The sequence below is a fragment of the Megascapheus bottae genome, chromosome X (genome assembly GCF_031878675.1).
Source record: "Megascapheus bottae isolate mThoBot1 chromosome X, mThoBot2.hap1, whole genome shotgun sequence".
In the NCBI taxonomy this organism is placed as follows: Eukaryota; Metazoa; Chordata; class Mammalia; order Rodentia; family Geomyidae; genus Megascapheus; species Megascapheus bottae.
Window position 1 is genome coordinate 103412905 of NC_143547.1, and position 72089 is coordinate 103484993.

Below are 72089 nucleotides of genomic sequence, written 5' to 3' on the forward strand. Positions count from 1 at the left end.
ACGAGGCTGTCAGTCAGTTACATCTCCATCACACGCCCCTCCTCTGCATTTCAAAATATGTCATTTCAGTTTTTCTTCCTTTTTGTCACAACTATGTATGGTGCTATTTGGAACACAGAAAAATTCAATTCTTTATTTCTACTACAGAAAAAAATGAATTTTCCTGTGATTAGACAATTTTAGGGGACACCATAAAATGTAATTTTGCTTGAACTGAAACTTCTTTGCATTAATTTAATGCTTTTTTTAAAAAAGATCTGATGCTTCAAACCTAAGTATTTGTCCTGGTATGCTACTGCTGCACCATTTGAGCCTTAGCACCAGCCTTCAGTGTCTTTTTATTTTAATGGAAATTGATTGCAGTCTGTTTCATTTATCATTTTAAAACCAATATTTGTTAATGTTACATATAAAGTACATCCAGCATGGATAATTTTAAACAATACGTTAAAAATGAAGGATTAACACAAACCTCTTACTGCCCTAGCTGTAGCATGTTAGGTCACATTTGTTGAAAACTGAAATAGGTGCAAGGCTACAGTAATGCTAGTTTCTACAAAGTCAAATTAAGGTAATCAAAATGAATATATAAATAAAATGACATTAGTTGGATATATAATGAAAGTTTTTTTCCCATATATTTTATTGTAATTAATAGAAGGGTTACATTATATTCACCAGATAGAAGGTGCATTGCTTCACAAACATTGATACCCTTTCTCATGTCTTGGTCCCCATTTCCCTCCCCCCACCCCCACCTCTCATCTTGTTTTCCCCCCTTCCCTATCTGATTTCAAATAACCAAATACAAATATACCCAATATATCAAGTAACAAAGTGAGATACTGTAACAATATGAGATAACCAAGGGACAGCAAAAAACATGAGAGATAACATAGTACATTAAGGATAACAATCACTCATTATATGGCTTTTGCTTCTATATCCTTTCATTTAGCTTCATACTATATGGCCTTATGGATCTAGGTTTTTTTTTTCTATTATAAATCTCTGCTAGAAGAGCCCAAGGTTTCTACTGATTATGACAAATGAGGGAAACCATTGAGCCTATGTTCCTTTGAATCTGGCTTACTTCACTTAATATTATTTTTTCTAAGTCTTTCCATTTCCTAACAAATGAGGCGATGTCGTTCTTTCTGACAGCAGCGTAGAATTCCATTGTGTATAAATACTACATCTTGTTGATCCACTCATCAACTGAGGGATATCTGAATTGGTTCCATATCTTTGCTATGGTAAATAGTGCTGCAATGAACATCATTGTTCTAGTGGATTTAGTATGTCCTTGTTTCTGGACAATTGGGTAAATTCCTAGTAGTGGAATTGCTTGGTCATAGGGGAGCTCTATCTTTAGTCTTTTGAGGAACTTCCATACTGCTTTCCACAGTGGTTGAACGAGTTTGCACTCCCACCAACAGTGTAGTAGAGATCCCTCCTGGCCACATCCCCTTCAGCATCTGTTGTTATTAGATTTCTTGATCCTGGCCATTCTAACTGGAGTGAGATGGATTTTGATTTGCATTTTGATTTGCATTTCTTTTATGACCAGAGATGTTGAGCATTTCTTCATTTGTCTATGGGCCATTCTTCTTTCTTCTTCAGAGAAGACTCTCTCTAAGTCTTTGGCCCATCTTTTAATGGGATGGTTGTTACTTTGGAGATTAGTTTTGGAGTGATTCAATTTTTTGAGCTGTTGATATATTTTGGATATGAGGCCTTTGTCCATTGTATGGTTGGTGAAGATCTTCTCCCACTCTGTAAGCTTCCTAATTAATTTACTAGCTATGTCCTTTGCCATACAAAACTCCGCAGTTTAATGCAGTCCCAATTATCCAGCCTTTCTCTGATTTGTTGTGTTTCTTGGTCCTTATTATAATGTAAATTTTGAAGTGTTATACACATGTGTTGATTCCAAGTGTATATTATTCGTCAGCATTGGTAAGAAAGGAAAGAATAGTGTACAAGCCTGTCTCACTTCTAATACTGAAAGGAATTCGTTACAAATGTCAGTAAGTCAATATCAAAATATGATGGCCACGTTTCTTTCATTTAGGAAAAATTCTTGGGAAAAATTAAGAATGGGAGGCCCAGTGGACCTGTGCAGGCAAGAAAGCCCAGCCCATCCCTTCTTGGTTTCATATTTTTCTTACATATGTTGTTGGATACAAGTACACGTATTGGCTTTCCTTAAGGCATTGGATTTGTAATTATTTTGAAATCAAATGGATCAAATTAGCTCATCTTTGATAGTGATTTGCTCTCCTTTCTTCTGTAGATGGTTAATCTGTACTTTCTCAATAATTTTAAGGCCCACATGAGCTTTCAGTTAGCTAGGTAAGGAACAGCTTCACTACTGGAGATCAGGGTATTGTATTTTATTGCAAGATGCAAGATTGCATATCCTGTAGTATATGTATATGCAGGTATATTAGACATATTTATGTATGCACATAGTTAACATAAAGACATGTAATAACACCCATGAAATATTTGCAGAAGGAAGGGGAGAGCATGGGAATATAACATGGAGGAGGGAAAAGAACCATATATATATATATATATATATATATACATATATATATATAGAGAGAGAGAGTGTTAAGCACAAGAAATAACCCTTGTGTTATTAATATATAACAGTTCAAAAATTTTGAAAAGGAAATATGCAAATCTGGTATGTGTAGCAGAAAAGCGGTATACTTAAATGAGCTGTATATGATTTCTTGAAGTCGCATGCTGGCTATTTGTGTACAACATCTGGCTTTTATGGCTTTCTTACTATTTTCCTTCCTCGTGTCCCATCTTCATACCTTCTCAGCTTCAAAATCACTTCATGTGTAACGTTCTTTACTTACTGTTCAGTCTCAGAGTCCAACTCAGAAAATTTATATCAAATGTTAAATTATTAAATAGGCTTTGACTTTAAAATAAATGACTCTTTAAGAAAATATATTTCACAAAGCTATCTTCACTGCCATAAATGACTGTGAACTTTTTACTTAAGAGCCACAAGAAAACTAGGGTATTGGGATATAAAATTCTCCCTGGATGATTTTCCCTTTAGCATGGTCTCTTTTCTCCCGTTGCTTATGGGTGAAATATCAATTATTCCTTTTGGATTCTTCATTCTTTATTTTGGTAAGTTGTCGGATTGATTTCTTTTAGAAAGGAAATGATGGGACTGGGAGTGGGCCTAGTGGTTGAGTGCTTGCCTAGCATGAATGAAGCTCAGTTCAATTCATTGGTAACACATACACAGAAAAATCAGAAGTGGCACTGTGGCTCAAGTTGCAGAGCACTAGCCTTGAGAAAAAATTGTCAAGCACAGTGCCTAGGCCCTGAGTTCAAACCCTATGACTGGCAAAAAAAAAGAAGTGGTATTGGCATATACATTCGGTAGAGAAAAAGGCAGGGAGCATGAGAGACTGAAAAGAGAGAAGTGAGCTCTGTTACCTGAATTTTGTTCAGGATGGCTGAGTTCTCAAAGATAGAGCAGAGTTATGATGTGTGAAGAACAGACAGAAAAGTCCCTTCACATAAATATTTGGCTTTAGAAGACATCTGGGGATGATATCATCAACACTGTGTTCTGAGATGATGACAGCAATGAGTACGCACAGGGTCTCCTGCAGAGCATGAGGGAGGACACAGGTATGACAGGGTTGGTGCTCAACCAGTGAAGGAGGAGCCATGGGCAGGGAAAAATGGAGTGTACTTTAAGATTCTTACTTCCTACAAAGCTCAAAGTGCTGCTCCGCTTGGGCCTTGATACCATCTAGAGTGTGAAAGTACACTGGACTTCCACCACTTGCTGTTCACCAGTGATTCTCACATGTTCCTTTCCATTGTCTTAGCCATCGCTGTCAAGAAAATGGGCCTTTATCATGAGAGAAACCAAACTCCCCTACTCTTTTTAACGTGAAGGTATTGATGTGTTTACTGACTGTGTCAGGTTATTTCTGACTGTGAATTTCAAGAGTAGGATCAATTGTAGAGAGGCTTTTGGCCAGAAATGTGGTTGCAACATAACATCAAAGTAATTTGTGGAGAGGAAGGAGAACAGGATTAGGTAAGGAGGTTTTCATATTTATTCCTAGTTAATGTCACAGATGGACATTAGATAGACACAAGGAGCACTGGTAGAAAACAACACACGGGCCAGAGGTAGAAAGATGATTAATGCTAGGTAAGAACATACACCACTGACTCTCAGGAGGTCTTGGAAAGTTAGCTAAAATCTACTGACCAGTCATTTTCTTTAAGTGTAAAATGAGGAAAATCACACTAGTGTTTATTATAACTGATATTCTGTTTTTAAATGTTCTTTAAACCTTTGCATTTATACTATTGTAAATCTAATATCAGCCAACACAGCCCTATTCCAAGAACAGTCTATTCCTGAAATATCAAACTAATAGTGAGAATGGTTTCCTTTCTAAAGAGCTCTATTTATAGCAAAGGACTGGAAGATAGGATTCCTATAAAATCTCAGAAAGTCTAAAATATTAATGATTCAATACGTGTTTAGAGAGCAATATCTACGTATCTGTGTATGTATCGTCTATTTGTCTGTCTGTCTATTCATCTATCCATATCTCCATTAGTTCTCAAAATTTCACAAAATGTCACTTTGGAAAAAGATGATTATAAATATTGAGGATTAATAGGAAATGAAGTTGTTGTTTTTAATGTACTAGGTGAAGTTCTTTCTTTTTTTTTCTTTTGTTACCCCCAACATTCTCATGTCACTGTATTTGATTTTGGTACCCAGTATATAGTATATACGTTTATTTGAATTAGGGAAAGGAGGGGCAACAAAAAATGGTGAGACAAAGGACAAAGGACAGGGTCTGGGAGTTTGGCCTAGTGGTAGAGTGCTTGCATAGCCTGCATGAAGCCCTGGATTCGATTCCTCAGGACCACATACATAGAAGAAAGCCAGAAGTGGTGCTGTGGCTCAGGCAGTAGAGCTCTGGCCTTGAGAAAGTTCAAGGACAGTGCTCAGGCCCTGAGTTCAAGCCCCAAGACTGGCAAAAAATAGGTAGAATTGGTGCTGTGGTTCAAGTGGAAGAGCACTAACTAGCCTTCAGAAAGCCCAAGCCCTGACTTCAAGCCCCAGGACTGGCAAAAAAAAAGGACAAAGGATGAACCAATGTAACAGTGATACATACAAGATAATATGTTGGAAATATACTCTACAACTTAGGGGGGGGGTAGGGAAAGTGGGAGAAAAAAGAGGGACAAAATAACAATGTCCAACAAGAAATGTACTCATTTCCTTAGCTATGTAAGTGTAACTTCTCTACACATCACCTAATTGAAAAAAAAAAACCCAAGATGGATGGTGTCATAATATAGCTTGAATGCTATTGGCTGATACAGCTCGGTGCTGCTGATTGGCTAATAGGTACTGGCGTTGCCTAGCGATGCCATCGTGAAAGTTCTAAAGGTCAGTTATGGTCAGGCCGTTGGTCTAACTACTCAGAGCAGAGCTGCTCCAGGTGGGAACTACCATGTAAGTACGAGGATATTGTAACCCTTTTCTTCAGGTTTAATGTTCTTTGTAGCTGTCTATTCCACTACCGGGATGTCTTTGTGGATATTACTATGTTACATCCTTATAATGGGATAAAAGTTATAGCCCTCTCCTAGTGTCTCCGGGGAAACATTAGAGAACATGAAGCTCATACTTCTTCTCTTCAGTAAGTTATTTAAAATCCCCAATGGTCTTCTTACGTGTTCTATCTTTTCTTCGATTGTCTTGTGTCAACTTGGGGATGAGGCCCACATTTTCCCTTTTTCTTTACACGTGTTTAACAGAAGAAACATTACACAAAATCCATTTGAACTGTTTTTGGTGTAGAATTGAGTAGTATTAAGTACATTTGCATCACGAAGCCCCTGTCTATTTTTATCCTTATTTGAAACTCTGTACATATTCCATACAAACTCTTTGGCAGTTGACTTCCCTTTTTCAGATTTTTAAAAATGTTTTCAAAGAAACTGTTTGTTCAGGTCTCCTTCTGTGCCAGCCACTAGGGAATCATTTCAACATCCCTTTTAATTCCAACTTCAGTGATGAAGAAGTGACACTCAGAGAGTTCAAGTAAGTTGAAAGTCACCTTGTAAGAAGTAATAACATTTTAACCACAATGTATTATAATGCCCCATTTTTGTGTCTTAAATCAAGGTATCCTCTTTCCTTTCTGTCTCCCTTTTTATGTCTAGCCCCTAACTGTCTCAGTGGGAATCTTCTGTGAAGGTCCTATTCTTGATTATGAATCCCCAAGTCGTTGATTCAAGTAGCTTTCAGGGCTCTCTGCAAGCCTGAGTATAATGAGGACAGAGGTTGGGTCTGAGGTCCTTCTAGAATATAGGAAGGCTTAAAAGAAGTTGTAGATACTTAATGGGAATTAGACAAAATTTAATTGATTACTGATCTGTTTCAGAAACCAGCTGATGATTTTTGCCTCACCGTGTAAAAAATTGAAATAATCTTCCAGGACATTCAAAATGTAAGAAATTTTTTCCTGTTTAATATTCCTATTGTCGTGGGCTAAGAGAATTCCCTCAAAGTAGTAAAACAATTAGATATTTTTAGGCTTAATTTTTTTTTCTTTTGCACATAGAGGCATGCCATGTGTGATCAGATGGTAAAATTCAATGTTCCCTGGTTGGCTAATTAATGCACTCATCATTTATTCAGCTTGAATTTTTTTTACAAACACACTTCTGGGTGATGGGAATGCAACAAATTGCAAAACTTCAGACAGGATCAGTAATTGCCACAGTTTTTGTCCAAGAAAGAGCAGACATATCACCTGCTCTGCCTTCATTATTGACCTTTCTAGCATATTTATTGAGATCTATAGCATGAATTATTTTATATATCGAGTCTATATTGCTTTCCCTTCTTGATTTCATTCATTGCCAAGTTATGTTCCCATGAGATGGATAAGTAATTGATGAAATTCAGTTTCATCAGCTGTAATTTTTAAAGGATTTCTGATTAAAGGTAATTAGGAAATGTCCACATATTTGTTTAATATATTTATGTTCTACAACTTGACATAATTACTATGTGAAAATTGTAATTATTTCATTTTTCTCACAAATTAAATGCTTTTAGTAAACTTTGTGTGACTATTGTAATTGATGAAAGATATCTTTAAGCAGTTTCCCTTACAAACTTAAAAAAATACCTGGAGCCATATTGAGGTTTGAAAGACCATTATCTTTTACCTGAGGAACTTTATAAAAAGGTAGATATGTCTCTGTATCAAAGAAGGAGTTGAGTCTTGACTATGTAGCAAATTTTATAGCCACAAATATATAGTCTGATTATGTGCCACCATGGCATTTTAAATACTTGAAGGTTCTTATTTTAATATAAATACGGAAAGTGAAGTGATATCCAAGATGTAGTGACCTATGTATGCATTCTGCTTTTCTTCAGACACTGATTTTCTTTAGAATTTCACATAAACATTTTGAACGGTATTTATACAAGTCAAACACTATTTTCTGGCCATTATTGCAGACTGAGGCCATAGAGTTGTCCTTATCTCAGTCAATCTAGTTAAGTCCATGAGAGTAGAATTGTTCTATTCCACTAGCAGAATTACTGAGTGGGCCTCCAGCCTGGGATCAGACCACCCCACAGAAAAGGTGGTTTTCCCAATAGCAGGCTTCTCACATCTCCTGTCGTCCATTCTCCTCTGTTATCTCTTCTCCTATCCAGCCACCGATGCAGATGGCAATTGTGCCAAGATCAGGACTCTCCGCATCTCCTTTGCCCTCTCTTATGCTCTCTGGTCTTCTGATATCCTCTCCTGTACTTGCAGCTCATCTCCTCTTCTTACCTCTTCTCTCCTCTGTCTCCTCTCCTCTTCCCTCCCTTCTTCTCCCTTGTCCTCCCCTCTATTCTCCCCCCTCCTTGCTCTTCTGTCTTCCCTATTCTCTCCTTTGCTCTTACTTCCCCACCTCTCTTTCTCTTTCCATGTGCACCCCTCTCCCGTCTTCTGCTATTCTCTCTTCTCATCTCCCTTCTCCTACTCTCTTTTCCTTTCTTCTCCTTACTCGATCCCTCCCCTCTTCTTCCTTTCCTCTCCTTCATCTTCCCTCACCTCCATTCTCATTATCTCTCCTGTCTTCTGCTATCCTCTTCTCTCCCCCGTCCCCTCCCTTCCCCTCCCCCTGCTCTCTTCTCTTGCCTTCTGCTATCCCCTCTTCTCTCTTCCTCCCCTCTCCTTCTCTTCCTTTCCCTTCCCTAACCTTTCCTTCGCTTCTCCTCTCTTCCCTTCCCTTCCTTTTCCCTCTTCCATCCTGATCCCTCTCTTGGGCTCACCGCCCCCATCTGCTCTTCTCTCCTCTTCTGTCTTCTGTTTATCCTCTCCTCTCAAGTCCTCTCCTGTTTTCTGCCATCCTTTCTTCTCCCTTCCCCTCTCCCCCATCCTCTGCCTTCTCTTAGGCTCCCTCCCCATCCTGTTGTCTCCTTTCCTTTCCCCTCCTATCCCTACTCTTTGGCTCCCCAACCATCTCCTCTCCCTTCCTCTCCTCTCCTCTCTTCAACCCTCCCCTCCTCTCCTCTCATTTCCTTTACTCTCCTCTCTTCTCTCCTGTCTTCTGCTATCCTTTTTTCTCTCCTCCCTGCCCTGCGCATCCTGTACCTTCTCTTTGACTCCCTTCCCATCCTATTGTCTCCTTTCCTTTCCTCTCCTGTCCCTATTCTTTGGCTCCTCAACAATCTCCTCTCCTTTCCACTTCTCTCCTCTCTTCTCTCTGCTCCTCCTCTCCTCACTTCCCTCCCCTCCTCTCATTTCCTTTACTCTCCTCTCTTCTCTCCTATCTTCTGCTATCCTCCCCTCTCCTCCTGTCTTTTAATATCATGCCCTCACCTCTTGCTTCTCCTCTCCTCTCCTCTCATGTACCTTCCAGTCTTCTGCTGTCCTGTCCTCACTCTTCTTCTTTCCTCTCTTGTCCTTTCTCCTCTCCTCTCCTGTCCTCTCCCCTGCTCTCCTCTCCTTTCCTCTCCTCTCCCCTCCCCTCTCCTCTCCTCTCATGTTTTCTCTCCCCTCTTTCTTCTCTCCTCTCCTCCCTTCCCTTCCCTTTCCTTCCCTTCTCCTCTGCTCTGCTCTCCTGTCTTTTTCCCTCTTCATTTTTTGTCTTCTGCTCTGCTCTTCTCTGCTCTCCTCTCCCCTTCCCTCTCCTCCTTTCACCTCTCCTGCCCTATTTTATGCTATCCTCTCCTGTCCTCTGCTGTCTTCTGCTCTCCTCTCCTTTCTCCTCTTTTCCCCTTGTCTCCTTTCTCCTCCCCCTCTGCCTTTCCCCTCCTATTTTCATCTTTCCTTCTCTTGCTTCTTCCACCCCCCGACTTTTTTTTGCCAGTTCTGGGGCTTGAACTCAGGGCCTGAGCACTGTCATTGGGGTTTTATCAAGGCTGGAGCTCTACCACTTGAGCCACAGTACCACTTCTGGCTTTTTATGTGTATGTGGTTCCACAGAATCAAAGCCACTTGTCTCTCTCCCTATATTTGTTGCCACCAGTGTAAAACAGAAAAGCAAATTAAAAAAACATTTCTGATATTTTTAGTTCTCATCTATGCCCATTGTCCTACTCCTGCTCTTTACCTCCTAAAATCCATTCCATCCTCTATACCGTTTTCTCAGTGAATTCACCAGAGATATGCTCCAACTTCTTCATTTAGCTAAGCTTCACACTGTAATTCAATAATTCTCCTACATTTCATGGCCAGCCACTAACCTTAGTGATACCTCCTTTTTGCCTCCAAAAATTTGATTCAAGAGTCACTTGTCCAGTCGCCAAACATTTGGATATTTTATGTGATTTCCTTGTTGCTGATTATTAGTTTTGTTCCATTGTGGTCCTGATAACACACAAGAAACTTTAAAGTTCCTCTTTTAAAAATAAGATTTGTATAATGTTCTCTTACATAGTCTTATTGGAGAAAGTTCTGTGGGCTGCTGTGACTGTGTAGTCTGTTAATTTTAGGTGGAATATTTTGTAGGTGTCTGTTGTCCATGTTTTTCTGTAGTATCACTTAATTCTCATTAATTTTTTTTTCATATGTGTGGTTCCAAAGAGACTGTCATTGAAGGAAATCTAAATGTTCATGGATTTTAGAGTTTAAACACAACAAATAACACAAAATGACAAAGACTTTCTCCACGTGAAATTAGTTGAGTAATAAACATATGAAAATGTTCTTTTTATTTTGTGGGTCATGTGGCCTGAACTCAGCCTAGGTGCTGTACTTGAGCTCTTCAACTCAAGGCTACCGCCCTATCCCTGGGCCTGGGTGCTATCCCTGCTCTTCAGCTGCAGGCTACCACCCTACCCTTGAGCCAAGCCTCACTTCCCATTTTCTAGAGGTTAATTAGAGATAAGAGTCTCAGGTCCTTTTGTGTCTGGGCTGGCTTTGACCCTCGATCCTCAGATCTCAGCCTCCTGAGTAGCATGTGAGCCACTGAGCCCAGTGAGAATGTTTTTTTTTTTTAACTACACTTGGTCAAAACAATGTACAACAATAGATCTATGAATAAGATGGGCTCATTGTGTATTTATAACCTTAGTATCCCTCTAATGGATTATTCCCTATATCAGCATGGAGTGACTGTCTTTGTCTCTTCTAATTTTCGTTCAAAGTCTAGTTTGTTACACGAGTATAGCTCCTCCTGCTGGCTTTAAGGCAGCAGCCTTTCACTCTAGGCTGATAACTCTTGTTGTCAGTGAGGTGTACCATTTTCCTTTTATAAAACAAGAAGTTGAGCCTTGGATTTTAATCCAATTTCCAGTCTAAGTGTTTCATTGCAGAATTGAGACCATTAACATTCAAAGTTGTTATTGAAATGTGTCCAATAATTCCTGCTATTTTACTGGTTTTGAAGTGTTTGGGTTTTTTTCTCTGTACTCATTTTGCTACTTTTATTTTCATAGCCATGTTCACATTTCTCCACTTTGTGTAGGGTTTCTTTCAATGTCTTTTGCAGTGTATGGTTAGTATTCAGGAATTGTTTTAATTTTTGTTCACCATGGAGTTTTTTTCTTTCATTTATGAAAGATAGCTTTGCTGAATAATAATGTGGGATGGCGGTTATTTTCTTTCAGGACTTGGAATGCATCATTCAGTGCCTTTGTGGCCTTACATTTTGTGTTCATAAATTTGGTATTACTCTGATGGGTTTATCTTGGTTCATCTGATGAGTTTATCTAGGTGACTTGGTTCTTTTATTATTCTATATTTGCATTTTTTTGTGGATCCTGGGGCTTGAACTCGGTCTGGGTGCTGTCCCTGAGCTCTTCAGCTCAAGGCTACTGCCCTACCTTTGAGCCAAGCCCCACTTTCCTTTCTCTAGAAGTTAATTGGAGATGAGGGTGTCAGGCCTGGGCTGGCTTTGAAACTTGATCCTCAGACCTCAGCCTCCTGAATAGCCAGGATGACAGGCGTGAGCCATCACACCTGCCCTATGTGTAATGTTTTAACTATAATATGCTCTTATATGTTAGGAATCCTACAGGTCTCCTGTTCCTGGACAGTTATCTTTTTCTGAAAATTTGAAGTGTATTATGTTATTTTACTGAGGATGTTTTCTGTTCCTTCAATTGGTAACTCTTCTATATCTCTGCAGGTCATAGATTTGGTGTAATGGTGTCCCAGATATCTTGCATTTTCTACTCATATTTCTATTTTTTTATCTTCGTCCTCATATCTTTGTCTTTATGCCCTGCTATTCTCTTTGCAGTTTTATTCTGTGTATTAGGAAGAATTTCAACTGAGATGTCTTTTCATTTGACAGACTGAACTTTTAATTTTCAGTATTTCATTGAGTGGAGGTTTTTCCCCCCAAATTTTTATATCTTTATTGCATTCTTCTTTATATCCAGCATTATCTCTTTATGTCATTTGGGGCTTCCCTTTAGTTCCCTTGGAATTCATTCAAATCCTCATAAATTTTGTTACTCATTCTGACAGTAATCTGTTTTGGATTTTTTTTAGTCTGAGATGTTATCTACTTCCTTATTGCTAGTGTTTCTTACCTGAACTTGCTGCACTTGGGACTAATCATATTTGCCTTTTTGTTTTCACATGTCTTGTGTTTTTACATCATCTACACTGCAACACAGGTTTCTGTTTCTCTTCAGTGCCTTTCCACTGTTTCACTCATGAACATTACCTTATTTTAAATCATTTAAAGAATGCTTGTGATATTTTAACTGTATACATGATTTACATTTCATTTTGTTCTACTCTGTGGCTTTGCCTTTGAGATGATGGGTAAGTACAATGATAGAGTTCTGAACAACAGAAAACTGATGATTTGGGGGCCAGCATCTTCTATGTCTGGAATTATTTCCAAAAATCAACAATGAATATAAATATTTGTTTCCTAAGGTATGTGCAAGCTACATATAAAAGCTCTGTCTTATATTATTCCTTCATTATATGTTCTTGAACTGAAGGAGTTAAATAAATTTAAAAGTATAAAATTAATGCTGGGTGCGGTGGCTCACGCCTGTAATCCTAGCTACTCAGTAGGCTGAGATTGGAGGATAAAGTTCAAATCCAGCCCGGGCATAAAAGGCCCTGAGACTCATCTTCAAATAACCACTAGAAAACCGGAAGAAGTAAGCCACACCTCCACTTCTAAGTTTTTGTTGGTGGTTAATTGGAAATAAATGTCTCATGATTTTGTCTGTCAAAAAAAAAAAAGGGCTGGGAGTTTGGCCTAGTGGTTGAGTGCTTGCCTTGCATGCACAAAGACCTGGGTTCAACTCCTCGGTACCACGTAAATAGAAAAAAGCTGGAAGTGGTGCTGAGGCTCAAGTGGTAGAGCTCTAGCCTTGAGAAAGTCCAAGGACAGCGCTCAGGCCCTGAGCTCAAGCCCAGGACTGGCAAAAAAAAAGAACAGGAAAGAGGAAGTGGGACTTGGCTCAAGGATAGGTCAGTAGCCTTGAGCTGAAGAGCTCAGGGACAATGCCCAGGCTGAGTTCAAGCACCATGACCCTCAAAAAAAAGTACAGAATTATACCTGAAATATTTGAGTTTTAAATTAGGTTGTATAACTTCACAGAGTATTTTATGACTGGCAAATGTATACATTTTTAAAGTAAATGTGAAAATATTCATGGGGAAATCATAATAAGACTGTAAGATCTACATAACATGTCAAAGCATTATAGGTACTTAATGAAATCTTATCTTTTAGTAGGAATTCCTTGAAGAAATGGTCTTAAGACTATTTTTGCCAGTCCTAGTGCTTGAACTCAGGGGCTGAGCACTGTCCTGGGGCTTTCCTCAAGGGTAAAGCTCTGCAACTTAAGCCACAACATAACTTCAAGCTTTTTCTACGTACTGAGGAATGGAATCCCGGTCTTTGCACATGCTAGGAAAGCACTCTACCACTAGCCAAACTCCCAGCCCAAGAAATGGTCTTAAGGCTTTTGATCAACTGATTTTTTCATAAAGTGTTGTTCTATTTTGACTTAAGAATTTTCTAGTTAATACATTTGTGTATACTGGCATACCATGCAAGGTATTTATATATTTATAAAGTAATTCTCGCTTCCACATATGTGTCAAACATGTAAACTGCCTCTTTGGGCTCAAGTTAACTTCATTTAGCACATTTTTTGCAGGTCCTTCCATTTCTTTGGAAATGATTCAATTTCATTCTAATTGATGAGTATACCTCCATTGTGTTAAAGTCCATGCTATATTTTTTTGATCTATTTGTTCTTTGAGGAGTATGTGGGTTGATTCCATACTTTGGTTATGGTGAATAGTGGTGGTTTGATACTGGTGGCTTTACTGTATTGTAGTCTTTTGGATAAATGCCCAAGAGTAGAATTACTGGATCATAGGGTAGTTCTGTGTTTAGGTTTTTTCTTGAATATTTTCATTATATTTAAGTAGTTGTACAAAGGTGTTGCTATTCATCAAGCAGTTTATGAGCAGAGTCCATCTTGTTATATCAACGTCACATCTTTCAACATTCTCACCCACCCCTTCCATCCTACCACTTCCGTCACTTTTCTTACATTCTGTTATATAAAGGTAATGCATATATGTATTGAGATTTCTGTATTTCTTCATTGCATAGTGGGAACATTGGAGGAGGTGTGAATTCATTACTAGATCAAACTTTTTTCCCTGCCTTCCTCCCTTTTTGCATATTGCGAAAGCCTGCTACCTCAGGGAAGCTTGACTAGCAATCAGAACTTTGGTCTTTGCACTAAGGGTTTAATAACTACAATATCTAACTCTTCTGTACTACCTAGAATGTTACTTACGTATTTTATAGTCTCTTCCCTCCAGTTGCATATTCTGTCTTTCAGAGTGTCTACCCAGAGTCAGTGCAAAGTAGCAAAGTACAGGGTTGTTAAATAACTGGTGGGCATAAACACTCTAATATGTTCAGACCATAGAAAACTTGAGATTACATAGACCATAAATTTATTCTATTTGACAAGATAATTTCTTATCTATGTGAAACATATGAAATATAATCAAAATTCAGTGATAAAAAGTTTTCATAAAAAAGTTTCACTATTACCTGTACTTTGGTTGGGGCAGTATAAAATTTGAAATCTAGAATTTATGTTTCCTAGCGCTAATGCTAGGGTCTCATATTTGTGACTGGACTTACCTATTCAGTGATTATCCTATCAAAAGCTTCCTGAATATCTGAAAAAATAGTCAGGCGTTAGCCTTCTTACTACTACCACTTTTTATTGTTTTAGAGTCTCACAATCCTATAGTCTGAGTTGGATTCAAATCACAATCTTCCATATGACAGTTTTTAGGATTATAGAGTTTCAAGCTCACCCTGAGCTTTCGGAAGTATGGCTGGTGCTGTGCTGCTTGAGCCAAGCTGGGGAGCTTTTGTTCTTATTAATTAGACCTGGGATCTTATAGACTTTTCTACCCAGGTTGGTTTAAAATGAAATCCTCTGAAGCTTAGGCTCATGGGTAGGTAGTTTTACAGGCATGATCCAACAACATTCAGTGTTTTTTTTAGTGCCAGTCATGGGACTTGAACTCAGGGCCTGGGCACTGTCCTTGGACTTTCTCAAAGCTAGTACTCTACCATTTGAGCCACAACACTGACTCCGGCATTTTCTATGTATGTGGTAGTGAGGAATCCAACCCAGGGCTTCATGCATGGTAGGAAGCGCTCTACCACGAGGCCACAATTTCATCCCCAACATTCAGTTTTGATAAATGATTTTTGAAGGTAAAATACAAAGGTCATTTAACATTTTGTTGCTCTTATTCTAAGAAGTACTAGTGTATTTGAAAGCATCACTGGAGTAGCTATAGATCTATCTATTCTGAAGAATTTTTCAGAATGAGAACTACTCTTATTAAAGTAGGTATGAGTATATGACAGAACAAAGCACCATCATTACATCCACATATTTGAGTTTAATTCACTTTAGAACATCCTGCGCGGGTCTCTGCTGGGAAGCTATTGTGGTAGATTATGGTCACCATTCTCAATAGCTGGCTTTGATAAAGCCAGGATGATAAAGTTGCTATTTGTTTGCTAATTTGAACAACAGTAGTTATTAGTTTTATTAATTGAGAGATAGCATATCTTTATGTAGCCCGGGATGGCCTGGAACTCATAATCCCCATAACTGCATATTGCAGTGCTGGAATTACAGGTATGGACAACCGTTCTGTGCAAACAGTAGCTAGTATTGAGTTATAGGTGATGAAGGGACAAGAGGTTTGTTCCAGGACTGATGCAAAGGTCTATCATTCTCTCTAATTTTTTATTATTAAGGCTTTGTACTGAGAGGTTACTGTTTCATAAGTCAGCTAATGACTCCTCTCTTATGTCAAACCACCTGAATCCCTACCTTTAGCCTTGCTTTCTCGTAATCCTGGTTGTTCTTTATGTATTAGGGATGCTGCTGGCACATCCAAACCAACCTCACCCAGAGTTAATCTTATGATTGAGAATCTCCGTGCAATGATGAAAAAGTGCGAGTACCCAAAGAAACATGACTCACCTGAAGAAAGGCGTTGGAAGCACGACGCTCTGCTTTCAAGTGCAAGGGCCCGTGAGGAGTCCCAAGCAGTGGAACGTGAGGTGGCCCGCCTGAACTTGAGGAAGAGAGGTTTGACTTGCACCCAACCTACCTATGGATTCTCACACATCACTAAATCCTTGTAAAATATATAAGTGCATCAGTAATTAAGGAAGGAAGTTTAGTAACTCTTACTTGGTGCACATAGTAGAGACAAAATAAGAAGTTCACAGGAAATTCAGGGAAAAGGCTCTTTATAATTTACTGAGAGAAAACATTAGTCTTCCTTTCCTGGCAATATATAGAATTTTGCATTAGCATTTGAAAAACATACACTGGATATGAATATTACTAGCTGTGGGGATATAGTTCAGTAATGGAGTGTTAATTTATGAAAGGCTCTGGCTTTCATCCTTAGCACTGCAAAACAAACCAAAACCTAAAAAAGACTAATATATGGGGAAATGGCTTATGTCAAGGAATCTTACTTTTTGAATGAGACTCAAAGTCGTATGCCATGAGTCTCTCATTTTTGGTTCTGTAATCAGAGGAATTCATGTTCATTGACATGAACTATTCAAGTCAAGTGAGACTGGAGGGTTGTGTTAGGGAATCCCTTTGCTGATTGAGTGGGGTGGTGATAGCGGGAGCTGTAAAGGTACTCTAGATCACATACATTACAGGCTGAGCAACTTGGAGGATGGAATGACATGAGTGGACATAGCACAGGGCTAGTGGCTAGACTTGAAGATGTTCTTAGCGAAGGTCCTCACACCAAGCTTCATCAGATGGAAGAGGAGAAGTTCCTAGTCCAGGAAAAGGAGATGATGGGGGTCTCAGTGTGCCAGGGTTCTTGATTTTATATATTATATTATGGATAGTGGGATTTGATAGATCTGGAAGGAAGCAAATAACGAAGTTGTTCAGTAGCTCAAAGTATAACTTTAATTGGATAAGCAAGGCTTTTTTCATTTCAGTTCACATGTTTATAATCACTGGGAAGTAATGAAATTTATAGTACAAAGCTTGTTACTCCACATTTTTTCTTACCAGCCTTTTCAATGAAATGGATTATAACTTTGAAGATTGAATGCCATTTTCAGGATCCATTTAATGCCATACTTTCTATCCTTTCCCTTTAAAAAAAAATAGTGGAGCTTCATTCCCCAGCCTCCGATGACACAATTAAGGACTATACATGTAGCACTTATGAAGAATTCCAACAAATTGTGTTACAGGTAAGAGAGTTTTTGTTTTTTGTGTATGTGCTCTATATGGAGAATAAAAGATTAAAAAAGACGAGAATTTTTTAAAGTGTTACTAGTATCACAGAAGGAAATTGATAACAATACGGTACCTTGAACTCCAACTTAAGTCATTTGAATCAGAATCTCAGAGATATTAGCTCCTCACATGCTTCCTATGTCAACTGAGTTTTGTGAACAGCCACATTTTTTTATTGTAATTAGTAAAAGGATTACATGATATTTGCCAGATAGAAGGTGCATTAATTCACATACATTGATACCCTTTCACAACAGCCACATTTTTTAAGAACAGCAAATATGATTGATCCTTTATTATTATTTTTTTGCCAGTCCTGGGCTTGAGCTCAGGGTGTGAGCACTGTCCTTGGACTTTCTCAAGGCTAGAGCTCTACCACTTGAGCCTCAGCACCACTTCCGGCTTTTTTCTATGTATGTGGTACCGAGGAATCGAACCCGGGTCTTCATGCATGCTAGGCAAGCACTTTAACCACCAGGCCAAACTCCCGGCCCCATGATCGATCCTTTAATAGATTAGTATGGACATTAATGAGTGACATCCATTCAGTATGGGTCATTAAGCTCTAATGAGTAAAGTTTTGAATCTTTTTTTCCCCTCAAGGACTGAAATGCTTATGTTTCCTATCTCCATGGGAACTGTTCATTTTCACTAAGTTCAAAGGTCACAACCTATGAAAAGGTAGGGTACAAATGTAGATTCTATCACTCTCTGTATGTTTTCAGTGAGGTAGCATCAGGTCCTTGATTGCTTCCATTTTTGAAAGGGCTAATAATTATCTTTATTGCATTGAGTTGTTCTGAGAACAAAGTGAGTATTGTAGAATATCCTGTGCATTTTTAGGCATAAATTAGATGCTCAGAAATCATGAGATCAGGCCCCTTTCCTCAATAGTCCCAACTTGCCTGCTGGCATCAGGTCCATGAGGAGTGACAATGGGGTGTGAGAAATATATGGTGTGGACGAATCACTTCACATGCTTAGACAACTTAACGTTTCTAACTTCTTCAGTTTTTAATATCTTTTGTATACATATGAATACATTTTATTCATAGCATGCGTATTAAATATATCGCACCACTTTATTTTCTATAACCAGTGTTTCCAAAAGCTACCTTTTAAATGTGATTTATTTGATTGTTTCCATAGCCTCTTCTTTGTTTCTGTGTTCAAATTTTTTTCCTGTCTATTATCAGGAAATAATACTTGCATTAACTCCCTGTAGTTCTCTAAAAGGTGGTTTTATGTTCTTTTTTATTTGATAGGGGAAATTATCGCCACCCTTAAATATTTCCTACTTATTTCCTTTGTATGAATATGGACCTTTTAAAAACTGATACCAATGTTCCAACTCAGTGCCTCACATTGTCTTCAACTTGCTTGACTGGAAGTCTCTCACTTGACTCACGAGTCTAGCCCTGCTATTTTTTTGGTTATTTTGGAGATGGAATCTCGTGCACTTTTCTTCCTGGGCTGGCTTTCAACCACCATCCCCTAGGTCTCAGGGTCCTGAGTAGCTAGGATTATAAGATTAAGCTAGTGTACTTGCTAGCAGGCCCTCTGCCACTTGAGCCACATTTTCATTTTTGCTTACTGAAGGTATCATCTTCTGAGTGACTGGTTTTATACCAATGTGTCTGATTCTTCGTTTCACAATGGATATTGGTTTTCTTTATGGACCGTAAGCTCTGTGTGATGTCAAGCCAATTATTGGCTTCAATATTCCGTAAGGTATAAATTCTTATTTTTTCTCCATGTCTCATAGCAGATTATTTCCTTTATTTTACAACAAGCTTAGACCTCTCTAAAAGATAGGCATTTATATATCTTATTCATCATTTTAGATTTTCTCTTCCAGGAGACATTTGTCTGGGCATCACATGCATACTACAGCAAGGAAATTATATCATTATCCATAGGTATTAGTAGGTGGCTAGCTAGGCACTGCTGGCTCACTCCTACAATCCTAGCTACTCAGAAAGCTGAGGTTTGAGGATCACAGTTCAAAGCCAGTTTGGGCAGGAAAGTCCCCATGAGACTTTACTCTCCAATTAACTACCAAAAAATCAGAAATCGTGTGTGGCTCGAGTGGTAAAGTGCTAGCCCTGAATTCAATTCCCATGATTGAGAAAAAGAAAAAAAAAAAGAAATAAGTTACTAACTACAAATGAAACGTCCCTGTAAGTATTCTCATTATTTTTTTAAAATGAAGAATGTGTAAATTGAAACTGCCTAAATATGGAAACAAGTCTTCATAACTTGTATTCAAAAGTTTCATGTTCATTGCAGTTAGACCGAAATGTGTTGGTCCAAGTGATACATTATTTGATGAACATCTCAGTCTTAAGGTTAAGTAGGTTCTGCATAGGAGGCAGAGTAATGGAATTTTAATTATGTGCCTACTTTATTGATAGGTAAGAAAGGAAACATTTTCAGTGGGCTATTATAATTAGTTATGCATTTAGAAATAACGCTATCATTTTTTATTACTGTTCCACTATTTAATTATGTTATTTTGGTCTTTTCAACAGTCTGTAGGTGGCTTCATGATTGTATTGGACACAAAAGGTATAATTGTTTTCGTGGCTCAAGATATCTGGAATATCCTCCGTTTCCAACCAGTAAGTTCTTCCAGCTTGTGGGCGAGTGGTTTATTGTTAAGGGGCTACAATTTCTTTTGGAGAATACATATAACTCAGTAGAGAAGACTGTCTCAATGTTAGGAAAAAATGTTCCTGTTTCATGGTTGTCACCATTGGCTTTGGTTTTAAATGTATGCAAACAAATTCTGGTTAGATGTGATGAAGCATATTTTTTTTTGTGGTTTGAAAGCTGCCCCACTCCCTAAAGACAATCCCCAGAGGAGAACAAATGTTTGTTTTTACTTGCTGTTCTACTGTTTTTTGGGTTTTTTGTTGTTGTTGGTGGTGGTGGTTGGTTGGTTGGTTTGAGACAGGTGGTTATTTTGTATTTAGGCTTCCTTGGAACTCACCATACTCTTACCTCAGCCTCCCATGTGCTGAAATGTAAGAATATGCAACAATGCCTGGCAAGAATAGAGTTTTTGAACAGATTCTTCAGATGCAGTGTCAAGTCTGTAAGTGACTACTTCGAGGAGGTGGTCTTCACTGAGATGAACCTGTTTTGGACAGAATGGTTGCTGTTGTGTATCTCAGACTTCATAACATACTGAGCCAGCAATAAATGCCATAGTTTGTTCATGCTGTCTCGTAGCATGCATTCCACAGCTGATTTGGATTTTGTATCTTTACGTGGAAGAACAAGTTATAGAGGAATTTAGAAAAATAGTATAGGAATTATCGTATAGCTTTGCAATAGTATACATATTATACACATTTCTAGAGGTAAATACACAACAGTCACTCATTCCTGAACTTCTTCCTGGGCATTGTATACCTACCAGGAAAGTATTTTCTCGCTTCATAACACAAGTCACTTGGGACACTGGATTTCCTAATGATATTTTGTGTCTTCAGATATATTACTGAAGTATGAAACTACTACATGACTGTCTTGGTTCATTCAAGGTGATATAACAGAATGCCATCAACGAATTGACTTACAAACAAAAACTGAAAATTCTGTAGTTTGGAACTGTGGGAAGGCCATGCACAACTTCAGTGTGCTTGATATCTGCAGAAGACCCACTCTCTGCTTAATAGTTTTTCTGTGTTCTCCTTTGGTGGAAGAGACAAGGAATTTCAAGTTCCTTTACAAAGATACTAAAAACATTAATGACGGCAATCTTTTCCTAACTTAGACATTCCCTGAAAGACTCCACCATCACTTTGAAAGTCAGGTTCTGCTCTAGGAATTTGAGGAAGCAGTCTGTCTATAGCAATGCCTTTTTATCCCATCTGTGTACGTGTATGAATACATACAGCACCAAATAAATCCATCACCAATACATTCATCTTTTCCCAAAAAAGGCTTTGTTTTGGGGGACTGTGTTTGCTATACCTGCGTTGTCATGTTCGCTGTATATTCCTCACTGCAAAGAACATGCCAAGAATGTAAACCATAAACCAGATACCTAGCATACTTAATTTTGTGTGTGAAAATTAGAAAAAAATGGTTAGATATAGTTACATTGGGAGTGGTTTTAAAGATTATTACACTAGTTAGCCTATAACGAGCTGGCATGTTCCATAACCATCTTGGAAACTCATTTGTATATCGTTCATGCCCTTTTTAGTTTTTCAACATTTCTATTACCATTGACCAATGAACATATAAGAGGGATTCGTTTTCATATGTCTATATTTGCATACAATATACTGTGATCAGACTCACTTCTCCACTCTTCTACATATTACTTCCATTTGAAAGTAATTTCAACAATTTCAGTTTCCATATGGGCACATAAAGTATTTTAACCATACTCATACCCTTTTCTTACTACTTAAAGTTCAGTATTTTTAATAGTGATAGTATTAGATATAATACGATTGTGATTTCTTTCTCTTTCTTCAAAGTTTCATTTTCAAGAGGTTCTCTAACCTTTCTCCCTTTGAGATCTCTTTCTTTCACATACAAACACAAACACACACACACACACACACATACACACATACAAGCACACATATGCACATAGTCTTTGTCATTGTAACTTAAATATATTTTGAACCATTGATTTTAAACTGTATAATTGATTGAGACTGAAAAATAAAGGCATTACATCTATAATGAGCATTAATTATAAATGAAATTATATTGTTTTATAAAGTAAGGTTGGAAAGAAGTATACCTGAGGCCCCATTTCACGCTTCTCATTAAATTTAACTGCTCTTAATTTTTAAAAATAGACATCCTATTCCAGGCTTTAATTAAAATCTTCATTTTAATAATTCATTCCTCTTATATTGTTATAAGGACTAAGCCATCTCTAGAGGATCTGCCTGGTTCTGAATCCACAGTTTCATTAAGTGTCAAAGTGCCTCTGTCTTTAGGGCACCTCTAAACTGGTAGTATGGTGAGAAATTAGCATTTAGAATCAATCTATAGATTAAATTGAGCTTTGTTATTTGTCAACTACATGAATTTTAGTCCCTTTTGTGTAGGTGTGAAAGAATATTAGGAAATGGTTGGAGGTAGGCTACTATAAATAGTATAGGTATGGGCAGTTTTCTAAAGCATGTTTAATGTGAATATCTCTGGCAGAAAAGAAGATGATTCTTGGCAAGAAGCATCTTAGGAAATATAATGCAGTAGGGGGGGCATTTTTATACTTTTTGTTTTTCTTTTTTGGCATGGTTAGTATCATACCAGTATCGGTGTGACTACTAGGTACTAAACTTGGCTTTTGAGAAACTTCCTTAGTCTTTGTGGTGCAAGTCTTGGAACTTGAACTCAGGGTAGTCTTCTGTCTACCACTTGAGCCACATCTCCATTTCTGGCTTTTTGGTAGTTTATTGGCAATAAGAGTGTCATAAACTTTCCTGTGTGGGCTGTCTTCAAACTACCAACCTCAGATCTCGGCCTCCTCAGTAGCTAGGATTACAGGCCTAAGCCACCAATGCCTGGCTTTTATTTATTTATTTATTGCTAGTAATTATCCTCACTTTATTAAGCTATAAGTATCTTGAAGTTTGACATGAGATTGATTGGATTTTCCTGCTCTGCCTCTTTTCTAGCTAAGGACCTAGTCACATCAAAATTATGTCCACTTAAAACAGTGGTGGATAGTTAGAAGGCTTACTGACATTGTTTTAAGCCATGTAGGAATTATAAGCCACTTAGTCAGTGCCTCTATCTCCATCCTTGTAAATGTAGATTATCAAAATATAACTCAGTTTGAATTCTTTTTTGTGTTAGTAAACTTATTTTTTCTTCTAATGAAATAAATTACATATAGGGTTTTGTGTCTCTTGCTATATTATTTTGTACTTAATATCATAATTTATACATATATTATGTATTCTATGTGTGGACTATATTTCATGGCAGGTTTATATTTTGTAATTTTTACAAGAACTCAGTGTTAAAAATTGTCATGGATTGCTTTATACATAATATCCCAAATGCAGGAAGTGGTTCAGGTACCTCTGGATTTGAGGTACCTATGATAATGTGATGGAAAGAACAGTACACATGGATTTGGATCAAGTTTTTGTGAAAATCTCATTTCTGTATTTCTGAATTTCCAACAATTAGACCAGATTTATTTTATTTTTCTCACAAATAAAGTAGACACAGTATTCCCTCTTATAGGGAATTTACTGATCTAGTACACGTGACTACATCTAAAATGATTTTAGACCCTGAGTGGCTTTGTAATTGCGTGTCCTGTACTAATCAGAGATACTCTGATTTTGTATCGAAGTATATTTTATGACGGACTAATAAAAATACACTTATTAAAAAGATTTAGTGAAAAGGAACTTAATTTCTTTTGGCAAGGCATAATTTATTATGAGACTTTCACTGTCAAAATGTATTGCCTATTAATTCTGTAAATGTTTGCCTGGTAAATTAAGATAATATTTATTTCCTGAATCAAACTAAACTTTTTGTTTATGAAGACAGGATACATCTGCTAATTTAAGCATTAGCCGATTCATAAGCTATTTCTACAAATGGACCATAGAGTTTTACATGTGAGGGATACCACAGTGAAACTCCCTTTAACAACAAACATACACAGAAAAAAAGAATGTAAAGTAGGTTGTAGGGAGAGAGAGGAGTATGAACACAGAGAGTAAGAGAGGGTGTGTATGATCAAAATATTTTTAGGTACATGTGTAAAAATAGCACAATGAGTACTGGGAGTTTGGCCTAGTGGTAGAGTGCTTGCCTCACATGCACAAAGACCCGGGTTCGATTCCTTTGTACCACATACATAGCAAAAAAGCCAGAAATGGTGCTGTGGCTCAAGTGGTAGAACTCTAGCCCCGAGAAAGCTCAAGGACAGTGCTAAGGCCCTGAACTCAAGGCCCAGGACTGGCAAAAAAAAATAACACAATGAAGCTAGTTGAGACTGGTTGAGACAAAGGGCAGTGATAGAAAGGGTGAGTCTAATCACAGTACATGATATGTATATGTGGACATCTCAAAATGAAACCCTACTCTATGAATAGTTAATTCTAATGAAAATCCAATAAAGAAATATTTCTAAATATTGACTGCACATTACCAATATTGTTACATTTAAAAAAACTCATTTGAAGGTGCAGTCCGTCACTCAAAGTTGTTATTCCGCTATGAAGAATTGTTGGCTTAGTACTCTGTTCCTATCACATTAAAAACTCATTACTTTTATCTGAGATTCAAATTGTTCATGTGTCACCAGATTTCAGCTACATGGTTCCGCATTATTTATTCACTCAAGTAACATTTACTGAGTGCTTTCCTGTGCTAACTTTTCCAAGTATTGATGATGATCATGGAGGGAATAAGACAAATGATTCGTTTGTTCTCACACAATCATATTCTAATGAGAAAATCGGTAATGAACAGATAAGAGAAAAGGAAGCCATAGCACATAAAGAAGTTGCTGTTACTTTGAGTACCTTTGAGTACACATTTTGAAGGAATGTTTCACAATGGAAGAGAAGCAAATTTAAAGATCCTGAAATGCAAATGTACTTGGTGCACTGGAATGTAACCGGTGTCATGTGCCTGAAGGGAAGTGTGCAATGAGGAGTGAGTGGAAGGAGATAAAGGCAATATTAATAAGAAAGCAGGGCCGGGAGTTTGGCCTAGTGGTAGAGTGCTTGCCTATCATGCACGAAGACCCAGGGTGATTCCTCGGTACCACATACATAGAAAAAAGCCGGAAGTGGTGCTGAGGCTCTAGCCTCAGCTCTAGCCTTGAGAAAGTTCAAGAACAGTGCTCAGACCCTGAGTTCAAGCTGAGTACTTGCAAAAAAAAGAAAAGAAACCAGAGCACTGGCTAGTCAAGGCCATTATGAGGACTTGACTTTTTCTCCACATGTGGTGACTAAGCAGTAGAAGCATTTGAGGACAGAAATGTAGTAGTATGGTAAGAGTTGATCTTTAACATGGGTTACCCCAACTTATCTGTAGAGAATAAACTGGTAAAAGGGGAATAGGAAAGAATACACACAGTGAGTCTAGGTTGACTGCAGTAACTCAACGTGGAGATGAGAGCTAAATGAGGTTCGAACATGTGAACTGCTTTTGCTCGTATTTTGGTGGTACAACCAATTTGGTGATGACTTTGAGAGAAGTTCCATGCCAGTGGCTCATGTCTATAATCCTAGTTATTGAGGAGGCTGAGATCTGTGGATCACGCTTTGAAGTAAACCTAGGCAAAAAGTGCATGGCACTCTTCCCTCCAATTAAGTCCCCCAAAAAGCTGAAGTTGGAGCTGTTGCTTAAGTGGTAGAAAAGTAGCCTTGAGCAAAAGAAGCTCAGAGACAGCTCTCAAGCCCTGAGTTCCAGTCCCAGAACTGGAAAATACAGGATGTTCCCATGACTACTAAAATACAGTAGCAAAGGCACAGAGAGCATAGAGTTAACCTGATTGTCCATGAACACCTAAGTATCTAAAGAAAATTATATATACATATGTAATGAAGTACTATCTAGCCAGAGAAATACTGTGATACCATCATTTGTGATGACTTGAGCAGACTTGCAGGACTATGGGAATTTTGGCAGTGCAGGGATTGGAGCTCAGGGTCTTTTGCTTATCAGTCAGGTGTTCTTCTTACTATACTTCCAACCCTAGTGGACATTGTAATTGAAAAAATCAAGTACAGAAATACAAGCAGTAAATAATATCACGAATGAAATCTAAAAAAGTAACTGTAGTAGACTTGAGAGGAGAATGGTGATTAAAGCCTGAGATCCATCTACAGGAATGATGTCAGACAGGAGGAAAAATTTCAGGTTTTATGTCACAGCTGGGTGAATAAAATAAACAATGCATTACATATCTCAAAATATCAGAGATGAATCTGAATATAATTGCCACAAAATAATAAATGTTAAGGTGATACACGTGCTAATTACTCTGAACTGGTCATAGTATATGTATACATGAATCACAACACCAGTTTGTATCCTGTGAACATCTAGCAATATTATGTCTACCAGAAAATCACTAATGCTAACAAAAGGAGGAAGAAGCAGTTAATTGCATTTAATGAAGAGATGTGACATATGATAAAGGCTGTGAATTCACTACTGGATTTGCTTATGTGAAGGTCATTGGTGATATTGATGGAGGCAGTGTCAGTAGAGTGGTTGAGATAAAAAATTGATTGCTTGTATTAGCATCAGTTAATTGCACAAAGTCATTTCATTTTAACATGTCTGTCTGTATAACATTTGTATGGAAATACCTAGTAGAAAAAGAAAGCATGATGATATAGGGCAAACAGAAGAATTTCTGGAACAATGTCTTTGAGTATAATAGATTTACATGGGACTTATTCACTGGAGTCTATTTCTAGGCCCAGAAACACGTAGATAGGATGGTAAATCTGGTAGAAAGAATGTGTTGACATTTCCTTTCCGTTTGCTTTTGCTGAAATAAATATGCCCAATTGCTCTAGAGTTGTGGTTTGGAGATACATTTCTCTCATTCACATTAAGTTGCTTCAGTGAAGGAATGGTATAGATGAAAATTAGACATAACCAGATTTAGAAGCTTGCCCAGGCCCATGGGACAGAGGGAAAAAATACATGGTAATGGTTCTAGTGACCATGGCGTATGAGAGGGAAGGAAGGGTTGTAATCCTTTCAAGGAAATGATGCAAGGAAAAAATGTGGAATAAATAGACTAGAAGCCTGTTGTCAAAGTGGTAGGTAGTGCTCACAGAAGTGGGTAGTTGACTTCTTGAGTTGTCAGCTGAGATAGGCCATAGGCTACGTCACTGGAGGTAAGGAGATGGGGGAAATGGACTATGGTAGCATATGTGGTAAAGTTTGTTCTCTCTCTACCTCTCTTTCTCCTTTACTTCTTTTTCTTCTTCATCTTCCTAGAGTGAAATTGTGGGAACAGAACTAATAAACTTTCTACCCGATGACCAAAAATGGTTTGTTGAAAAAAAGATCACCTTGGCACCCCCGTTCAGAAATCGAGGTAATGTTTTTTCTCAAATAGAAAGTTTTTATAATTTAAAAGACAAATGAAACTTTGTAGAGTGTTTTTAAAGAGAGGTAATACAGCCACTGTAACAGTTAATCACATATTTATTTTATGTCATAAAATATCACAAGTTGTATTTTTAGTATTAAGAAATCACTCCTGCAGTAAATTTTGTCTTTAATATGGAGCATCTGATCATTGCATTATTTGTATAAATTGTATTAGCAGTGATTACACAGCAGATGCTGTTTGGTGTGGCCCAGCTGTTGGTATACTCACATGTATAACACAGATAGCTCTGTGAGAGAGTTCAGTGGAATAAAGCGGTGCTCTGTAAAATTGAATCGAAGTAAGATGTTTGTCATTTGAGATAGTCCAACATACAATGATAGAAAACAAATGGTTGGTTTGTCTCTGTTCTCTTTCTAGTGGGAACAACTATAGAGTTTTGCTGTGATTTTAAGAGAGGAGATTCTAGTGAAATCGGGCCTCCTACCTATGAATATGTGAAATTCATTCTAAGTCTCAAAAATGCTATTGATGGTAAGAGATTCAGTTCACTTCCAGATAATGGTCATGAGTAATATAATCCCACACTGCTGCATGTATTCTTTTTGTATTTGCAAATTCTATCTGATATCTAATGATTACGCACCTGGTCATTAAAAAAAACGAATAGTAAAATCAGAGATAAGAATTACTTTGTGTTCCAGCTATACAGACATTTAAAAATGCATCTTTCCTGATTCATGGAAATCTTGAATGATTACATGCACATACACCTACACACTCTTCATGGAACCTATGTAAAAGAAAGGAGCTTCAGTTCTAGAGACTGATATGTACAACTAGAGGGTTAGTAACAGAAGTCTGAAACCCACATGAGCACAAACATGCTTATCCAAAATGGCTTCTTAATGTTTGGTAGGGAGCATGTAGAGAAGTGGGCTGATAGGGAAGATGGGGAAAATCCCATGACTCAGATACTGGAAAGTTGTCAGATGTGACACATACATGTCTTCTTTTTTTGCCAGTCCTGGGCCTTGAACTCAGGGCCTGAGCACTGTCCTTGGGCTTTCTCAAAGCTAGAGCTCTACCACTTAAGCCTCAGCACCACTTCCGGCTTTTTCTATGTATGTGGTACCAAGGAATCAAACCTGGGTCTTCATGCATGCTAGGCAAGCACTCTACCACTAGGCCACACTCCAGGCCCAATACTTGTCTTCTTGATTAGCTTCTCTAACTTCTAATTTGATTATCGTGTATATGTATCTCCTTTAGAACCCGTGTTCTTTGGGGCAAACCAATCTTTCCGAGTGACACATTCGCATTACCTGTGTGATGAACACTTTTATTTTGTGGGAACCGTTTGCATTCTCAAAAATGACATACTAAAAGTAAGTATGCTGTGCGTGTATGTCCTCCACGGTGGCAACACGGGCTCCATTTAGAGTGTGTCTTGTCCTCTCAACTACTGGACAACTCGACTAAAGCACTCAATGCATGCAGAAACTAGAATAAAGAAAGAGCAGCTTTGAGATATCTGGTGAATTGAGTTTTGAGTTAGTTTTTTTTGGAGGAAGACATTTAAGTATAAGAACTGTTTCCCAGTTGGTGGTGTAATTTATCACCTGTAAGTCCTATCTTTCAAAAAAGCAAATACTAATCTTCACAATTTATACAAGAAAAACCCCAAAAATTTAGCCATTAAGTTACATATGGTACCTACTAAGGAGAGACTGGGAGGCAGAAAACTGCTAAGCATTGGTGATGCATGACATGGGATGACACAAATAGCTCGTATGCTAATGGCTGGTTCAGGTTCAGGGAGTTTAAGTAGTGCGTTCTTTCTGATAATGTCTCCTTTGAGTGGAGACTCCTAATTGAAATAACGAAGGAAGAGACTCCAAGCAAAGAGATTATGACTACTGTAAGAGCTCTGAGGAGTTACTAGTTTGGTGAGTTCCAAGGAACAAAGTAGGTTATGCGGCTAGAACAAGGTGAAAGAAGGAAGAGATACAACTAAAGGACCAAGAGGGAGGCAGGGGAGAAATTATGTAGGACTTTGACATCTATAAGATACATTCTTTAAAAATGCAGCCTCCTTTCTGGTTGTGAACAAGAATGGAAACAAGATTGACAGATGATAGGGACATGGACTATGATCTCAGTCATATACATGGAAGCGCTAGGATTTGAAATGTGTTTTAGAAGTAGAACGTTTTTTGTAAGCCGGAAATGACTAGGAGAAGAGGGAGAAAGTCCCGCAACGGTAACATTAGATTTTTAGTCTGAGGAGCTCTGTGAATAGAGATTCCATTAATTGATTACAGACAAGACTGGAACATTGTGAATCAAGCATTGCTGTGTGTGCATGCGTATGTGTAAACAAGTTCTGTTTGAACCGTATTAATATTGGGATGATACTGAAATATTTAACTCATGCAATGATTTATGTTTCAAGAAAGGCCTCTGAATCCAGACACTTGAATTCAAATTCTTCCTCTACTACTTCTGTGACCTTGCCCAAGTCATATGCATTAAAGTCACTTCCTTTAACAGTCACTGTGAGGAGCGCCCAGTGACTGAACGCAGCCACAGTTACCGTGGGGATGGTGATTCCAATCATTATCATGGCTAGTTATCCTTAGGATGGAATGAGGGCAAAGATTTTTTTTTCATTTTCATTTCTGATTTAAAATAGAAACTTCATCACATTTCAGAAACTGTGAACAGAAACTTTATGTATATTTAGGTTTGGAATAGATCTAGATATACCATTTCTTCAAATTTAAGGCATTGAGAAGAGTGATATACAGAAAGATAATTGAAGGAAACTGCCTGATTTAATTTTGTCACGCATTCTTCCTTCTCGCAAAACTTCTGGGATTGAATTGTCTTAGGTGCCAGTATACTATAGACATTCCAATTTAGTGGTTATACACAATCGATATCTATTTCCTTTTCTGTGAAGGGGGGAGGTGGACTCTTACTTGGCCTCTCCCCTGTCCACTTCGTAACACATGGATATTTAGTGTGGTCTCTTCCACTTTTTCTCTGGCTTTGTAGGACACTTGTAACATTTTAGGGAAGTTTTGTGCCTTTTTCCCAGGGAAGAACACTGAACTCAGGATCAAACCTTGAAATTCTCTCTGGAATCTACTAGTTTGGGTGGGGCCAAATTGGTAAATCTCTATAGTCTTCAGTTTTCGCATCTGTAAGTGCACAGTCTTTTTCACATTGACATGCAAATTAGAGGCTAAGGGTACATCTCCACGGTAGTGGACTTGCTTTTCATGTACAAGGTCTTGGAATTGTACCCTAGCACTGCCAAGACAACAAAGGTGAACACAGCAACACCAAACAAACTAATATGCCATTTTTTTGCAGGAAATTTACAAAAAAGTGCGATTCACTAAAATTGAAATTAAAGAGGAATCCGATGAAGGATCATCAGAATACAAAATGTAAGAGATACTTGTGTGTGTGTGTGTGTGTGTGTGTGTGTGTGTGTGTGTGTGTGTACATATATGGCAGGTAAAATACATTCTTATAAATAACACTGAAACAAGAGAAAGAATATTGAAAGTCTGTATTCCATGAAAATTGTTATATATTCTTGTGTAATCCAAATAACAATGTACTAGTTTGAAGCCTCTCAATATAATTTAGATTTTCCCAATAGACTATGTAATATTCACTGGCTTTTACCTTTTTTTTTAAAGCACTAAATTTAATTGGCACAGACACTTATTTAATGACCTTCAAATTAAGATGCCACTTACTGACACAATACTGCTTACTTTTCTTTCCTGGAAACAAATATAATATTAAGAGAATTCAAGCCAATATAGTAAGTGGAAAACAACAGAGCATTTCAAACCTCCAGGAAAATGCCAGTGAATTCAGGAAAATGCCAGTGAACTTGCCAAACATCACTAATCCTCTTATATATTTATTTTATTTGCATATTAATTGCATTAAAGGTTTCATTATATCGCCATATGTGCATATAATGTGCTTGGACAAAATTCATCCACTCTATGTCTTTCTTGTCCCTCTTATCTCATTTGTTACACAATTTTCTTTATTTTTTTACCCATTTTAATTTTTCCACATTTTCAGTTTTTTTTAATTATCTAGGTAATGTATTAGAGGGGTTACAGTTACATTCGCCAGGTAGTAGGTGCATTACTTCTCACACATTGATACCCCTTCTCCTGTTTTGTTCCCATTTTCCTCCCTACCCCCTCCCCTCATCTTGCTTTCCCTCCTTTCCTACCCTATTTCAAATAAACAAATGTACAAACAATATACTAGGTAACGAAGTCAGATATAGTAATAATATGAGATTAACCAAAGAACAACAAATGAGAAGAGAAATAACATAGTACACTAGGAACAACAATCACACAAGATAAAGCTCTAGTTTCCATATCCTATAAATCCTTTCATTTAGTCTCATTCTATATGACCTTATATATCTAGGTTTTGAGCTATTGTAATCCCCTGCTAGGTGAGTCTTAGATGTGTACTAATTATTCCAAATGAAGGAAACCATTGAGCTTATGTGCCTTTGGGTCTGGCTTACTTCACTTAATATTATTTTTTCCAAGTCTTTCCATTTCCTTACAAATGGGGTGATGTCATTCTTTCTGACAGTGGCATAGAATTTCATTGTGTATAAATACCACATCTTGTTGATCCACTCATCAACTGAGGGGCACCTGGGTTGGTTCCATATCTTTGCTATGGTAAATAGTGTTTCAAGGAACATCGTTGTGCTAGTGGAATTAGTATGTCCTTGTTTCTGGACGATTGGGTAAATAAATGCCAAGTAGTGGAATTGCTGGGTCATAGGGGAGCTCTATGTTTAGTCTTTTGAGGAACTGCCATACTGCTTTCCATAGTGGTTGAATGAGTTTACACTCCCACCAACAGTGTAGTAGTGATCCCTCCTGGCCACATCCCCTCCAGCATCTGTTGTTATTAGTTTTCTTGATCCTGGCCATTCTAACTGGAGTGAGGTGGAATCTCAGAGTTGTTTTGATTTGCATGTGTTTTATGGCCAGAGATGTTAAGCATCTCTTCATGTGTCTATAGGCCATTCTTATTTCTTTGTCAGAGAACTGTCTCTTTAAGTCTTACTTCACTCCTCATCTCTCTCTCCTCCATATGTATATGTGTCTATGTGCACTCGTGTATGTACAATTTTATCTTGAAGAGTTTATGTTATGTCTCTTTTTCCGAAATATTTTGTATTTCCTATAACCAACATTATTGTTATATAAGCAAACAATGATTATCAAATCAGAAATTTTAGTATGTGTTGACTACTATGTTTAAACTTCTATCTGTTAGAACTTTCACTCTGACTTTAAAGCGTATATACCTAAACTATATTGGTATAGCTGTGCTTCATACGTAAAGAGTAAAATTCCTCTGTACCTGAGAACAAATTTTCATCTCGTTGTTTGAGGCCTTTTTTATCCCATTAGTTGGATTTCAACTCATGTTTGCTAGGGAGGTACTTGCTCTAATGCTGCCCCTTCTTTGCTAGTCTTTTTTAGACAGGCTCTAACGTCCTTCCCAGACATGGTCCTGTCTAGCAGTCTTATTTTAGACTTTCTGTTGTAGCTGACATGACAAGCAAGTGCTACCTTTCTAAGCTGCTTTCCATTGAGCTGAAATTTCAAGGACTTTTCTATTTGGGCTGGCCTAGAACCCTGGCCGTCCCAATATCAGTCTCCTACACAGCAAGGATGACAGGCCTGGTGCCCAGCAACTGAATGAGAAGGGGTCTCAAGTGCTGGCCTCAACCCATAATCCTCTCAGCATCCATGTAGCTAGGATTTCACGCTAAGAAATCATAAACTTCACATCTCCAAAAGGGACAGTTTTCACGTGGAACCACAGCATGTCTTCTGAAGTAACCTGGTATATTAACAAGGATTTGGTTATGCTCTATTTTTACTATGTAAAAGTAATATTCATGTTTCCTTTCATTAAAGTGTTATGTCAAGCAAATCATTTTGAGTAAACAATAATGAAACTTGATTCATAAAAGAGCTTCTAAACAGGAAAGCATAATTGTTAGTGGATCTAAAAATGAAATTAGTAAAATGTGAAAATAGCACAGCAAGCAGTGAATTACCAAGATCATACCTGAACTGCCAATTAGCATCCATCAAAGGCCCTAATCTCAGAGTGGGAGCTGCATCCCTGTGGAACATTTGGTCCCCTAGCTGGAAGGCATGGCCTTACAGGCTTCTTAATTGGCAGTAACATAGCAAACTTTCTTTACATCTTGCCACACAGATCTAGTGTCAGTACAGAGCCTTCTCTGCTTTATTAATTTCTCCTTGAATGGATTTTCCACAAATATGAGGAACTGTGTACCTTTGACATTCATCCTGTCTATGAACGTCCTCAGTGTTAGCAGGTGGGATTGACACTAGGGTCCAAACAAGTTCCAGTGACTCATCCACAAATATTGTATGAAAAAAAAGAAAGGGAAAGGCCAGAGAACACAAATATTGTAAAAATGCCTTATTTGCTTAATATTTCTATGCCACTCAAAAGAGACTAACTTCAGCAAGATTGTTTTAGCAATATTGTGATAAACTTGTGCATTTTTTCTTATTGGTGACCTACCATATTGTTAAAGAAATAGTTTTTCTGGACATCAAACCTTGGTACAATGGGTACATGAGAGAAAGAGAGAGAGAGAGAGAGAGAGAGAGAGAGAGAGAGAGAGAGAGAGAGAGAGAGAGAGAGAGAGAGAGCGATCAAGGACTTGTTAAAGAGTAATATTTTTGACTAGGAGTGTAGTCTAGTTGTAGAGAGCTTGCGTAGCATACCTGGCTTCAATTCCTGGATACCACATACACAGAAAAAGCCGAAAGTGATGCTGTGGCACAAGTGGTAGAGCACTACCTTGAGAAAGCTCAAGGACAGTGCCCAGACCCTGAGTTTAAGCCTTGGAACTGGCAAAAATAAAGTACTATTTTGAGCTGAGTGCCAGTGGCTTATGCATGTAATCTTAGGTATACAGGAGGCTGAAATCTGAGGATTATAGTTCAAAAGTAACTCAGACCAGAAAGATCCTCAAACTCTTATCTAAATTTAATCACACACACACACACACACACACACACACACACACACACACACACACACACACGGATAAAGCACTAGCCTTGAGCAAAATGCTAAGGGACAGTGCTGAGACATTGAGTTCAAATCCCACTACAAGCACAAAGAAGAAGAGTGATACTTGGAGCTTTTATGTAATGAAAGATACTCTTCATAGAAATAGAAAGGGGTTATTTTCATGTAACCATAGCTAGCAAATGTCTTTAGATCATTTTCTTTTTTTTTTGAAAGAGCCATGTCTGCTCCTGACTGAACGCTCATAATGGATATTGCTTTTCATTATATCCTGACCCTGAATCCATTATGTCTGCACACAACCTAGTTTAAAATTCATATGCTTACTTGTAACTTTTATATTCTAATTTTAAGTCAAATATTTGTCATATATACTTCCTTCCACAGAGACAGTTATTCACTAAAGATTTTAGAAAACATTGCTTTTCTTTATTTGATACTCAAGTTAAAGTTAAGGGAAAACATGGCTCCCTCACCTTGCAGTGTGCTTCTGGGTTTTGGGGAGAGAGGGTGTATTTTTTGGTATGTGCTTGTACAGGGCTTGTACTCAGGTTCAGAGTATTTTCCCTTAGCCTTTTTAAGACTGGTGCTTTGCCATTTCAGTCACAGCTCCATTTCTGACATTGTGGTGGCTAGTTGCAGGTACAAGCTTTCCTGACCAGGCTGGCCTCCAAGCGAGATCCTCAGATGTCAGCCTCCTGCGTGGTTAGGATTACAGGTGTAAGCCATCAATGCTTGGCTTACCTTCCAGTGTTTTATTGTCAAAGTCAGCATTATGTTCAAGAACACTGAATACATGCTTTGATGTAGTACTCTCAAAAGAACATTTCCTCTGGTGAAACATAATATATGTCCTGCTTGTTGAACACAGGATGCTAGGTGCACATTGCTCCTGAGTACTTGCCAAGTGGCTAGTGTGACTTGAAGAGCTTCATTTTTATTTTATTGTAATTAAGTTAAATTTTGATCCAGAAACAGGTGACTTGTGGTAGACTCATGAGACAATGCAGCCATACATTCACATTTTCTTTCTATTACCTACAAGCCAACCTGGAGGCATCAAATTACTTTTAAGGAATAGCTAGCAGATTGACTTCCATTTAAAATAACTGTGTCAAGCCAAGAAAACTTGAGGTGAAGGATGTGCATACATTGGATTAACTGTCAAGCTTATTTGTTTTTTTATTCACTCAACAATTATCCATAAGCACCTTCTAAGTATTCTACATTGTGATAAGTGCTTAAAATATAAGATATTCAAAGCATATTGACTACTTTTAAGAAATTTACTCTGTAGAGAAGGTGGACAAGAACATAAAAATATTCACATAAGTCCTGAAACATGTTCATACTTATATTCTCCTATTATGTGTCTTGCCTTCTTTTTACCCCTTTCTTTCCTCCTTTTGCCTCTTTTTATCAACTTCCACTTCATTGGTAAAAAGTAAGCTAGTATTTACCTCAAGTATGCCGTACGATGTTTTCACCTAGGGTATCAAAATTCTAATTTTGGTAGAAATGAATTGTTAATGAGCCAGAGAATGGAGGAGTTCTCTGATTACATAAAACAAAATTGAATTTGGCATGGATTTACTTTTGTAATTGCAATTGGTTTAAAAATTTGAGAGGAAACATTCACTCAAGTACCTTGGCTCTTTCTTAAATCTTACTTCGGACACCATTGTTAAAATGAGACATTGATAACTGTAGCAGACTTAATTCTGACTCAATGATTTATTTTGTTAATATTCATGCAGAAAATCCTTCTTGGCAGAAAATCATTAGCTCTAAGATTAATGTTGTCATGTACTCAGGAAATGAAAATATCTTTTTCACTTTAGCTTAATTTTCATTGTATGATACAAAATTGAAACTTAAATTGCTAGATAAGATATTCTTATCATCTTTTTATTTACTTCTAGGGGGATTGAAGCCAAAAGGCGTCGTAAAATGGATATGAAAGATGGAATAAAATATTGCAAAATGGAAGCTGCGAGTACAAGATCTAGTCTTAGCCTGAATGTATGTACATTAACTATAGACTAGAGGCTGGGATCTAGATTCCCTGTGTTTTATTTGTATTTAGTTATTTTAATTTATTTTGTTTTATTTTAGTTATTTTATTTATAATTAGTTATTTCATTTATGTATGTTGCCCACACAGGTTATAATTTTAGGTAGTGTCTTACATGAATCTGGCACATGAGCAGATTAGGGTTCCATAGCTGCCATTCAGTACTCTTGTCTTATTGTGAGAAAGTAATTTCCATATTTATAATGGTCCATGTAATGACTCTTAAAAAAAGAATAAAGAGGGCCAGGAGTGTAGCTGAGTGGTAGAGTGCTCGCCTAGCATGCACAAGGCCCTTGGTTCCATTCCTTGGTACCACATACACAGAAAAAGCCACAAGTGACGCTGTGGCTTCAGCAGCAAAGCACTAGCATTGAGCAAAAAGTGTCTGAGGTTGGCCGGGAGTTTGGCCTAGTGGTAGAGTGCTTGCCTAGCATGCATGAAGACCCGAGTTCGATTCCTCAGTACCATACACATAGAAAAAGCCAGAAGTGATGCTGAGGCTCAAGTGGTAGAGCTCTAGCCTTGAGAAAGTCCAAGGACAGTGCTCAGGCCCTGAGCTCAAGCCCAGGACTAGCAAAAAAAAAAGTGTCCAAGGACAGTGCCCAGGTCCTGAGTTCAAGTCCCACGACTGGCAAAAAAAAAGGAAAAAGAATTAAGCTAAGCTTTGTCCCAGACAACCATTTTGCATTTCATGATGAAAGCTGTTCCTCCTATACTAGCTTATGTGAGACCAAATTCTCCTTTCATGGTAAGTGCTTTGATTGTCCCCATTGTTTCACTAAGACATTTCACTGTCTTATTCCTTTTATTCATCTGTGACATGTTAGTAGATGAAATCCTTTGGGGATATACATTCATAGAGTTTAAACCATGGATCTCCATTCCTTCCTCTGAAGCTATTCTGAAAAATCAAATCAAACTTCAGAAGAGACATATAACAAGAATATAAAGGGCATCCCAGAAGGCAATAGTCACAAAGTGATGTGGTAGGCCTTGCCCTGCCACTCTGGTACTTGTAACAGCTAAAATGGTATAGTACCACAAGTGTAATAGTGCTATGGAGAGACATTTATGGTTGAGACCTCCAAAAATGAGGGTTTGATGTTGATACTGCCACTATTTGGGTGGCTTTGGAGAATCGATTTCAATTTGGAGAACCTTAGTTTCCCTATTTGTGAAATGGAGATGGTGCTAATTCAGCCATGCTATTTCACATAGGTGGATTTAAAAATTATGCATTAGAAGATAATGACTGCTACTACAAAAAAATAGAACAAGATGAGGAGGATCTGGAACACAGTAGGTGAGAATTGTAATATTAAATGTAAATGTAAGCAAAGACTTACAGGAGGGAAAAAGATCTCCATGAAGACATTTGAAGGAAAAACTGTGACAAAAAAGGAGAAAGCTCTTCAGGGCCTGCAGGTAAATTTGTGTCTAGTGTTCAGAAAACTAATAGGGAGATCAAAAGTGTTGGAGTTGCACAGAAAGCTAAGAAGAAATAGTGACAGAGCCAGAGATGTCATACAACTCAGGTTGTATAGGACCTTGGAAGCCTTTCCACAGATTTTGGTTTTTCACCTGAATGAATTGGGAAATTATTACTGAGTGTGGAACAGAAAAACGCATATGTCCTGACTTACTTATTCAGATATCCACTGCATTGAGAATGTAGTACAGGTAGGAAATGGTGACAGCTTAGACCAGAGTGGTGGTGGTATACTTGGTGAAAAGTACTGAGACTCGAACTGGGTTTTGATGACTTGTGCCTATAATCTTAGCTACCAGAGAGGCAGAGATCAAGATGATTATAGTTGGTAGGTAGCTCAGGCAAAGTGTTTATAAGATCCCATCCCAACCAGTAATTTGACAAACAGGTGTATGCCTGTCATCCTAGCTACTAAGAGAATCACAGTCCAGACCAACCTAGCAAAAAATTTGAGATAGACCCTATCTCAAAAATTACCATAATGTCTGCCTAGCAGTTGTAAAGTCTTGAGTTCAAGTGCCAGTACTACAGTGAAACAGTTGCCTCATTCTAGATAGATTTTGAAGGAAGAGTCCTTAACGTTTTTGATATTTGATAAAGGATATGGGGATAAAATAGGAGTCAGCAATGATTCTAAGGTACTTACTTGATCTTATAAGGTGATGTGGTATAATTACTCAAGTGAAGAAAATTAGCAGAAGCCTTCACAAACTTAGGTTTGTATGGGATGGATACTATGAAAGACTTAGTCTTGAAAATATTTAGGTTTGAGATGTTCATTGGACATCTAATTTGGTGTATAGTTTGAGTTTGAGAATTATCTGCATGGACAGTCTTAAAATTATGAGTCTGGAGCTGGGCGCGGTGGCTCACACCTATCATGCTAGCTACTCAGGAGGCTGAGATATGAGGGTCAAGGTTCAAAGCCAGCCCGGGCACTAAAGACTGTGAGACTGTTATTTCCAATTAACCACTAGAAAATGGGAAGTGGTGCTATGGCTCAAGAGCTCAGGAACAATGACCAGGCCCAGAGTTCAAGCCCCATGACACACACACAAAAAATAATTAGGAGTCTGGGTGAGGTTTGTTGTGCAGATAAGCAAAGGGATCATTGGCTGAGCCAAGGACAACCAAAGTTCTGTGATCATGAACTCAGGGCCTTGTGTTCTGATTTGGCGTTTTCCACTCAAGGCTGGTACTCAATCACTTGAATCACAGCTCCATTTCTTGCTTTGTGGTGGTTAGAGATAATAGTTTTATAGAATTTGCTGTCCAGGATGGATGGATTTGAATCTAGATTATATGGGTCTCAGCTTCCTAAGCAACTAGGATTACAGTAGTGAGCCACTAGTGCCTGGTATTAGCATAGATATCTTGAAGCTCCCCGCTGCCCACAGACATTCACTTCTAGCTCATGTGTCTCCATTTGAAGCTTGGTTTATGTGCAGCCATGCTTTTCAAATCCCTTGGTTTACAGTACATGCAGACAATTACCAAAATAAGAATGAGTCAAATACCTGTATCAAATAGAAAAAAATGAATCCCATAAACTTTCATTCCTATGTCCATGATTACATTTTAATTTGATCTTTTTTTCTCCTACTGTCCTCTGTTGACTTTATACCAAATTCTGCTATACAGCGGTATTGTTTTACATTCAAAATCACTTATGGCTTTTTGAATTTATAATGCTAGGGTGAATCATATAAGTGTAGAAAGCTGGAAATCATGATCAGCATCCAAGTACATAGATTGTTGAACATAATGAAGGCAACAAGGTTATTATTATGAAAAACAGATGGAAGAAAGTGGAGGGAGAGGTAGAGGAAGGAGAGAGAGGCTTACCTCCATTCTTTTGCTGGTTAATTGGGGGTAAATGTCTTCCAATTGGCTTTGAACCATTATCCTCAGATCTCAGCCTCCTGGATGGTTAGGACTACAGGCCTGAGCCATCAGAGCCCAACACAGTCTGGTGTTTTACCCACCATTGCAATGTTGGACAGTAGCATCTAGTCACAGCTCTCTGCCACCCAAATGATTGTGTGGATAAACAAATTACATCTACAGTGAACAGTACTATCAACTTGTACTATTTGGTAAGTTAGCTATCTTATGTAAATCTTTTACTTAGGATAGTTCACAATTCACAAGACTTTATTGGGTTGTAAACCCATTATAAATGGAGCATCTGTATATGATTTAAAGCATCAAATGGCTTCAATGGAAATAGCGAAAGAAAAAAGGGTTAGAAATAAAAACCCATTGGATTTGATATCAACAAAGACTATGGCTCATTCTGCTCCTCGCTTACCACATAACCTATTCACTAGTGGACCCTATTCACTTCTCTGATACTGTATTAACAGTAATTGTAACTAATGATACTTTCAATTACATGTGCTAAAATCATGGATTCATTGTTAAGCAGATCCAGGTTGGCTTTCCTTTGCTCTAAGCCTAGTTTGATGATGCAGAAACTATGGGAAAATAGCCTCATCATTCTCTACCAGTTTGCTTTGAACCAGATGGTTGGGCCTAATAATGGGAAAGCAATAACTGGACTGCCTTTATTGGGTAATTCCATGATATCATGTTTCCAATATCACTTAAAGTTACAATTTTGCTTTTTTTGCCAGTCCTGGGGCTTCAAATCAAGGGCCTAGGCTTTCTCCTTGAACTTTCTCAAGGTTAGAGCTCTACCACTTGAGCCACAGCACCACTTCCAGCCTTTTCTGTGTATGTGGTACAAGGGAATCAAACTCAGGGCTTTATGCATGCTACACAAGCACTCTACTACTAGGCCAAACTCCTAGCCCCTAGTTTTGCTTTTCCAAGATCTTTGATCTGTATACACTTGTGTTTTCGTTCTACATATATAATTGTGTTTGTCTTCTTAAGATTGACCATATGTATCGTGTAGCACCTTATATCTCCACTTGTCATCTACCAGCAATATTTTTCAGGAGTGGGTTTGATGACTTTATGTTAGGCTTTCAACTGATTGAAGCAAATGTTAGAGATTGTGATGTAAAATATGTCAAAGTTTATGGCCTATCTGTGCTTCATGCTAATTTCTCTCCAAAATGACATGCAGTATTTCCTGTTTTGGAAATTCACAGGATAACACTAACATTGAAAATGCTCAGCAAGATACATGGCAGGAGAACGCTCCTATTAATGTGAAAAGGTCAGACTCCAGTACTTCATTGCAAAATAAGGCTCCGTCACCAGGTGAGTACCTTCAGGCATTTGGCTGAGGACTATTAGAAGAAAAATATACATCTACATGTAGGTTACAATTTTTCAAATGACCATAACATTATTTTTATCATAGTATGAAATCACAGGAGTAAACATCAGCTGTCTCCATCTTCTATAAATTTTGAAGATGATGATTTGAGAATATTAAAAGTATCTAATCATAGATTCAAGTACTTGGCAGCACATTGTTTTCTTTCACTTAATGTCGTCTTCCAAAGATGGGTGGTAGAGCTCATTTTGGGTGGAAAGTTTACTCAGTGTGTTTATGAATGGAAATGTAAAAATGGAATTCCATCATATTAAAATGTATACCAAATCAAAAGTGAAATAATTAAAAATTAAAATCTAAAAACAAAAAAGATCATTCTTATTGTAGAATCTGCATATATAAAAGAGTACTTCTGCTTTGATCTTTTATCCTATTTTCACAAGATTTTGATTTTTTTTGGTAGTACCAGCCACTGAACTCAGGGACTAGCACTCCTAGGTAAATGCTCTACCACTTAAGCCACACCCTGTCATTTTTCAGAAGTAATCTTAGATTCGAGAAGTAATCTAAGACTGAGGTTATTTTTTTATCATATCCATTGAATGACACCAAATTTCTAAAAACCAAGTTGTTCAAATACTTGTACAATGAAATACATTAATTGTAAGCACCAGCATAGATTGTAAGGCAGACAGTAAGAAAATTAAATTGTTCCTCTTTTTGAGATTTCCATGTGAATGGATTGTTTCAACATGATGTTCTGAAGGATTCCCGTACCTGACACATGTCATCCTTAGCGTGGAATTCACCTATGCTTCCCTGTTGTATAATCTTGCACATGCCAATGGAACATTTGTGCTCTATTAGTCATGAAGTTCATTGTACCGTTTTTCTCAGGGTTATCGTTTTCACCGAGCCTTCCGTGGCAAACTGAAGTAGACCCAAGATTAAAGCAAGTGCCTATAGATATTGAGTTGCCGGTGGATCCTATATTTCTGTATCACTCAAGCAATGACGACGACGATGATGACGACGGGCCCCCACATCTTGAGAAATACGTAGACTTCGAGAGTTATGACAGCGAAAGCCCCGACGGCTCCCTCAGGGGTCCCCCTATATTGCGTGCTTTCTACTGTATAGAGGAAACCTCCAACACAGATGACTCCTCAGACTGGAGAGAGTCAAATGAGAACAGCACTTCATTTCGGAAGAATTTTCTGCATCCACCGAACCTGACATGCCTACTGAACGAGGAGACCAACCAGGAGGCCCCGGAGATGCCAGTGCTACGGCATGTTTACTCTTTCACTACTACGGATGATCAGGTACCTTTGGGTGATTCGTGTGACATACATTTATCTGGACCTCTAATATTGCAAAGCCAAAATTGTGTTCACACAGACAGGCTCTTTGTGTTTAAAATTGTCTAAATAGCCTGGATTTTCAGATGTTGGAAGTTCTTTTAGTAAGATCAATTGCCCTCTTCACGTGAAATACACAGGGACACTTCATATTTTACAGGAAATCTGGCTCACTAGGAAGCTGAAAAGGCATTTTGGGGGGAGATAATGCAAACTGTCTCAAGTGAAGAGAACTAACTGCCTACCTATACCCAGGTTCCCCTGCCTCTCCATCTTTGTCTCTCTCTGTCTCTGTCTCTCTGTCTCTGCCTGTCTCTGCCTACCCTGTCCTTTCCTCTCCTCTCCCTGTCTCTGTCCCTGTCCCTCTTCCTCTCCCTCTCTCTTCCCACCTTCTGTCTGTCCCTGTCTGTCTCTATGTTGTCTTCCCAGTGAAATCTGTATTAGGTTGGGACATACATTTCAGAGTCTTCGACTGATTCAGTTTCCAAATGTCATAACCAATGCATCCTCCAAAGTCAAATCATACCAGTTGGGTCAGCAACTCTGCAACTCCACCTCCCAAATATGTAAACATCATCTCAGACTTAGATAATCATCTTTTATATCTTAGAGGGTTTTTCAAAGCAAGATTGCCACTCAAGGGAATGAGATTATGGTCAGTTATGTAGAATTGTATGTGTGATCATGGTGAAGATGAGTCAATCAATTTCTATAAAAACAGTCTCATCTAATGGAAAACCTGAGCTTGAGTTTGGCTTAACCAGTGTGAGTTTCACATGGTCCTGAGTCTCAATTTCTCCATGTTGTCTTTAGCTTGCCTTCAAGTGATATGTGGATTACTATGAACTTCCTTTCCTTTGAACTTTTTTTAGAATAATTTTATTTTTTTATTGTAATTAATAAAAGGGTTACATGATATTTGCCAGGTAGAAGGTGCATTAATTCACATACATTGATACCCTTTCACATGTCTTGGTACCCATTACCCTCCCCCCCCACACCCCCCACCCGTCTTGGTTTTCCCCCCTTCCCTATCAAATTTCAAATAACCAAATACAAATAAATTCAATATATCAGATAACAAAGTGAGATACTGTAACAATATGAGATACCCAAGGGACAGCAAAAGAGATGGGAGATAACAGTACATTAAGGACAAAAATCATTCGTTATATGGCTTTTGTTTCAATATCCTGGAGGTCCTTTTGATTAGATTCATACTATATGGCCTTATATATCAAGATTTTGCTCTATTTCAGATCTCTGCTAGACCCAGCAATACCACTACTTGGCATTTACCCAACCCTCCAGAAACAAGGGCATACTAAATCCACTAGCACAACAATGTTCATTGCAGCATTATTCACCATAGCAAAGATATGGATCCAACCTAGATGTCCCTCAGTTGATGAGTGGATCAACAAGATGTGGTATTTGTACACAATGGAATTCTATGCTTCTGTCAGAAAGAATGACATCACCCCATTTGTTAGGAAATGGAAAGACTTAGAAAAAATCATATGAAGTGATGTAGGCCAGACTCAAAGGAACATAGGCTCAATGGTTTCCCTCATTTGTCATAATCAGTAGAAATCCTTTGAACTTTTTAAAAAGAAATTTCTGTCTTTATTTTTGCACTTCTTATGCTAAAAAGTTGTGGCTTCCATTTTACCAATGATGGGATCTTACATATAACTACTAAGATAGCCAGAAATGAAGGTATGTAATTTGCCTTTCTGCGACTGAATAGTAAGTAGGCTATTTCTAACTGCTGTTGTGACCCATGTGGAGGATATCTAGATAGGGAAAGGGCTGAAAAACATCACGTGGCCCCTAGTTGAAAACCCTGGAGAAGGGAAGAATGAGGTTGCACAGGGCAGTTTCAACTAAATAGTTGAAATGCCATCTTGGTCCTGTACCAGAAGACTCACGTCTGGAGGATCAAATAGGGCCAAAAGCTAGAAACTCACTTCAAGGGAGCTCTTCTCAGGTAGAGTGCATTCTTTCCACATGAATCATAAGTGATTCTTCTCCATACCCTCCACTCCCATCTGTGAGCTGGAACTGGTCAGGAAGTTCAGGGAGCAGCTAAAAGAGGACATAAAAAGCCAGTAGCATGCAGTGTAAATAATAAAGTAGCAGTTTGTGCCCATGTAAGGGTCTAGGATTCAGGTTCGAGACCAACTCCATATAACTGGTAGGAGGAAGAGGAAAGAATCTTTATAACCCACAAGAAATTAGTCACAGCCTTCCAGTAGTGAAAGCTGCTGTCTACAAGGTAGTATAGGGTGTGCAATCTTCAGCAAGGATGTAAGGTTCTGTCCTTTCACTCCCCCATGCAGTGACTGAGAAGAGCCTAGCCTTTCTGGCTGCCCACATAGGACATAGATAGCTATGATTTCCTGAGCTTGCTACTACCAGTGTTTAAGGCAAAGCATGTCAGCACTGTGTCTTTACAGAGCAAACCAGCTACATTATTCTAAATCCCGAGTTATGTGTCTTTGAGTCATACAATATTTGAGAACAATTATCTTCAAGAAGAGTAAAAATCACGCATAGATTGTGTGGAGATCGGTCACTCCTTTCTTTAGCTGATTTGGAGTTTACTGCAGAGCTTGTGGATCCTTATTTTGACTCCAACCACATATGGAAAGTCATTTTAAGTTTATCACAGATGTGAGGATTTTGGCTGGCCTGGTGCACGTGAGGTAGTAGGTGGTTACCTAATAGGCCTCAGTCTATTTGCTCCAGATCGTACAAAAAAAAAAAAAGCCTGGGGTAAACAGACTTGAACATGTGCTAGATAATGTAACTAATTCTCCACCAACGTACCAGACACTACCATAAATAATCAGATCCTACAGATGGGCCTGCAAAGTCAACTTGGCATGCCTATCTCCCTATAATAACCGTATTACACTTTTGCAGACAGATCCCACAGTTCCTGACCAAACGATTGCATCACCGTGCTTTGAACGCTACCAACGTAAAGAATCTGACCAGAGCACTGATATTGATGTTAGGTAAGAAGTACATGGGATAAAGAAAAGGGCTAAGATCAGAGTTTTCCTCCTCACAGCTGAACACTGTGAATGAGACCACAAACTGCTCTGACTTTGGGCACTAGTACTCTTCATATTAATAACTCCTCATCCTAATAACAAAGTGCACTCAGCCCATGGTGTAAGTCTCCACTGATGCAATGGAGGAGCCCCCATAAGGAAAGATCCAGATAAGGAAACCTCAACACTAGGCTGTATTAGCATGCACACCTTGAAATAACTTGCACTTATCACTTGTATTTAAATCAACTGCCCAAACCCAACTTCTTGTCTCTGGTACTCATAGAGAAGTCTAGTGGACACACCTAGCTCATGAGCTTTCATGCTCATTCTTCAAGTTCCCTGGAATCTGGATATGACAGTAAACCAGTTGAAGGACTCTCTATGACAATGGTCATGAATATGAGCAAGGGGATGGGAAATAATTCACTCAATTGCCATGAACAATCAAGAACATGTGATTACTAATTACTGGGTGGTAATATGTATTACTGAGCATATAATACAATCTGGGGCTCTGAGTACTATAAAGAGAAGGTTTTGTCCAACAACTAAAGAATTGCTTTAGCATGCAATTGGGTCCAAATTGGACATTGAACTCAGAGCCTGAGCTTGTTAGGCAAGTATTCTATCTACCACTTGAGCCCCACCTCTACTCATTTTTATTTTATTTTTCAGATAGGATGACATGGTTTTTCTTGGAGCTAGCCTCAGACCAAGATAGTTTTACTGTCACATGCAGAGTCGCTCAGAGTTACAGGCATGTGCCACCAGCCAGGCTTGTTTGTGAAATGAATCTCTCACTATTTTTTTCCCAGACTGACCTTAAACCATGATCCTTCTAGCTTCATCTTCAAAACAACTGGATTTCCAGGCATGTGCCACTGCACCTGGCCCTGCAATAAGTGTTTTTGAAAGAATGCTAAGCCCTGTGGATGAACTTCTGGGCTGGGTCTTAATTCAGAATGAGTGATCCTCAGGTTTGGAATGGATTAGTACCATATTTTCCAGCTGTCCTGAGGAAGGTTCTCAGGGTGCTCAGAGTGAGAAACTGCCATGAGGTTCTGAGAACTGTTGTCCAGATTTGGGTTACAGAGAGAGCACTGAACTTGAAGTTAGGAGTGTGCCCTTTAGTGAATAATTTAGAGTCAGATCAAATGACTTAGGTAACACAATACAGAGCACAATCATAGCGGAAGCAGAACTATTCAGGTAACAAGAATAAAGTCAGCTGACACAGTGACTATCATTTCTTCCCGATTCCACTTTAGTGTGGCAAGTTAAATCTCACACACAAAGCAAATGGGCCCTAAACAGTTACTGAGGACCAGGAGCATGTCTTACACACCAAATGTCTTTTCTTACAGTTATCTTGCTAAGTACAAGGAAGACTTCTGCACGAATGTGTTCCTGTCACCAACAAATGGCAATTCCTCTGAATCTAGCAAAGATTCTAGCTCTAGCACATCCAGCATACCCACTCTGCAGACCCTGGAAGATTTTATGCTGTTGTGGCAGGAAACACCACCATCAACTCCTCAGATTTTCCCTAATGAGGATGCTTTGTATGATCACAGCATCAAATTTAAACAAAATGTTTTGCCCCCAAATGCATGCAATCCTGCACAGACTCTACACTGTGAACAGCAGGTATGCAAATTCCTTCTCTTTTTCCTTCCTTGCATAGGTCGAGAGACCTTGGGTCTCTTTCCTATAGACTAGAAACAATGCTATATATGTGAAATCCCCATTTCAAATATATATATATATATATATTTAAGTGGGATTTGAGGGGTTGGGGAGCATAGCCTAGTGGTAGAGTGCTCACTTAGTATGCACAAAGCCCTGGGTTCAATTCCCTGGTACCACAGACTCAGGAAAAAAAAGCCGGAAGTGATGCTGTGGCTCAAGTGGCAGAACACTAGCCTTGAGTCTAAAGTGTCCAAGGAGAGTGCTCAGACCCTAGGACTGCAAGCCCTAGGACTGGCAAAAAAATTGTTTTAAAAAAAAGAATGAGATTTGAACTCAGCTCATCATGATTTCTTGGCTGATAACACCTTGAGCCATGTCCCTAGCCCTTTTTTTGCTCTGGTTATTTTTGAGATAGGATTGCACTTTTGCCCAGGCTGATCTGGATTGCAAACCACTGCTTATGCTTTACATTGTAGCTGAGATGACAAGCATAATACCACCACCCCCAACTTGTACTGTTAGGGTGGGCCTTTAGGTGTGATGTGTGGCCTAATGCTTTTCCTGATCTCCACACCCACATACTTGGGATGACAGACCACAGCAGCTACACAGGTGCAATGTCAAAGCTATGTCTTTGCTATCTTGCTATGAGGTCCCTTGCATTAGGAAAGGTACACACAGTGGGGCCCACTTGCAACAGCCATGTTTCCAGTAAGGGAGCTAATCCAATGGCACAGTGAGTTTTGTGGCCAGGTAAACTCCCAGCAGGCCCCATTGAAACAACAAACATTTCATGTGACTGATACACAGCACGTGTAAAAGGTATTTTCTACTTGGAATGTAGCTGTTTAGCCTGTGAGGCCCAGGCAATAGCCCAGCAGTATACTTCCATCCTGGTATTAGGTTTCTCTATATAGGCTACTCTCTTCATGCAATAATAACTGAATAAAAGCAAAGAAATACCAATAACATAGAGGAGAATAAAACTTTAGCCATTTTAAAGAGCTAAAGTTGAGAAAATTTTTACAGACCAGCTAAGTGAACCATACTACCAGAAAAATGAATCCCTTTGAAGGGACTAACTGAGAAAATTAGAATGGTCAATGGGTCTTATGTCAGTAGTGATGGGACCATTCCTTGTGCCTTTTTGGTAGAGCTGGCATACAGGTAAGCAAATAGCCTAGGGAAATTGAGAAGGTAGGACTCCAGAAAGTCAGTCAGTTGGGAAGAAGTAATTGAGTAACCCCAAACAGGTCACTATGGGAGAGCATCTGGAGCTCCATCTTGTGCACAACTGCTGTAGCTCAACTCTATTGCCTACTGAGCCCTCTTGTCCACCTAGGTCTATGTCTCAGTACTCTGCTCATAAAGCAACCCCGTGTTCTCTTTCACCAAGTAAGTAGCACTCATTGATATCATGGACCAACTCAAAATAGCCAATGGGATCCTTTATCCCAGACTCCCACAATCAGCTGTTTGTAGCACCACTTTTGACCCTCATTCTTTTCTACACACTAGGGTGGACTGATCCACTTTGCTCCAATGGGGAAAGCAGCAGAGAATCTCTCTGTCCACATAGAAAAGACTGAGTAAACCATTTCCCAGGGGAAGGTCAGGGCACAAGGGTGAAGTCTTGGCTGGGTAGAGAAACTAGGCAGTAGAGGCCTACACACAGACTTAGGAGAAATCTGGTGAGTTCAAAAAATCTCACAACTGCTTCTCCTGGTATTAAAGTCCAGTTGATAAGAGAAAAGAGCAGAGGAATGTCATCTTCTCTACCTCTCTCTTCTAGCACCCTACAGGCTCATGTCTTAATTTCTCTTGTACCACCACAGTACAGCCCTAGGAAGTGTAGCAAAGGATTTCAACTTTCTTCTTCCCTTTTCTCTACAGAATATTTCTTTTCTAGAGCCACTAAACTTGACAAACGACCCACCTAGTGAGTTGAACCCATCTGCTGAACCAGATTTTCCAACTGACATAAACTTACCTATTCAGACAAATGTAGTTACAGAGGCAAGTCCACCTATTGAGGTAACTGTACCTACTGAGATAAACCTACATGCCGAGATAAACACACCTACTGAGATAAACCTAAAAGCTGAGATAAACATACCTACCAACATAAACCTACATGCTGAGACAAACCTGCCTACTGAGCTAAACCTATCTACTGGTTCCAGTACACCTGCAGAGGTAAACCTCCCAACTGATGTGAATGTTTGTACTGAAGGAAACCTGATCACTGAGTTGAATCCACCTACCCAACCTATCGAGCTAAGCACAACTACTGAGATGAGCGTATTAACTGAGCCAAATGTACCTGCCCAGCCAGCCCTGCTTAGTGAGGTGAATATACTCACTGAGCTGAACTTGTTTAGTGAGCTCACCTTGCCCACCGATCCAAATTTATCAAGTGACCTTAATATACCTACCGATTTGGACTTGTCTAGTGAGCTCAACCTACCGACTGATCTGGATCTATTTAGTGAGATCAACCTATCTGCTGAGAACCAACCTACTGACATAAGCTCACCTATTGAATTGGAACTGTTCACTGAATTAAACTTACTTGATGAACTAGACCTAGCCACGGAACCGACTGAGCCAAGTGTGTTTAGTGAACTGGATGATTTTGATCTTTTACTTGACATTTAGAAAGAGGAAACTTGAACAGGCTGACCAGTGAGGTCAGTGGAGGCAAAATTACAGGTTAAACAAAATCCCATAGGATAGTGGGATATTATATATTATCATTGTTCCATATACCTTTTCTTAAATTATGCGTTTACCAAAGCACCAAAAAAATAAGAACAAAAATGTGAAGTTTTTGAACCATTTGAATATCAAGATCGTAACTTTCTACACAAACTCAGCTTGTATCTTTTGGAAGAGTATCCCATCCTAATAGCAAAGAACTGATTCCTTGATTTGACCAGGCACTACAGTGGTCTAGGGCAGCCCATCAAGAATGAGTTTCCCATCTGTGAATCTAAAATGAATTCTATGAGGTGCTTCATGCTTCAATAAATGTTTCGTTTACTAAAACTCTCTGTCAATTTCTGCCTGACTTTCAGATCCTAGGAAGTGTGAAGGTCCTGATGAAGGACTCATTTTCTAGTGTTGGGTCTCTTGCTCATACCTCTCTGCCCATGTCACGCTTGCCCAAGTCAGTGGCTATAGCCTTGCCATGTGGTCATATGTCTGTGCTCTCTGTCCTGTCTGCAGCCATTGGCAAGGCCATGTGTACTCCCTGTAGGGAAAGAGATTTTGCTCTCTGCTCCATTAACAAGGAGAACATCTTCCAAGTTTTTCTCATTGTGGCAATGGTGAGGATAGCTTTTATGACTGTGCTAAATGTCCCTGTGTGCCTTTCTTGAGGTCATGAAACATCATTGGACAAAGGCAAAGAAGTAGCCTGACATAATTCAGAGACTGTGATGCCTTTTAGGACGATATAGACTGATTTAACATCTAAAATTCATATTTTGTAGCCCTACCCCCCCAAAGTGATAGATTTGGAGATAAGACCTTAGGATGGCAATTGTGCATAAAGATGTCATGAAGGTTGGGGTCTTCATAATAATGGAATTGAGTGTTCTTAGAAGAAGACACATCAGAGGGCCTTCTCTGCCTTCCCAACAGACACACACACACACACACACACACACACACACACACATTTAGGTCACATAAACTAGGGGCACAGCTCACTTGCCCATGCTCAGGCTTCCACAGCTGCCTCTTTGTCCCAAGGGTCAAAGGCATAGACAATGTTGCTGGGGTGACAGTTCTTTCCATCCACTCAGTTGGTCTGGCGGTTCTCTAACCTCTGAGTTCACTCACAAGTTTCCTGGATACTATAAGTAGTTCCCACAGTGACACACTCAATTCTGTCTTGGTTGGGTTGTAGTTTCCATAGCTGGAAAAAAGGACAGTGGAGGACATAATGGCTCCTGGATGCCTCCTGAGCATAGAAGTGGTGTAATGGAACTGAAAGAGTCTTGGGAAAAGATATTGGAAACCAATGAAGAAGCATGTGGTGAGGGTTATTATTGAACCCATTGTTTAGAGGGTGTCTAAGGCAGTGTTTATCCCATCTGGTTTCATGTTTACTGCATTCACCCCTTCCCTCCACTTTGTATTGGGATCCTAACTGGGGAAGCCAGGTCACTATCTACTCAACTCCTCAGCTGACAGGTTGCCACACACGAGAGAGGCTAATATCCAGGTGTAATTTTGTTCCTAGAGAACCATAGACACTGCTATTAAAGACGACTTATTTTTGTGTGACAGAGAAATGGATAGCAAAAAGTAGAAGCTGAGAGCCACAAATATCCTCTTAATTTAGTGTATTACTAAAGTCAAATTGTAATGAGTTAAATCCCCTCTAGTTTGTTCCTCCCATAGACCTTAGGCTTGATTGCCTTTGCAGCTTATTGGTATTCTGTGGAGTCACAACAAAAAGCCTAATTTCCATAGTTCCAGGGACAAGGCATAGGTGAGGGGATGGCTAGGCTACGGAATGGCAGGGTTGGAACTAAGCAGTGGGGCCTGCATCAGCTGTGGTCCTCACACAAGTCTGGGCAGGGCTTGAGTGAAAAATATCACTGAACAAATTTTTGGGATCCCACCTCAAATTGGAAGATGTTTTGTTCCAAAATGTTCCCCAGAGAAACCTTCAAGTGAATGCAAGGTCATCACATCTGCAGGTACTCAGGTCAAACACTTTGTCATATCACTCAGTCACATAGACAACTTCATATATGACACCAAATGCAGTGCACAATTGAAGCCAATGCACGCTGACTTGACACACAGTCTCCTGTCCAGAGGAAGAGGGAAAATGGAAACCAGCTGTCCTCTCAATAGTCCAAGTCCAGTCAGATCCCAGAGAGGTGCTTGGGAGGGAGAATCCATGGTTGGGCACATCTTACTCACAAGGCCCCCACTCCCCACTCCCCAACTCAGACCTCTGTTCTTGGTGGCAGCTGTACTGTGACAGTAGCATTCTACCTTGCATGCTGAACATTTCTAGCTGGCCTGGCAACTTGTTTGGGACACAGACTGTTGAGGTTTTTCTGTGTACCTCGTGTCTTTCTCTATCTGCGTATCACATACCTGCCTAACGGTAAGTAGAGGCACAGAGGAGCTGGAGCATTGAGGTCTCTCATGCAGGAGCCAGCTGAATGCAGCTGAATGCAGCTGGCCCACGATCCCCTTCCCACCCTCCCTTCCTCCCTGTGCCACTCCACGGGAAGTACTGAAAATCCGTCTACACTGGAGATGCTCTCTCTCTCTCTCTCTCTCTCTCTCTCTCTCTCTCTCTCTCTCTCTCTCTCTCTCTGTCTTTCTCTCTTTGTTTTTGGGGGTCATGGGGCTTGAACTCTGGGCCTGGGTGCTGTCCCTGAGCTCTTCAGCTCAAGGCTACCACCCTACCCTTGAGCCAAGCCCCACTTCCCATTTTCTAGAGGTTAATTGGAGATAAGAGTCTCGGTCCTTTTGTGCCTGGGCTGGCCTTGAACCTTGATCCTTAGATCTCAGCTAAGATTACAGGTGTGAGCCACCGCACCCAGCTGTAGAGGTATTCTTATAACCCACAACACATCTACCCCAGGACTCCGAGTGGGTAATGCTTGTCCTCAACTTTTCATGTGCTTCTTTGCCTTCAGCCATGATGTCAGCAAGCTGTGTAGGAAAGTCCAGGAGTTGAGTGTCCATATGTTCTAGGGCTGTGGAGCTGGAAAAACAGCCTGAGGTGGCTCAGCTGCCACACACACAGAGCTTACAGACACGGGCCCTGCACCCCCGCCACCACTCATTCCCAGGTGGACTGCACAGGCTCAGGCTGAATGTAATCGAATATTCCGTGCACAGGCTTATAGCTGAATATTCATGTGCTTTCTGTGGCATCAAACATTTATAAATGTCCCTATTCCCAAATGCAATTTATAATAAAGAAGGAAGATTGTTATTAAAATCACCAGCCCCAACCCATGTCCTTCCCCAATGCCATTTCCATCGCGCAGCATAGCACCCAGTAATGTCCTCTGTGCTGATGTATTTGGTGCGTTTTCTTTTCAAGTGTATCTTGAAGACAATGAAAGGGAAAGTACTTGTGCAGTGTTCCAGTATGTGGGTGGTATTACCGCCTCCCAAAGGAAGGAAAGATTGAGAGAGACCGGCCATCAAGAGACATAGGGAGTCAGATGGGAAGTGCATTGAGGGGCGCTCCTTCCAGTTGAATGGTGTGTGTCGGGGGGTGGGGGGAATGTTGTCTTCTAATATTCTGAAATGAGTCTCTGGCCTTAAAGAGGGCACAACAAAATTCTATTTACAAATTAGCCAAGGTAACGTTCATAAAAAGTCTCAGGTTTCTAGGTAGCTCCCAATTAAATATTGCATAACCTATACTGAGTGATCAGCTTTTGTTTTTATTCAGCTTTATTGGGTAAGGAAGATAATGTGCAATGGCTGCCTTCTGCACATCAACTGAGCTGCCCTGGTTTTCCTCACCCATTCTCCATGTGTCTGTCCTGCCTTAATGCACTGTATCACTGGCCTCAGTTCGATCACTGAATTAGATACACGCTGTGAGCTTGTATCCTCTCGGATTTGTAGCCTCTCAGGTTTGTCATGATTCCCAACTTCAGAAATCCTTTCCCCCTTGCCTGGGCCTTTGCAAGCCTGGCCAATTATGTACAGGCCAGAAGGAGAGAAGCAATCCCTAGTCCCATCTCTCCCACAGCAGTTGTCTACTGTACATGCACCATTGCTCTTCTAACTGACTCACCCAGGGCAGGGACTGTAGTCTCAGAATCCAGGGCCTTCCTTGTGGAAAAAGTTCCAGTGAACATCTTTGTTTTAGCTTATCAGTCCTTGCAAAATATTTTGTAAAGAAAACTAGCTGTGCAACTGAAAAATGAAACCTAGAGTGGACAATTGCCCAGTAGCTGGGAGAGCAAGGTAGGGCCCAGGGCTGAAGAAAAGCCCACCTCACCACCTCCTTTTCTCCTCCTACTCCTTAATTTTCCTTCCGTTTAATCCAGGATAGCTGTTTCTTTTTAAACTTATGCATATTAACCAGTAAACTGGCACCGTTTCTTCAGGGTCCTTCCTCAGAGAGGAAGATGTCAGCTGTACGTTCGTGGCCTCTGGGATGATTATCATCCCATAGGACTAGGGAGAGAGAAAGGACTTGCAAGCACCCCACAGCTTACGTTGTGAAGCATAATCCACCACACATACTCACAGGAGTCCCTGCGAATCCCTCGGTGGCACATGCAAGTTTGGACCACTGCAGGGAAAAGGTGGTGAAGGGGAAAAGGAAGGAAAATTGACGGTGACAATTAAATGCCAAGTTGTCTGAAAGTTCTGAGCCCTGGATGTTTCCTGCCCAGATGGAGGCCTGACCCCAGAAGTCAAAGGGTAATTAACTACACCATCACCTTGTCGGTGAAATAAGACCCACAACCCAGCCTAATGAAAACATGTCAAATGCAGACAAAGCAAAGGTCAGCAGACAGGACAGATAAATGGCAATATTTAGAATAGCGTATTCGAGTGTTTGTGCAATCTAAGGTCCAGCCAGTGGGGCAGAGGTGGGAGAGAGCTGGAAATGCAGTTATCTGTGAGTGGGGCATAATTTCAGCCAGGAAAGGAGCTCCTGTGGACCTGGGTAAGAGCAAAGGTCCTGGGGTGATTTATATTGCGGACCTATGGAGCATATGATATACTAGGGCAGCTGGCCTGGGGTTGCCATGCAAAGGAAAATCTGTGGACAGCAGATGATGTTTTTCACTTTGCTGATGTTCTTTTATCTTTTTCCCCCCCTTATCTGTCAATGATCAGTGCCCACTAGTGTTCACCTAGGATGAGCGCTGAGGGAGGCAAGACACTGCCTTTTAGTTTTACAACCTAACTGCCTACTAAGGCCTTACTTTTCTGAAGCTGTCTTTCCTCATTGCAACCGGGGGCTGAGCATGCGACTCCTCCTTGGCCATGGCGCTCATGTGTCTCCTCCATATTGCCACCACTCTCCAGTCCCCATCTCAGTCCAAGTGGATTTTCTCTTCTGAGTCTTTCTTCCAGTGTGGATTCCAGCCTTTCACAGATGCGGTCTTTCAAACCAATAAGCATATTTGCCTGACTCTTTCCTGTCCCCTTGTATCACTTTCAGTATGTATAATTACCTGTGTCCTCTAGTGACTCACAGCAGGGGCAGGGAAAGAATAAATGGAGAAGGGAGTGAATAAATGAATAGATGACTGTCTAATCCACTTTGTCTTGGATTCCCTAGCACAACTTCTATCACACACAGAAGGCAAGGCATCAGCAAACCTTCGCAGACCTATCCCTTGCATGAACCTTGGGCAGTTCTGCACACTCTGTTGTTGGAAGCCTGTACACCCTCGATATTACCATGGCTTCAGAAGCTGAAAAGTGGAGACAACAGCAGGGACGGATGATGGTATTTTTATGGCAGCATATAGACTTAGCCTCTTGGCACCAGTTTCCCCTAGCTTTGGGTAGTGAAGAACACTCAGGATTTATTTCATGATTCCTCACAAGTGAGGTATTACACCAAATTCAAACATGGAACAGGAAGTCAGGATGAGCACAAACAAAAGATGTTCCTTTATCCATGACTTGGGACTCACTGGTTCTTCTGCCTCTGTCTCCAATAACCTCACCAGTCATTTGGTAGTACCCATACTGGCTTCTGGGCATCATTAAGCACCTTGAAGGTGTAGGGATGCTTACAGTAGGCCTAAAGGTCTCTGGAGTATTGGATACAACCCCAAAGTAGGCGGGGCATGACTAGGCTCATTTCTTGTCATCTTTTGCCCCCTCGTGCATGGCTAAGGTATTGCAGCTCTCCAGTGGCCCTTAGGAGGAGCCAGTTGGCATTTCCTGAGTTGCCCTGTGAGGGCTAGCCCATATGCCAAACGGAATGTATTGTCAACAATTCATCCAAGCCCCTGTTCAACTCCCTGGCAAGTACTTTAACACAGGTCTTCCTCACTAAGATCCCCCATTCATCAGAGTCACTCCTTTCTCTTCTTTGCCTGTTTTATGGTTGACTGGCAAATGCCTAACTTTGGATAGACCCATTTTTCCTCACCCAGTGTCTGGACCTCAACATCTCCCCGCTGCTAGCCAAAATTCCTAGGTTTGTAAGTTGTGTCACCAATAGTGTTCTGATCTTCAGCTTCACAAAAGCAACCCTCCCTGTGTGGTATTACTTGTCAAGTCTCAGTGTTGGACTCTGTTGTGTTCTCTCCTCAAGCTCTCCCTGGCTTTCCTCTTGCCCCCTGATTGTATTGCTCATACTCGATTTAGAAGTCAGAAGATAATAGAACAGGAATTCTATCATAATCTCATCACAAGGAGTTCCTCTTCCATCTTCTCTACTAAACCTTTCCTCAGAGTAAAAGGGTAGAAAGTTCTTTTCTTCTCCCCAAGGCCAATGTCACCATCTGTGCTCTGGATCCCAACCTGTCCCATTTGTCTATCTCTAGCATGATTAAATTCTACCTTTCCACTTGACCAGTCCCATCTGCATGTGCATGTCATTAGTATCTGAAATGAATCACTAATTGATTTCCAAGTTTCCCTCCAGCAAATTGCCATATTTCTCCACTCCCATTGCATATTTTTATCTGCATGCACGGTCTCCACTTCCTCTCCCTTCCCAGGTCACCTCTCAACACACTACAGTGCAGCCTCGGTAACTATCACTCCTTTGAAATAGCTTTCAGTGAGGCAACTGGTAACATCCAGTTATCAAAGTTTATCACTCTTCTCTCTGCCCCCATGTTATACTGGTTCTTGTCAGGGTTGATTCTCTAGCCATTCCCTTCCTTCTGTGGACAACCCCTCCTGTAGGGTTGTCTAATACTTCACTTTTCTTTGTCCTTACTACTGCTTTCCACTCTCCCTTTTTGGTTTTGCTTTCTTGTCAGCATTAGAAGGTACAGCACTGGATCTTAGACTTTTTCCACATTCTTTTTCACCCTAAATGATATCATCCAGTTCCATGGCTTTAAACTGTATGTGTGTGCACACATGCACATGTCTGCATGCACACCCTTCCACCCACCCACTTCTCTTTACTTTGTCCAGACTCATGCACACAATTGCTTACCTTTTACACTAAACTTACAGTACAATTGTCACTTCAAACAAATGAAACCTTCAATGCATCTACAAGCCAGTTTTTTTCCACCATCTTTGCTTTTTCAGTCAACAGAATCACCATCCTAGCTTTTTTAGGAAGAAACATGACATTACAGGTTAAATTGTGTTCTCTCAATGTTCAAGTGGTAAAGTACTAATACTTAGTATTTAACAATGTGACTTCACTGGCAAATGTGGTCATTTCTGATATAACAATAGTTTTTATTTATCCACAGGGAATATGTCTAAGATTCTCAGTGGACGCTGAAACCTTGAACAGTAACAGCTGTGATGTTTTGGCTATTTAGCCAGGCTTAATTGTATTGAAATTCTATGTCCATTTTGAGACAATAAAGAAGTAAAAAATCTATTATACTCTTTAGATGTTGAGCCTTTGGGTGGTGACTATAATTTCATAGAGACACAAGGAAGGAGCTCTCCAACAGTGATGATTAGGGGCTTCATAAGAATAGGGATAGACCACACACACACACACACACACACACACACACACACACACACACACACACGAGGTGAGACACACAGAGAGACACACAGTAAGACACAGAAACACATAGAGATACACAGAGAAAGATGTGAATGTCCCTTGTATGTTGCCAGGTGTGACTCTAACCATTGGACCACAAGTGTCCACTATAAAAGACATTGTTTTTTTGCCAGTCGTAGGCTTGAGCTCAGGGCCTAAGCACTGTCCTTGGATTTTCTCAAGGCTACAACCCTATCACTTCAGCCTTAGCACCACTTCTGGCTTTGTTCTATGTATGTGGTACCAAGGAATCGAACCCAGGTCTTCGAGCATGCTAGACAAGCACTCTACCACTAGGCCAAACTCTCGGCCCCAATAAAAGCCATTTTTATGACATCCAATTCTCTAGTATTTTGTTAGTGGCAGTAGAAAATGGATGGTCACAGTACCAAATCTTACATATATTTTTTCCTATATGTCTTGGAGTGGTGCTTTATATTTCCAGTTAATCTATCTTCCCACATCCTTTGTCTTGTGCCTTCTTTGTATCCTCTTGTGCTTAGGTAAACAGTGCCTACAGGATGTGTATTTTGACTTATGCTCCCTTTGAGCCACATAGCATCAGATTTCCTCACACTGTGTATCACACACGGAGTACAGTGGCTGATTCTCAATTCTCTTTAGCATTCAAGGAACAAGCTGGATAACCAATAGGTGTTTTTATAAAGAAGAAAGAGATGGGGAGTCTCTAAGAGAAGCATGAATGGATTTATTGAATGACAACAAACATGATGGAAAGTCCATTTCATTGAAGGCTTCTGGATCTGGACTCCAGTTAACATCACCAGGTAAAGAAATGAGGAAGAAGACAGGCCGCCTCAGCAAAGGCCTGGGAGTTGTGAACTTTCTGTAACCCTCTTCTTACTGAAGGAACTTTTGAAGTCTGTTGATGTGTTCTTTTCTCCAACTATAATGTCATATCACAGAATGGTAAGAAACATGTATGAAATAATTTCCTCTTCTTTAAAGGAGTTCTACCTTTAAAAGATTGTGGAGAGCTGGGCGTGAACTCCTAGCCACTCAGAAGGCTGAGATCTGAGGATCAAGGTTCAAAGCCAGCCCGGGCACAAAAGGACCTGAGACTTTTATCTCCAGTTGACCTCTAGAAAACGGGAAGTGGGGCTTGGCTCAAGGTCAGGGTGGTAGCCTTGAGCTGAAGAGCTCAGGGACAGTGCCCAGGCTGAGTTCAAAAAAGAATGTGAAGGCTTTCCAGAATAAAACAAACCAGTACATTGATGTACATTAAAATAATGAACAGAATTATGTCCCAAAGATAAGCAATAACAAGAGGCAAACAGGAGTGTAACTCTGTGGTATATAATGTTCAAAAGTATTTAAAAATGGATGAGACAATCATTGAGATTGCAGCATAAAATGAAACCACCCCAGTCATGCACTGGGAAGAAAAGGAAATGGTAAAAGGTAGGTAAAAAAACCAATCATGATAGAAAATATAAACTAAGATAATAAAATATTTTTAAAAAATCTTCAAAGAGAATAAATAGAACAATAGAGATCCATAGTGCACCTTCAAACCATTCATATCCAATCATTTTATTACTAAGGATTCATAATTCTACTTTTAAGAGGCAGATGCATATTTATTTAAAAAGTAATAAATGACCAGTGAAAACAATCTCTGTCTACAATTACCTGTGAAATTGTTAGGTAAAATTTGAAATCGCCATGCAATGGAATAGTTGGTAACTGTTTAAAAAAAGCCTTCATCTAGACGAAGGTGCATCTCATCTGTAATTCTAGCTACTCAGAGTACTGGGATGTATAGGATCTCAATTTGAGGACATCCCTGACAGAAAACTGTGAGACTCCATCTCCAAAATAACCTACACAGAGCCTGCCTGGAGGCATGGCTCAAATGGGAGATTAACAACAACTAGCAAGCTAATCAAACAAGCCATTCAAGTGCAAAGTTCTTAGTTCAAACCCCAGTACTGGTAAAAAAAAATCTTCAAATTAAATTTATTTCATAAAATTGAAGTTGCATTCCTGAATAGAATAAAAATAGTAGTGGGCTATGAGAAAAAGATTGCTCCTGCATATGATACATTTAAAACAGGATCACTACATGTCTCCCAGGACAGTGGCTAAAATAACACAAATTCAACAAGGCATGAAACACATTTATCATTATTTGTAAAATTTCTAATCATCTCTGAAGTAGTGATGACCAAGGCATTTTTAGCAAAACAGATGGATATAGATAACTTTACAAAGATCAGCATATTTCTCACAAGCTAGCAAAAATCAGCAATTGTAATGGGAAAAAATCTCATGCATGACTGTAACAATTATAAACACACACACACAGAGCAACTTTGCAAAAACATGTTAAAATTTGAAAGATGTACAAGAAAAGTAGAAAGGCCATCAAATGAGCTTTAGAAAAATATTAAAACGCCAACCCCTTGATTGAAGAGAATTAGATTCTAAAGATTGCAACGTCACCAAATTTAATTTAGAAACTTTCTGAAATTACAATCAAGATAGCAGGAATAATTTTGTTTCTTTTGTAACTTCATGAAACTGTTCTAGAGGTTAGATACAAAGACTATTAAGCAATTGTGGTTAGGAAAAGGAGAGAGAGGAGAATAGGAGGGGGGGCATTCACTAACAGGTGTGATACAGCTACATCACTGGAACAAGACAAGGCATTGCTCTAATCCCCAAATACTGAAATCTGGAAAGATCAGGACAGCATAACTGAAAAATTCTCTGAAGATCAAAATCTCAACAATTCTATGTGCTGAAATCCTGAAAAGTGCACTTGCCATATATTAAAAGGGAAGTCACCCTAGAGGCAAGGAACATGGAGAATCAGGCCCTGTATTCTGTTCTTGCCATACCCTTTACCATATGTCAGCTTTGTTTTTCCTCTAAAGATGAACAGCATTCCTTCATACAATTTACTTTGATATGCAGTCTATTTTTCATCTTTTCATTATAGGGACAGTATAATTACGAATGGAGGGATACATGGTCCACAGACTTAGAGAGATTTTGAATTCACTTCCTGTATACTTGCCTCACCGCAGTGAGTGTGTGCAAGTGTGTCTGTACATAGATACTGAAACTTGTTCAGTAGGAGGTACGCTTTGTGTGCATCTGCCCTGGGGAAAGGTAGCATCTCTCAGCATGATAGCAAGGTGGGTGGGTGCACTGTCCTCAAGATTTCAGAAGACCTTAGTTACAAAGCTGTTTCTATAGCCGAGTATATGTATGTTATTATGTTACTGTGCAAAGTGGCCTGTGAAGCAATCTGTTGTAGCTTTGGGTTTCTCAAATCCTCTTTAAAAGTGTAAGTGATCAGTTCACAGTGGCTCATACCTATAATTCTAGCTACTTAAGAGGTTGAGATCTGACGATCAGGATTCAAAGCCAACCCAAGCAGGAAGTCCATGAAACCCTTATTTAGAATGAACCACCAAAAATGTGGCAGTGAACGTGTGGTAGAACACTAAACTTGACCAAAAATATCTCAGGGACAGTGTCCAAGCCTTGAGTTTAAGCCCCAAGGCTATCACAAATAAGTACAAATAAATGTACTTTGAAGTACAAAGTGTGTGTGTGTGTGTGTGTGTGTGTGTGTGTGTGTGTACCACAATGAAGCAATCCAACATTTACGGAGGGAGTAGTTGGATGAAATAAGTTTATCAAAGTACATTATATTCTTGTTTCAAATATTACAATGAAACCCTTTTGTATAATTAATTTATGCAAATAACATTTTTCAAAATGTACACAAATGTAGTGTAGAAAATTTGATTTGTTTCCAAAATCATTCATGTAGAATTTGCACTTTCTAGATTTTTCACTGTAGGGATTTTGATCTTCAGAGATTATAATATGTATCTTTCAGGATGATGAGTCAAAGCGTGAAATACAGATAATACAGCTATAATAATATATCTAATCCCTAGCTTACACCTCCAGCCAAAGTCAATTCCATATAGATTAAAATGGACATGTCAATTGAGGAAAACATAAAAATGTGATATGAAAACAACATATATTTGTCTGTGTGGTCCTGCAGCGCTGACACATTGTTAATAATGGTCAAAGAACATTCCCAGCCCCCATACTCCAAAGATAGAGTCCCGAATTCATGTGTCAATGCCAATATAGTAACATGATTCTCACTACATTGTAATTTGGAGAAATTTTTAACTTGCTGTTTCAGTTTTTAGTTAAATGTTTTACAATGTGTTCTTTGTCGCTTCTGCAATTCAATAAAGACAAAATAAAGAAAGGTCATATTGCCTTTATAACACTGAGTTTGTTTGTTAATAAAGCAACGAGCTAATAAATGCAAGACTCATGACTGTAATCCTAGCTACTAAAGAAGTTGAAACTGAGCATTATGATTTGAAGCCAGCCCAGCCAGGAAAGTCTATGAGCCGCTTATCTCCAATGAGCTAGCAAAGCAACAGACGTGGAAGTGGGACTCAAGGGTAGAGCATTAGCCATGACCAAAAAAGCTAAGTAAAAGTATTAGGCTCTGAGTTTAAGCCCTAGAATCGACAAAACAAAAACTCAAAGCAGCAATAATGAAACTTTACTAGCTTTATGTGAATGGGTGGGATTGAGGATGTTTATTACAACAAAAAAAACATGTAAGTTCTAGGCTGTGTGGTAGAGAACAACATGAGAAAGACTTAAAAGGGCTTAGAGACATCTAGGCCCTTTCAGAGCTGACAATCTGATGAAAAAGGCAGTAGATCCGAGGTGGATATGGATGGATCAAAAAAAAATTGTTTGGAGTGGGAAAATGTTGTAGAGGAAAAGAAACAAGCCAGGCACGGTGGCTCATGCCTGTAGTCCTAGCTTCTTAGGAGGCTGATATCTGAGGATCAAGGTTCAAAGCCAGCCTGGGCACAAAAGAACCTGCGACTCTTATATCCAATCAGCCTCTAGAAAACGGGAAGTGGGGTTTGGCTCAAGGGTAGCCTAGACCTGAAGAGCTCAGGGACCGTGTCCATGCCGAGTTCAAACCACATGACCCACAAAGAAGGAAAGAAAGAAAGAAAGAAAGAAAGAAAGAAAGAAAGAAAGAAAGAAAGAAAGAAAGAAAGAAAGAAAGAAAGAAAGAAAAGAAAGAAAGACAGAAAGAAAGAAAGAAAAAAGAAAGAAAGAAAGAGAAGGTTAGATTGATCATGTAACATTAAAACAAAAAAGAAGCTAAAGGTGGTGCTGGAGATACATGAGAATGAAATGGCTTCAGTAAAGCTCATGTTCTGTTTTTCCATGCTCATGTGTGCTCAAGCCACAGACTTTCTACCACAAGACCAGGCCAAAACCAATGTGTTGATCATGTGGTAGGATGCACGATCGGATCACACTGGGAATTTGGGTCCACCTACATAGGAATTTCCATCAGCTCCATCTTTGTGGCTTGTGTGAAGTTATGCAAGTTGTGTGGATGTCATAGTAGAGTCCTTCCCTTACACCTCTAGCACTTCAATCTATTTACAGGTCCTTTCTTAGGATACTCCTCCTCCAGTTTTCTGCACACCAACCTTCTTGCCTCCTTTAAATTTTCCTCAAAAATTACTGCTCGGTTGATCCCCTGGCCTGTGGTTCTATGATGGAAGCTCATATTCCATAGCCCTTCTCATATCTATTTTTTTTGCCAGTCCTGGGCTTGAGCTCAGGGCCTGAGCACTGTCCTTGGACTTTGTCAAGGTTAGAGCTCTACCACTTGAGCCTCAGCACCACTTCCGGCTTTTTTGTATGTATATGGTACCAAGGAATCAAACCAGGGTCTTTGTGCATGCTAGGCAAGCACTTTAACCGCTAGGCCAAACTCCCGACCCTCATATCTATTTCTACTTAGCTTTCCTCCATAGACATGTTGCTGTTGGTCAGTGATTTTAACAAATCAATTTATCCTGTACAAGTCACATTTCCACATTCTCTTTCACATTTGAATGAGTGAACTGAGGATAAATTGCAATCCTATTATGCCGTGGCCACTGGATAAGCGTTAGCATCTGGGACAAGACTAAGGAAAAAGTGACATAGGAGTATTGGACTCAGAATGTGAGTTGATGTACTCTAGCCACTTTACAAATGTTTACATCCATTGTTTTAGGTAAGCACCAAAGAGGTCTACAACAAAAATCAATATCTGATTAAGTGTGAAGGACCTGTTTCAATAAGTAGAAAGGAAAACAGTGTATCATGGCTCAAATGGCAGCTCAGCTTAATTGGTAGCACACGTAATTGCTGTCACCTTAGATTTGATGGAACGAGAGCCCCATGGTGCTTCTTTACAAACATGTGCGTCTCTTGCTATAAGAGCCATAACTATATCTGGGAACTAGACTAGCATCTTAACTGAGAAGAATTTCAGGCGCAGATGTCTTGTTCATGGGATTTCTGGAGATCACTTGTCATTCAACCTCTTAAGGTTGTCAATGGGATTCCTCTCCATTAAAGTGGCCATTCTCGGCCACATAATCAGTGGTGGTGGGATGTCTGATGCATTGGGTAGGAAAGGAATAGGTTGCTAGGCATGGGAGTGGGGTGGAGATGATAGTTACAGTTCTCGCAGTGGCCAGGAGGTGGCAGAAGGGAAAATGAAATATGCCAAGGCTGATCTGGAGGGTGACCTTGTGTGTTGAAGCCTAGCTTCCTGGCTTCCGCTGGATGAATAGTTTGAGGTGGAGATGTGCAGGTTGATGTGGATAGCAAAGCTTCAGATGGGCTATGTCATGAGCCCTAAACTATGACCAGCATGCTCAAATAACCCTAGGGAGACCTCTGCGGACCTTGGAATGCTCTTCTTGGCTTAGTGTTTCCAAAGGTCCTTGCTCACTAGACCTCCCAAATTTAAGATCAGTCAATTTCCTTTTATAATCTATAGCTCCTGGGAGGTATTTGCTGGTGTGTGTTTAACAGAGAGAGGGTAGGGGCTTTGTCTTCGATCAAAGTTTAGCCTGCAGCAATTTCTGAAAGTTTTCTCTACCAAGGCTCCTGCGTCAGTCATTAGGCATGCTAGATATTGGATAATCATGCAGGCCTCTACCTACCCCTCAGATTAACTGGTTCCCTATAGAGGGCAAAGCTATGAAGCCATGAGAATGTCTTGTGCTTCATGGTCTCTGACAAATCCTGGTGTAGAAGTTGCACTACTCCCAGGTGGAACACCTGGCGGGAGAAGGCAGTGATCATCCACAGTGTAAAGGAAGAACTTCTAAGCACAGACATGCCCCTAAGGGACTCTCCATATTTCAGGAAGGGCCAACTTTCAGCCTCTCATCTTGGATCATTTTCCAGCTGTCCATAAGAAATCAAGGGCTTAGACATCACAGCCAGAATTTCCCATAGAACATGTATATTATGTATAGGAGACAAATGTTGGAAAAGAGTTCAAGAGCAGGAATCCTGGCAGCTCTAGCCCTGTTTTCTCCACAGCCTAGCTTCATGGTCCTACTTGCCCTTCCAGAGTTTGTTTAGGTCAGCTCAGCATTTGCTGCAGTGGTAAGTGCATGAAGACAGACTTCCAGGCTGGCTCTGGCCCTTGCAGTGAAGAATCAGAGATGTGATTGTCTCTCTCCTCCAGCCACAATGGAAGCACAGCAGACACTGTACATACCTAGTACACAGTGAGTACTGCTCACACAAACATGGACTACAGCTATCTGTCCACAGGTTAGTCAACATACTCAATACACTATGCCTGGGTCATATGATCTGAATCATATGGTAATTCTTGTTTTAAATTTTTTCTTACCAAGACATGTGAAAGGGTATCAATGTATGTGAATTAATGCACCTTCTATCTGGCAAATATCATGTAAGCCTTTTATTAATTACAATAAAAAATATAAAAAAGTATAAGGAATTTGAATAGGACAGAACGATAAGCTGCAGTAATATGTTGCATAGCATTTGGATTATAATTAAAATGGCATATATGAAAAAAATAAAATAAATTTTTTCTTGAGGAAGTTCCATATGTATTCCTTCATGGTGGTAATGATTTACATTCTTATTTACAGTGTATGTGCAAGGCTTTCCTTTATCCCACATCCTTGGCAAGAGTTATCATTAGAAATGTAGTATATACCCAATGGAAATCATAAAAAAACCCTCTATACATTACAATTGAAAAAACTAAGGAAATTCTGCTTTTTGCAATGATACGGGTGAGCCTAAAGGAGATTACATTAAGTGAACTAATCCAGACATTGGAAGGCAAATATATGATTTCACGTGTATTTGAACTCTCAACAAATCAAATTCATACAAGAAGAGAATGGGAAGACATTGCACAAGGGACACAATCTTTCATTTGATGGAGGACCCAGAGATCTGGTAATCAACAATGCACCACGGTAACCATGACCAGTAATAATAGCATGTGCAGTGTACAGCTGAAAATTAACATAATAGGGTTTAAGTGTTCTCACCGCAAACCTGTGGTAAATATGTAGCATAAAGCCTATGTTCATTCTCTTCCTTGAGTGGAACCTGGTGTTTATATATTTGCAAATATGCTGTACACCACCCTTTTTTTAATTCCTCAGCTTCAAAAAAAAGATGACACTGGAATGCAAAAGCTCAGGGGCAAAACTAAGTAAAGGCTGAGAAACTGGAATGTGAGGTGACTCAGTAGGTGGTCTGACCTGCTGAGTAAGTGAGCTTGAGGAGAGAGGCTCAGAGACCCTATACCCTTTACTTTCCTGATGAGTTCAATGAATGGAATAAGGTTTAGGGAGGAGATGAGGCATCAGGGCTCCAGTATTCCAATTGGTTAGATGTAATCTAACCAGGTCTTGTGATTTCTGTACCCACATAGACAATTCCAGTACCCAGATATAGTTATGGTTCTTATAGCAAGAGACCCACATTGTATCATGTCTCAAATGGCAGCTTCTCACTTCATACATCCAATTGTCTAGTCACCATTCCACTCCTTTGAGTATTGCAACTCAGCTCTACTGAAATAAGGACCCTGCTGCCTTCTTGCTTTCACCAGCTCAGTCTGCCCCTACCTCCCTCTCTTGTTATGTCACTCCTAAGTCCCTCTGCCATTCGTTTCTTCCAACTTATCTAGCAAAACACCAACACTGAATGTACATCAATACGATTGAATATGGTTGGAGAAAATCATGTAGACATGCTGAATAATTTCCATTTAGTGTAACAGTCATTAGCTTTCAGCAGAGCCTTAATGTGCCTCGGAAATCATGTCAGAGCTACATGGAACACATACCTTTTGGTTTCCTGGGAGACTATTTCAATCTTTCTCTGCTCAAACCAACATCCTTCTGTGCTGAACACTTAGTTGCTTACCAGTCCTTCTTTAATTTTCTCGATAAGTAATCTTGGTATATAACTCTGGCTGGCCTGAACTTGCCATACCCTAAGTTGGCCCTGAACTTGAAATCTTCCTGCCCTCATTTCCCAATGTGGTGGAACTGATTGCAGGTAAACCAACTGCCTCGTCATACAGTTCCTTTACCTATATCCACATTCTGGCATTTCTCTTCCTACCACATCCATCAGTTTTTTTTCCTCTCCTACTTGAGGTTTCTCATCGTCTACCCAACTCTAAATGCAGTGTGGCTTGGGGCTTAGTTCTGCAGCTGTTTTCTTTCTTTATATTCACTACCTTGCAGACAGCTATGGTTTTTAAGACAAACTAAATGTTATACTCTAATTAGAGCTTCAGCTATGAAAAGGAGAGAAGGCTCTATTCTGTATAGATTAGTGTCAAGAAAAGAATGAATGTACCTGGAAAAAAGTACTTACCGATAAAGAGTGAGATGAGGGCGATGGGACATGGGAGAGGCCAAGAAGTCAAAAGTGATGGAATTGATGGAGTTAAGGGATGAGGAAAAGAGGGCTTGGCCAAGCCTTATGCTGTGAAGAAGTAAACACCAGAGTTGCTTTGGATGTGGATGCCTCATGATGGCTGACTGTAATTCAAGCTCACGACTTCAGCACTCTCCCCTCTCCTCCAGTGAGCTAGTGAGCATCTGGTGTGCATGAGGCTTTATGGTAGACTTGAGATATAGGACGACAATGTGTCTGGCCCAAGTGAGAGCGGGCAGTGTACAATGTAAGCAAGCCACTCAATGAACAGAATGCAGTCACATACAAACTAAAGCTGATAGGTTTTAAGTGCCAGGCACTTTCTCCGTGATTATTTCCTTTACTGTCAAAAAAAAAACAAAAACCTTTGGAGTCAGACAGTGGCAGCTGCATCCCATTCAAAAGATCAAGAAATCAATTTGGAAAGATGAAATCACTTGTTGAACATCACAGAGGCGATATGTGGTCATCTCAGGAGGTGCAGTAAGCAGCCCACACTTGAAGTATGCTCTTTCTCCTTCCTCTCCTCTGCCTTCCATAGAGGACCCCAACTTTCTATTTCCTGTAGACAATGTGGAGAAATTGGGCTGGGGAAGACATTGCAAGACCACAACATGCAGATGGTATGTGCTGGATGTGGGAGGAATAGATGGGAGTGTTCTTGCTAATAGTGGGAAGAAAGGCATTCAGCTGACAAAATTAACTAGAAGAGGACTGTTATTGGGCCAGAAGTTCAAGTGTAGATGCTGGAGGTGGAAGGAAGCAAAGACTATGAACCCTGTGTGTGCACTGGGACTGCTAACTATCAGCAGTTCTATGCACAAGACTACATGATGGTTCTGGATGCCAACCGGCTAGGGAGTCTATGAGACTCAGATTCCTTCTGTAACAATTCCAATCTATTTGTCCACTCACCATGACTCCATGAACCAGGACATCTATACAGCATTAGAGTATGCATGCAAAGTAGCCATTCTCATCATTAGGTAATTGTGTTCTCCTATGTGGCATGTGCTCCTAAGACCTTCAGTGCAGGTGGAAGCCACAAAGGATCTGTCATATCAAGGAACACTCATGCAACCTGGTAAGAGGAAGCAAGGTGGGAAGGTGCTGCGGATATTGCGAGTCCTGGAAGGGAATATGCCGTGGGGCTGTGTTGAGGAAGAAGGGTAGAACCCAGGTTATTTGACACTGAGAAGAAGAACAGACGAGGCTTGAGATGGTGGAGGTTTTCCCTAACCTTTCTCCAGGTGCCTGGCCTGGCGCTGGGGGCTTCTGTGCCTGGGATGGGTTTGGGAGGGGGTAGTGCTGTGACTTTCTCAAGCTCATTTCTAACAGGCAAGGATCCGAAAAAAGCTTTGTTAGCCTAGCAAGGAGCAATGGGCCTCACTTCAGCTTTTCAATGTTTCCCACTGACTCCACCTTCCGAGGATCGGTCTTGTGTTTCTAGTAGTTAAAACCTCGTGGTCATTATTCTAGTGTCATCTCTCTGCTTCCAGCGCTTTGCCCAGTCACGCATGCTGAACCTCCCCCAAAGCGGAATGTGCTGGGGTCCCCCCACCTAGAGCTCCTTCCTGGCCCAGACAAATTCCTTCCTCTTTCCTTTCTATTCCTTGGGGTTTCCCAAGCCCATTTCCTCTTCATCTGGCTGCAGCCTTTGGAGGGAAGCAGGAACGAGTCTCTCTATTTCTCAGATTTTTACAAGAAAGAAGCCTGGAATCCGGGATAGGGTAGGGGGGAGGTAAGTGAGGAAGCCAAGGTCACTCAGTCATTGGCAGAAGGAAGCCTGTACTCAGCCCTCCTGTGGGCCCCTGTGGAGTCTGGGCAAGGCGGGCCTGTTGGCACGCGCCCTTCTTTCCACCCCGGTGAAGTACGGGGCCAGGTTGGCCCGAATGGCAGGTGAGCCAGCATAGGGAACAAGACGGGGGCTGGGGTGGGCTGTGCCTGGACTCCTGACGCGCGGGCCTTGGGCGCGGCCGCCCGAACCCACTGCTGCGCCAAGTCTTCTGTGGGGCTGCGGTCTGGGTCAGTACTGGCCCAGCGAGGTGTGCTGGGGTCCTCGGCGGGCCCCGGCCCCAAGGGCCTGGCCCCGCCCCCCGGGCAGCACGGGCTCGGGCGCGGGCAGGGGCGGCGCCAACAGAGCAGGGCGCGGGCGCGCGGTGCAGGGTGCGCGCCGCCGCCCCTCCGGCCCAGCTTGCCGGCCCTCCCTACCTAACCCCTTGGCCTGCTCTGATCGCCCCCACCCCTCTCCCTCTCCGGGCCCCACCGGAGGCCTGGCGCGCCGGGGCAGCGCGAGGATCTTGGCCTTGGCTCTCAGGGCACAGCGGGTCGTGGCGCTTGAGGGAGGCGCGCGAGGCGCGGGGCGCGAGGCCAGACCTGGCACGGCGGGGTGTGTTTGGGGGGGCAGGCAGCAGCGGAGCCCCCCACAGGAGAGCAGGGCAGGCAGGGGGGTGCTGAGGTAATGGGCAGGGCCTGGGTGCCTGGCTGTGAGGGCGGGGGCTCCAGGAGTACTTTGGCCCTGGCTGGGCTGGCATTGGGGGCGCCTGGGGTTGCTGGGGTGTGGGGGGAGCGGGGAGGTGAGGGAGCAGGACGGGGAGGGACGGTGGGGAGAGACGTCAGGGCTGGGCTGGGGGGCTTGGCCGACGGGGAGCAGGTGGGCGGGGACAGGGGCCCTGCTGGAAGCAGCACAGCAGCGAGGTGGCGGGCTGCGTGCGCAAACAGGGCGGCCACCTCCTGGGCCTGGAGAACGGTGAGGCCATAGGTTGGGCGCCCCAGACCACTAGGGCATGGTTCGGTTCCTTGGTGGCCAGGGCCCCTGAGCTGGGTGCCCGGCACTGTGGGGAGGGGGATCTGGAGTCCTGGTGGGCCAAAGCGTTTGGGGTCTTGAGGAACCTGTAGAGGAACAGTATTGCTGGACCAGAGCAGGAGTTCATGACCAGGACGCTGGTGTGAGGCGAGGGTGGGCAAGGACACGCACTCTCAAGCCTGGCGTTATGGGAAGGGGACAGCAGGCCCCAGCCTGTAAACTTCATTTGAGAGTTGCCATGTCACTGGGTGGGTGGATGAATGAGATTTAGAAATCCCCAAACCCTTTCCTGGTGATCACTGATGGAAAGAAATGGGGTTTCGAGACATGATTTGAAGACTATGCCTTGGACACCAGGTGCTTTGGTGGCTGCTGGTCTCCATGTGAGGGACTCTGGGAGCTGGGTCCCAGAGTGCTGTGATTCAGAGGCTTAGGCCTGGGTTGGAGGGAGGAAGCTGTTTGTGGTGGCCGCTTTCCTGCCTTCCTTCCTTCTTTTCTTTCCAGGCTCTCAGGATTCACTCGTGTGCCTGAGGGGAGTGGGTTAAAAATTCTTTCAGCCTACAATCAGCTTTACAGTATCCACCAGGGGCAGGCGGGACATATACAAGTGTGCCTGCAGCAGCATTCTGTGTCGGGAGCCCTCTTGCTTCCTCACTGTTGCCATAGTAACAGCCTATTGATGGTGTATTTATAGGGGAAGAAGCAGGCCCTAAATTTTCAGGACGGAGGGGGTGGAGGCGTTGTGGCAAGCAGCAACAGCAGTGATGGTGGCTACAGAATTACTAATGTACTAGTCCATGCCAAGTGAGCTGTTTTGGGGCGATCTTGCCTTCTTTGAAGCTTACAAGGAACTAATGGCTTTTGCAGGGGCCGGAATAACAGCTACAAGGGGTTAAGGTTTATGTGGTTGTGCATGTACCAACCAACGTGCATATTTTTGGGATGAAAGATGGCTGAATGTAAGCTATTATGCAATTTTTCCATTTGAATGTGTTTGAAAACACTGAAGTTCACTTCCTGTATCAGTATAGCCTTCACTCATTCTTTTCAAACCTTGACCTCCATTTTTTTTTCAATCAAACTCCCCTTTCCTTAGGTATACTACCTTCAGATCCTTACTGCATGGACCTGGGAAATGTGTGATAGCAGCAGAATTTTGAGAAAAGATCCCATTTCTGC

The 72089-nt window shown here is 40.3% G+C and overlaps 2 protein-coding genes and 1 long non-coding RNA gene across 3 annotated transcripts; all 3 read left to right on the forward strand.

Annotated features, from left to right (window-relative positions):
• The first annotated feature begins 5470 nt into the window (after window positions 1-5470).
• On the forward strand, window positions 5471-16162 carry LOC150041689 (uncharacterized). The gene is made up of 3 exons (XR_016533791.1): window positions 5471-5536; window positions 6471-6536; window positions 15954-16162. It is a non-coding gene; the product is annotated as an uncharacterized LOC150041689 (long non-coding RNA).
• Window positions 16163-17226: 1064 nt separating this feature from the next.
• Window positions 17227-42915, forward strand: Pasd1 (PAS domain containing repressor 1; the record flags this gene model as incomplete). Its single annotated transcript, XM_090327189.1, has 10 exons — window positions 17227-17316; window positions 19894-19983; window positions 27335-27434; window positions 27870-27983; window positions 28722-28837; window positions 30831-30907; window positions 36533-36632; window positions 41293-41404; window positions 42321-42748; window positions 42871-42915. Coding segments are annotated over 10 exons (1272 nt in total), but the record flags the coding sequence as incomplete, so codon positions are not given.
• Window positions 42916-48240: 5325 nt separating this feature from the next.
• On the forward strand, window positions 48241-50490 carry LOC150041691 (uncharacterized). The gene is made up of 2 exons (XM_090327190.1): window positions 48241-48249; window positions 49432-50490. The coding sequence occupies exons 1-2, from the start codon at window positions 48241-48243 to the stop codon at window positions 50194-50196; spliced, it is 774 nt and encodes a 257-aa protein (XP_090183316.1). The 3' UTR covers window positions 50197-50490.
• The last annotated feature ends 21599 nt before the right edge of the window (window positions 50491-72089 follow it).